General features: G+C 46.7%; 3 protein-coding genes across 3 annotated transcripts; 2 read left to right on the top strand and 1 right to left on the bottom strand.

Moving 5' to 3' along the window:
* The first annotated feature begins 36,807 nt into the window (after positions 1-36,807).
* LOC115321400 lies at positions 36,808-40,947 on the top strand. Its single transcript, XM_042293233.1, has 8 exons — positions 36,808-37,064; positions 38,562-38,818; positions 38,880-39,255; positions 39,820-39,993; positions 40,119-40,194; positions 40,307-40,417; positions 40,504-40,752; positions 40,810-40,947. Exons 2-7 carry the CDS (start codon positions 38,607-38,609, stop codon positions 40,740-40,742), a joined length of 1,188 nt encoding a protein of 395 aa, XP_042149167.1. The 5' UTR covers positions 36,808-37,064; positions 38,562-38,606; the 3' UTR covers positions 40,743-40,752; positions 40,810-40,947.
* On the top strand, positions 40,755-41,577 carry LOC121837722. Its single transcript, XM_042293515.1, has 3 exons — positions 40,755-40,981; positions 41,167-41,315; positions 41,396-41,577. The coding sequence occupies exons 1-3, from the start codon at positions 40,755-40,757 to the stop codon at positions 41,575-41,577; spliced, it is 558 nt and encodes a 185-aa protein (XP_042149449.1).
* A 5,014-nt stretch (positions 41,578-46,591) lies between these two features.
* On the bottom strand, positions 46,592-53,586 carry LOC121837586 (P2X purinoceptor 7-like; the record flags this gene model as incomplete). Its single annotated transcript, XM_042293234.1, has 3 exons — positions 46,592-46,758; positions 53,253-53,468; positions 53,531-53,586. Coding segments are annotated over 3 exons (426 nt in total), but the record flags the coding sequence as incomplete, so codon positions are not given.
* Between the last annotated feature and the right edge of the window lie 18,161 nt (positions 53,587-71,747).

Below are 71,747 nucleotides of genomic sequence, written 5' to 3'. Positions count from 1 at the left end.
CACGTCTGATTGGTTGGAAACAAAAGTGACGTAATTTCCCTAGAAAAATGTGGGCGGAGTCGGCAAAACTGGGCGGAGTCGGCTACCGGACGTGACAACAAAATGACGTTTCGTTTTGTACCGAGTACGTTTCAAAAGGTACTTGCTCGGAACTAGGTGTCATTGGCAGCATGTGTTCGGCGGCGAGGCGTCGCCGTCTCGTCAATTCGTCTTTTTCTTTAATAGAGCTTTTTTTTTCGCCAGAAAGGCTGTATCGGGAACACCGCGATGCATTCGAGCTCGCGGAGGAGATCTTTTGGAAGCAATACCGCCTGCCCAAGATCGTGGTGCGGTGGTTGTGCGAAGAACTTCGCGAGGAACCGGAGGTGAGGAGAGTGCGTACCTCCTGGACGGTCATGACTGTGGAGCTTCAAGTGTTGTGTGCACTGCGCTTCTACGGCACGGGGAGCTTCCAAGGCATGGTGGCGAGCGACGAACACGTAGCGCGGGACCAAAAGACAGTCAGCGTTGCGGTCCGCGCCGTGTCCGTCGCTATCGTGCGTCGTCTCGGGGTCCAGCGTGGCTGGATCCACTTCCCCGAGACGCCGAGCGAGAGGTTCGACGCGGAGAAGGGCTTCAGGCTGCTCGGCAGGATACCCGGCGTCATCGGTTGCGTGGACGGGACCATGGTCTCCATCGTCGGCCCGTCCAAGAACGACCCCACAGTCACGAAGGCGGCGTACTGGTGCCGCAAGTACTTCTACGCCCTCAACGTGATGGTGGTAAGTACACTCAAGTTACGTTGTCAAAACGCGCCCCAAATCTGTAGAAAAAAAACAAAAAACGTATTGCCGATACCGTTTAAGTATGCCGTTTTATGACTGCGGGCTGTGGGGTCTCACGACTGCGCGAGCGTGTGCTCTACGTAGCATGTGAGCCGTGAGACTCTTCTCCCAAAAATAATATTTGTCTGTTAAAACGTGCAAGCTTCCGTAAAAAAAAAAAACACATTATTTTTGTTTCAAGGTAGTTAGTTGTACCTTGCATCCAGGAAGGTGTGTTGACATGCATGTGTCAGACAAAATAACTTAAAAGGTTCTGAAATTGCGACTGCTTTGTGAACCATAAGTACAATCTACTACTTGTGGATTCAGGTAATTACATGTCAATATCTCTCTCACTTTCAGGTGTGTGACGCCGACTGCCGGATAATGTGCATCGACCCACGGTATCCCGGGTCGGTGCACGACTCCTTCGTGTGGCAATTTTCCTGGCTCCGAAACCAACTCGAGCAAGGGCAGGTGCCACGCGACGGCCGGTTCCTGCTTGGTGAGCATATTAATTCATTCCTTACGCACACGGTGGCTCCCACTGCTTGAAAGCCACAGTACCACACGTACTGTGCTTGTTGTGAGGCACACAGACACAGTTGCTGGAACTCCTTGAAGTGAGACAACACCCAAAGTTTGGCCATTAATCTCTGTTTGTGTCCACATAACTCTCACACTCTGCAGGCTACGAAAGCCACACTACACCAATCTCACGACAGTGATGGACTATGCAAGGAATGCGACCGCAGTGCGAGTCGCTGTCCGGTTCGGCCCACTCACTGTTACTGTCTGCCTGTACCCTCTTGCTGGTTGGTTTTTGCATGAAGTTGGAGCTCTTTCGCTGATCCCTGGGGGCTCGCCTGATCGCTTTGACGGTCGTCAGTTTGTACGGAATGGGATCAATTCCTCCTTGGCCACTTGGGGCTCGCCAAATCTGTCGTCGGGTCGTCTCTGTCCCACACACTGGATTCTTTTCCTTGACCCTTCTTCTTCGGTCTGCCTATATAGCTCCTCCTATTAGACCCTCCATGTCCCAACAGGACCTGACTCCTTTCCAATCTAACCACCCCCTCTTTTTTCCCCATCTCCAACTCCACTGAGGATTAGGAAAGAGGTTCGTCGAACTGGCGCCTTATCCCCTTGCTTGCCAAAGACAAGGCCAGCGTGTTCTGCTCTGCCCGTGCCTAAGATCACGGCCACACTCCCAAAAGCAACAGAGCTTTTATCTGTCGGATGCAAGGGCCTAATAATGCACTTGCATACAACACAGCACCCCTAAGGAATCGTGCACACATCCCATACAACCCACCAGGAAAACACATAGTTACATGAAATAACAGGGAGTTTGCAGGCAAGCTGGTGCTAATTAATCATAATGTAAACTGATACTGTAGTGCAGAAATATTAACACACTTAAGTTACATTATAATTGACATAGTTGCACACAGCTGTTTTCTTGCCTTTTATTTTAAAAAGTAAAGAATGTAATATGTTCCATCCTCTACATGTGCAGGTGACAGCGGCTACCCCTTGGAGCCTTGGCTCATCACCCCTGTCCCCGGGAACCACGCGACCTCCACCGCTTGCGGCCGGTTTAATAAGGCGCATTCCTCGATCAGGTCTGTTGTGGAGCGCTGCATCGGGCTGTTGAAAAACAGATTCCGGTGTCTGCAAAGGCACCGGGCTCTGTATTACCACCCTTCAACAGCCACCGCCATTATTTCGGCATGTGCAGTGCTCCACAACATCTGCCTTGCATCGAGCGAACCAGAACCGGAGTCAAACTCCGACCCTGAAGAGTCAGAGTTGGAGTCTGAGCCGAGCTCGGACGGTTCTGAGCCGAGCTCGGAGAGGTCAGCGTCGGCTCCCGAGAGGCTGGCTCCTGCCGGCCCTCCGGTCGGCCTTCCGGTCGGCCTCTCGGACAGGGGGAAGGCTCTGAGGCAGCGCCTTGTCGCCCGGTTCGGAACCCGCCGCAGACGTGCCCGTGCGGTGCGCCACACGCAAGGGGTCCGCCGCCACGACGGTAGTCCCGACCACCAGGGACACCGTCGGGAAGCCCCTCAGCGCCCTCGCTGCGGTGGTGCCCAGCACGGACGCCGCCAGCGACAGGGAACCTCTCGCCACCACGACTGAGGTCCTGACCACCAAGGACCCCGTCACATCCTTGCCCTCAGTGAAGCCCTCCCCGTGGAAGCCGTAAAGTGCACACTTCGCTTCCTGCTCCACAGTCATGGCCGTCCACAAGCTACATACTCTCTTCAGCTCCTACACCTTGTGAAGTTCGTCGCACAGCCAGCGTGCTGCCTCCGGATACGTGTCGAGTGCATCGCGGTGAAATCGATACAGCCTTTTTTTTAATTTTTTATGAGCAGAAGGCACGAGACGCAGTCGACAGTGACAGAAAAGGTTCGGAGGTTTAATTGCCAGACCAACAGGTCATCTGGATTGCCCCTGCAAAGAACTCAGAAGTAATTTAGACTACCTCTAGAAAGAAATGCTTGCTTTTGCAGAGATTGCTTTCTTAGTTGCTGATTGAACCAGGGATATTGTTGTCATGGACATTGTTTCATTTTACAAATACTTCAAAGCGTCTGGCCTTCTGCTCCATTTTATTATCTCTTTTATGGTACTACATCAAAGTTAGGTGATTGTGTTATCTCAAGACAGTGCACATGTAGTTTGTTTTGAAAATTGCTTTATTTCTTAAAGAAAAACCTGTGACTTCATGAATAAAAGTGTGATAACATGGAATGTAATATTTCATTCTTGGAAGTAAAACTTAGCATCGACTGGAACCATGTAAGCAATTGGGCAATCTTAAGTATATATCACAGATATCTTGTTGAACACTCTGGTCTTATTTGAGCACAATAGTTAAATTTCGAAAGGAAAAAAAAATATATATATATTCTCTGACTAGCATACCACCATATAAACACTGGACCACTTTGAAAGAATTATCACAGATGTTGCGCCAAACACTCTTATTTGAGCACAGCAATAGCAAGTACTCGAAAGATAAAAAAATTGTTTCTGACTAAAGCAGCCGTCACTCGCGCGCTCCCCGTTGGTTCCGCCGACCCCTCCGCTGCCCCCGGCACACCCGGCTCCTCGTGGTTCGACATTTTGGTTTGAAGAAGGCGCGTAGCGCACACCCGCATAATATTGGAACAACTTTCTCTCCAATTAATTCTTAAATGTATTGCAAAAGGGTACAAAAAAGTGGTTTGTTTTAACAACGCCCAAAAGGTTTTGATTGCTTATCAATACTTTTACCTGTAATAGAACAGATGCGACGGCCAGCGACGCACAGGATTGGTTGCCGTTCCTTCGCTAAACGCAGGAACTGCTCCCCGCGTCGTAGTAAATCCTACCCCGTATCCCGCGCGTAGGGACGCCTCAGGGAATGCGTAGCTACTTCCGCTCGTCGGTGGTTGGCTCCGGACGTCGCTGAAACGGGTGACGGGTGTCAAGTTTGCGATGACGTAGCGGCGTCAAAGTGGGCAGAGCCGCCACGTGAGTGTTGCTAGGATACGCTCCTCCTTTGCATTACGTCACTTCCATGTACCTTTTCTCAACGGCCCGTTTCGATCTGAATGAGCATCGTACCGGCCTGCGGTTGTGTATCACTACTGCGTGCTGCACGTTAAAGACCTATAGACCCCAGGCTAGCGGTTATACTGCATTGGCTAAATTGCTTATCTACGTTGTGGGAGAAGCGCTAAGTAGATTCACTCACCCTCAAACTCACACTCACACTCACACCAGAAAAACGGTCATTCACGTCGCGCTGACTTTCAACTCAAATTGTATTTTCGTCTTCTTTCGTTTTTCTTTTACCCGTCTTAAAATTGTCATCTCACTTCATTCTCTTCTGTACAAAACAATTAGCAATGTCTATCGCACATTACCTTCGAGAATCGAGAAAAAACAATTCTTTTTCCGTTAGCGTTATGGATGGACTGCTAACACAGGTGTCACTTCTTTTTATGATGTGAGCTGCCTCTATTATCTCACGTGTTAACTGATGATGGTTCTTTGCGATTATGGTGTTATTTTCGAAGTCCGCGGCGCACCCACAGTCACGGCAGTGAATGGCCAAAAGTCCTGAGTTAGCTAATCGGGTGTTGTTGTTGTGTTCCCTTGATCTGTCGTTAATACATCTTCCAGTTTGTCCTTTGTATTGTTTGCCGCATGATAGGGGAAAGGAATAAATCACTCCTTCTGCGCAAGGTATGTATGGGGTTTTATGCTTTTTAGTGCAGACGGTATTAGTTTTTGGTATGGCGTTAACTTTTTTACAAAGGCCTGATAGTTTGATGGGGGCAGAAAAGACTACGTCGATGTTTGCGCGATTCCCAATCTTCTTCAGGTTATGAGAAATGTTATGAATGTAGGGGATGACTACCGGTCTCTGGTTACTGAATCTTTCGCGTGGCTTGCGGGATGTGATTTGACCTTTTTTAATCTGTTTAAGGAGACTTTCGGCGACTGAAGTTAATATATGTGAAGGATATCTCGCACTTACTATCCTAGGTACTTGTCCTGTGAAGCTTGTTAGGCCTGAATGTGGGCAGGACTTGAAAATAGAGTTAATCAGTGCTTCAAAAACTCTATTTTCAAGTCCTGCCCACATTCAGGCCTAACAAGCTTCACAGGACAAGTATCTAGGATAGTAAGTGCGGGATATCCTTCACATATCCCCAAACAGCTCCCCGAAGTCAAGGAGCTGTTTGGGGGCTTTACCCCCTCCGTAGGCCACGGGAGGAGAGTATGCAAGATCTTACAATCCGAGTGGCATAGGCAAACAAGACATTACCGTGATTGCCTTCACTTTAAACTCTGTGACAATGCAAGTCCTTCGACGGGAAAAAAGAGATGGCGAGAGATTTCTTACACTACTGAAAGAACGACGGAGTTTCTCTGGCGTCTCACCCTAAACCATCTTCGCGCGATCACACCAAAGAAAACCACGAGTCCCTGCAATCTTGTACACATCATCGGAGACGTACAGTTACCGCAACATGTGCAGCACGTTCTCAGTATGGGACCCAAGTTCGCCGTAGAACCCAGAAAATCGGCACCTGAGCTACTGTCTCTAGTAAGGCAAGTGTCAAGAAGGGCTTCCTTATCTGAGTGTGATAGATGCACTTCAGAGGGCGTAGACGTTTTATCACGATATAAACCTTCTGTAAGACATCTGCCAATCAAAAAGGTTGAAGATTACTTGAAGGAGAATTCCTTAACCTTAACACCAGCAGACAAAGAAGGCGGTTTTGTTGTCATGCCCAAAGAAGAGTTCGGGGTAAAAGCCCTTTTAGCAATCGAATCTGTGTTCCAACGTCACGACGGCATCTCATTAACAAAAGTAAAATGTGAAGCTAAAAGGCTCCTTCAGGACCTAAATATAAAAGAGCCTTGCCCTTCTTTTGAAAAAAGCAAACACCTTAGCTTAGAAATATTTTTCAGCGCCAAGACGCACAAGGTTGAGTGTCCCTTGCGAGTTATTGTGTCAGAAAGAGACACCTGGCAAAAATATTTGGCTATATTTTTACAGAAAAGACTTAATTTATTAACAGTTGATGACCCCTTCTTGGTAAAAAACTCATATGAGGTCATAAGCTTTTTACAAGAACACAGCGCCAACCAATACCAGGCCTTCTCAATTGACATCAAAGACTTATACTATGCTTTACCTCAGGTACGCCTTTTAGAGTGCATTGAAGACAGCATTGACTCGTATGGTGCCATAGCTTTCCAGAATACCTCAGGAATTTCCCAAGCAACTTTCTTGATTTGCTCAGGTTTTACCTCAGGTCTACCTTCGTGTCTTGGAACGGTAACACATACCTTCAAAAAAAAGGAGTCTGCATTGGATCCTGCATAGCGCCAATTCTCAGTGATTTATTCCTAGCACACCACGACAGACTGCTTCAAAAGAGCTTAGATTCCTCGACTGTTGTGAAAGTGTTCCGCTACGTTGATGACTATTTGATACTCCTGGACACCAACGAAAAAGACCTCCCGATTCATGTGCCCAATGTGCTCGTCAAGTTTAAAACATGCTTAAACCCTTTGGAGATTACGCACGAGCTTCCAGAGCTAGGATCCCTAAGATTTCTAGACCTAAGATTGTCCTTTCAGCCCCGTCATGTCTGTTGGTCGTATGAGCCAAGAGGGAAAAAACCACTCCTCAATTATAATTCGGCGCATTCCAAATTGGTAAAGAGAGGCATAGTTAATCAGTGCTTCAAAAACTCTATTTTCAAGTCCTGCCCACATTCAGGCCTAACAAGCTTCACAGGACAAGTATCTAGGATAGTAAGTGCGGGATATCCTTCACATATATTAACTTCAGTCGCCGAAAGTCTCCTTAAACAGATTAAAAAAGGTCAAATCACACCCCGCAAGCCACGCGAAAGATTCAGTAACCAGAGACCGGTAGTCATCCCCTACATTCATAACATTTCTCATAACCTGAAGAAGATTGGGAATCGCGCAAACATCGACGTAGTCTTTTCTGCCCCCATCAAACTATCAGGCCTTTGTAAAAAAGTTAACGCCATACCAAAAACTAATACCGTCTGCACTAAAAAGCATAAAACCCCATACATACCTTGCTCAGAAGGAGTGATTTATTCCTTTCCCCTATCATGCGGCAAACAATACATAGGACAAACTGGAAGATGTATTAACGACAGATTAAGGGAACACAACAACAACACCCGATTAGCTAACTCAGGACTTTTGGGCATTCACTGCCGTGACTGTGGGTGCGCCGCGGACTTCGAAAATAGCACCATAATCGCAAAGAACCATCATCAGTTAACACGTGAGATAATAGAGGCAGCTCACATCATAAAAAGAAGTGACACCTGTGTTAGCAGTCCATCCATAACGCTAACGGAAAAAGAATTGTTTTTTCTCGATTCTCGAAGGTAATGTGCGATAGACATTGCTAATTGTTTTGTACAGAAGAGAATGAAGTGAGATGACAATTTTAAGACGGGTAAAAGAAAAACGAAAGAAGACGAAAATACAATTTGAGTTGAAAGTCAGCGCGACGTGAATGACCGTTTTTCTGGTGTGAGTGTGAGTGTGAGTGTGAGTTTGAGGGTGAGTGAATCTACTTAGCGCTTCTCCCACAACATGAATACCCAACTCGCCCGAGCATCCATTCTAAGATGCTTATCTACAGCGAGTGACTCGTCACAACTTTGAAATAGCTGACCAACTACACGCTGTGTAAATATTCACACAACTCCCAAGCATACAAATCAACGATTTTACGATATGCGCAGCCCAAGTTTGTCTGCTTCTTTTAGTAGTGGTTGTGGTGACGTCAGAACGCCGAGCTCTGGTTGGTTCTGAATAAAGAATAGTGCGTAGGCCTCAAGGCAGCTTGCTTTTAGGTCTACCCACTATCCTTCAATCGGAGCCACTCAGAACTCGGCGTTCTGACGTCACCACAACCCCTGCAAAAAGAAGCAGACGAACTTGCGCTCCACATAGCTTTTAGGATACAATTTTCGCATTTTTCGAGCTTCCTTTGAAAGTCTTAATTTCTGAGAATCATAACGAAAGGTATACGGCGCGTGTAGAGCCTAGGGGAAATTATTTTAGCCCTGGGTCACCGAATAATCACAGCAATGTTTAGCGAGGAAGCTCCTGCGATCTTTAACCTTTTTTACTAATCGCCAATTTTACGAATTGGCAGTTCTGAAGATTTTGATATAACTTGCTTTCGTTGCAATAGCTTGCATTTGATCGCAGTGTTTTTTGGTTTGTTTTTAGAGTGAAAAACTGGCGTTTGCTCAAGTGACGTATAGGAAATGTCCTGCTATATAACAGTGCATCAACACATTCTATTAAACTTAGATGCTCAGAGGTGCGTTCGTCATTGTAATTAACATGTTACAGACGTATTTATTTCTTACGAGTGTAATATTTATTTTCTGTACCTGGGCCCGTTTTCTGTTCCTAAATGTCAGTGTGCTTGGTTCCAAATATCCTCTTTACAATGCCTACAAAGGCCAAAATGACGTCAGCCGACCCCAACTCACGCATTGGACACGAAAACTGCGTCGCTCGGATGTATGCGCTCGTCAGCAATCAATTCGTCCATGGATATTTGAATTCGCCTTCCTGGCCAATGAGTGTACTGAAAAAACTTATCATCACTTGCGAATGCCAAGTTCTACGGTGTGCCTAAAAAGCACGGTGAAAGCTTGGGGTCATCGCACCGGTGCCTTACCATGTCACGACTGCGTGATTTCACAGTTCTCTTTTGAGTTGAGGATTACAGGTAAGGAAGAAGAAGTTTAAAAATAATTTCGTGGCTCCTTTAACACGGATATGTGTGCTACACCAGATAAAAATATTGACTTTTTGAATGCCGGTAAACTTCCGAACGACCATTTAGCCTGTCGGCAAGAACATTTCATATCCGTCGTCCGTCTCTTTGATGGCGTCAACGATTCCCTAGAGACCACCATGCCGTCCTTCCTTGGTTGAACCCCGTCGACGTCGCTCCTCACCAGTCGGTGAGAAAATCTCATCTTGAAGGGATGATCGGGTCTTGAAGAAGTATGATGCTCAACATATATACTCGCTCACTACGGGGCAGTCGAGCAGCAGTCATGTCCCGAGCCAATCGTCCTGTCGTGGCCGGCGTAATCGGATTTTGTTCCATCGGAGCGAAGTCCGAAAGTACTAGGACGGTACGTTCGTCCCACGAAGCGGCCGCCATCCCGGCGGCGCCGAAAACCACTCGCCCTGTCCGTGCACGTACGATACCATAGCAGCTCTCGTCGCCCGACAGTCCCCGGGCTGCAAATCGTCTCGCTTTTCAGAAAAAAACAGGCACCATTCCTCCAGAGGTTCTTCCCGTATTGGTTGGTTGGAAAACGTTTATTGTAAGAAAAAAAGAAAAGTCTTGCGACTGAAGTCTTTAGACTTTAAAAAATGTGAGGGGGGGGGGGGGGGGGAGGGGAGGGGTCGCGCAGGTACAGGAGCTTGCTACGCGGTGCCTAGATGAATCTTTTTATTCCTGTAGAGGCGATGAAGTCTAGGAGACTCTTAAGCAGCTCCTTATTGCGTTCTGAATCTTCTAACGCTTGTAATGGTTGGGTCCATTCTTCATAACTTATTACCCTTGCTGAGGTCTTATGCTTCATCCTCTTTTCTTTCCAGCACTCGCATTCCCAAAACATATGCCTTTGGCTTCCTGTAGTCTGTTCGCAGAAGGGGCAGCCGCTATCTTGGCTTATGCCTTTTCTACTAAGCGTACATGGGTCGTTCGTGGCTTCAGAGTGCAACCTCCTAATGCAAACCCTTTGCCACCTACTGAGCCTCATTGTTGGTAGGGCAGGAGGGATAGGTTTAAGGGCATTAAGTCTGGCCCTTCTTTGTTCCTTATTGACGTCCCTGGCCTCGTGAGGAGCGAAGTCAAACGGGTCCCGTTGCTCGACGGGCACGATGGCTGGAAGCGTCGATTGGTGGCGATAGTATTGGAAGATTATCTCCGCCTTGGCTTCTCGCTCGGCCCTGTCTTGTCCAAGGATCCCTGAGTGACCGGGAACCCACTCCAGGTAGAAGTTGATGTCCTTGCTTCTTGCTTCTTTGATGTTTATCATGATCTTTTGTGCTGCCTTGCCCATGGTGCATGGGTTTCGAAGTTCCTCGATGGCCTCTCTAGAGTCCGAGAAGAGGTATATAGTCTTCTTTTCTTCATGGCAGTGGCTCTGTATGGCGTCGGCCACTGCTTCTAGTTCGGCCCTTTTCACGTGGGTTCCTTCTTCCAGGAGCCTTCGCCCATAGTTGTTCTTTGTCGTGTTAAACCATGCACAAGCCACTTTTCCCTCCTTAGTAACTGTTGCATCGGTGTAGATGACCTGGGTGTTTTCTTTTTTGTGGAGTTTTTTTACTCTCCTCAGGTGCTTCATTCCCGCAGTTTCCCTGTCCCTGACCTGGTCTCTTTTGTCTGGTACGTCTGTCTTGATTAGCGCCGATTCCCAGGGGGGAGGTTCCTCCTCTGGTTCCTCCATTTGTGGACATATGTTCCTCATTTTAATGAGTATCCCGCGCCCTGCCTTGGTGCCGTGAAGCCGAACTTTTTGGGTTGTGGCCGATTCTTCCGCCACCTCTTCAATTTCGTTTAGCTCTGCCCATTTTCTTACTTCCTCTTTCCGTGCATGCTTTGGTAAACCGATGACTACTCTTTGTGCTTTTCGCATAAGGATCTTGATTGATTCTTTTTGACTTGAACTGAGTGTGGTGTAATTGAAACCGTAAGTCGCCTTCGACACCAGGAAAGCCTTAATGAGCATTCTTAGCGTTTCTTCGTTGGCTCCCCATGACTTCGTTGCTGTTCTTCTGATAATACTTAGAGTATGGTTCCAGTTTTTTGTAAGCGCTTTAAGCCAATCGTTCGCTTTTCCGTTCTGGCATATGTGCATCCCTAAAATTTTTGTTGACTTTGTCGGTTGCAGCCTTGTCCCTGCCAAACAGAAGATATGCTTGCCTTCGTGTTTTTTTCTTCCTCCAGGTGTGGCGATCAGGATGAGAGCCGTCTTGTCTGGCGCTGCCTGAAGGCTCACTTCATGCGTAAATTCTTCGATCGCCTTCAATCCTTCTTTGATTGCGTTAGCTTGGCGGTCGTAAACTCCTCCCTTTGTCCAGAGGGTGACGTCATCTGCGTATATGGTGAAAGATAGATTCTTGATATTGTCCAGTTTCCAGGCCAATCTAGACATAACTATGTTGAAAAGGGTTGGTGATAAAATTGCCCCTTGCGGTACTCCTATGTGGTTTCTCTGTGTTGGTCCCCTTTCTTCTCCGACGCATACCGAATACGTTCTGTCCCTCAAGAATTCTTCGATGAATTTGAGCATCTTGCCTTGAATACCGCAGGATCTGGCACCCTTTAGGACAGAGGAATGTGGAACTAAGTCGAATGCTTTTCGAATGTCTACAGCGACCAGTATTTTTGGAGTTGCAGTAGGCTTTTTACTGGTGAGATCGTGATGCAGAAGAGCTAAACTATCCTGTGTGCAAAGTGCCTTTCTGAAGCCTGTTTGCATAGGATGTAGCCTGTTTTCATGCTCTAGAGTCCAATTGATTCTGCCAAGCACCATCCTCTCCATCGTCTTGTAGATGTTTGACGTCAGCGATATGGGCCTTAGGGTTTCTATCTTGTCCTTGGGTTTATTTGGCTTGGGGATGGGCACCACGACCGAGTGTTTCCAACTTCCTGGTAGTTTTCCGTCTTCCCATATTTCGTTAAAGTATCTGAGCAGAGCTCTCTTGGCCTCTTCCGGAAGGTTTTTTAGCATCGCCGTTGTGATGCCATCGGTTCCCGGGGCTGTGCCCTTTTTAGCCTTCTTGATAGCGTAGTCGAGTTCTTCTCGAGTAAATGGCAAATCTTGTCCTTCCCTGCTTTCTCCAACGTCAATTGTTTCTTTTCTTTGCTGCTGCGGTTGTGGAAAAAAGGTTTCTCCTAACTTTTGAGCCAGTTCCACTTCCGTAATGTTGACCTTCAGGGCTAGGTTGCTTGCCGTGTTTTTTCCTTTCTTTTTTCCTAGCATCGTTCGGTACGTACCCCATAGCTTCTTGACGCTTGTTTTATTGTTGAAAGTCCCACAATGTTGTTCCCAAATGTGTTTTCTGAGATTTCTTGTGTACTTTTCTACTTCCCTTGAGGCCTGATTTAGTACTTTCCGTCTTTCTTCATTCTTTTTCCTTCTGTACCTCAGCAAGGCTTCATGTCGCCCTTCCTGCAGGTTTAGGAGATGATTGTCCGGGTTTGGGGAGCCTTCTTTGACTATAATTCTTCGTGTGGCCTCATCAGCAGCTTCTTGTATGAGATCTGTAATTGTCTTTTGTTCGATGGTATTAAGCTTAGTTGTTAGTAGACTCCTAAATTTGTCCCAGTTAATGACGCTGACTTCTCTCTTTTTCATGGTCTTGTTGTGTAGCATAATGGCGATGGGTGCGTGATCGCTACCCCATGGATCATCTAGGATTTGCCAGTCCGCTTCTGAGAGTCCTTTAATCCATGAACTGTCCGGAGATGAATCGGATTGGTACTTGTTCCCCATTCTCGTAGCTTGTCCCGGCTGATTAGCGCAGAGAAATCTGTTTTTTCGCATTTGCTGTTTTAGTTGCTCTCCTCTTTTGTTGGTTAGGTTGCCCCAGAGTTCATGTTCTGCGTTGAAATCTCCCTCTATAAATGTTTGGTCTTCCGTGCAGTTGTTGATCCACCTGAAACTCTCGTCCCCCATGATTGGTCTTGTGTAGAAAGAGTAAATAAAGATTGTTTTCTTTCCCATTGTAAATTTAGCGCCCGTAACCTCCTGATCTTCTCCACAGCCCCATGCTTGCCGTACCGCGATGCCAAGCGTCTTATACCACTTTTCAATGAACGAATGGAGATATAAACTTAACTACAAAGGTTGCCGCCCGGCGTCGCTAGAAGCACGGTTACCATGGCAACCTCCCAGGCCCAAAATGGAGATCACTATCAGCGCTTCTGACGTCGTGCATCTAGATAATTTTGCGTCGTGTCGCTACTCTGGCAGCTACGCTGCCATATACAGTGGCTCTAGAGACGACACCGCCGCGGCCGCCGCGAACATCCACGCGCACATGCGCGTGGACTGACGCGGACCTCCCCTCCGTCAAGGCTGGATTCGGCGCTGTAGGCGTTCTGTCTAATGCAAATGAGCGGAGTGGAATGTATTCCCCCTAGTAAAGTATTTGGTTATACCCAAATCACATGGACGACCTGGGTTCGTCCACACTGTTTGTACCGCTCCCCCCGACGACGAGCTGGGCTTGTCAACGCTGAAGTCAGTCCACGCTACCATGGACGAACTGGGCTGATAGGGCACATAAAAAAATCGGTATTTTCAAATCTTCTTTTTTTTAATTTTTGCGGTAGGCGAAGGGTTAACTATTCTTTCCGCTAAAGGATATTCTGCTAAAGAAGCTGCTGACAGACGGCCGGCAAAATGCTATTTACCACCGATATTGATTTTTTTTTTCTTTTGACTGGCCACACGAAGATAAAACTGAAACAAAAAATATTGTTCTAATACTTTAGAGTCTTTTAAAACATTACAAGTTAATGCTTCTTTTACGGGCAATTTTTCAAACGCAAATAACCCAAATAATAATAAAAGGAAACATTCGCACAAGCTTTTGTGTCATAGCCAGACACATGGCAACCGCAACAGTATACTAAATTTACAGTGCATTAAATTATTCTCTGCTTAGTGAAACCTAGGAATCATTGAAAACGATAGTAGCATTCCGTAGGTAAAATATTAAAATTATATGTATCCGAGTTTAATGCTTTATACCAGCAATACCCGAATGAGCAGTGAGCCCGAGACGCGTGAGGAAAAAGAAGATACAGATTGTCTTTCACAGTTAAGGTTCTATTTATCAACCAAAGCTTTTCAAGGGTACAGTACCACCAGTCAACGCCTGAAAATAATAATATTGAGGTCAGTCTTTTAAGGTTGTAACCACTGATCTCTATGTCTATTTGCTGGATCGCGTTTGACCAGCTCCGCATATGGACCGGAATGCGGTCACTGGCGGCCATCTTTAGGTAGAGTTATCATCTCTAGCCATCATAGTAATATGGCGTACAGCGCAATGGCGACAGGGTGCCATAAAATAGCCGTGAATCTAGTACACTGTACCGTGGGAGATATTTCGTGCTTGATTCAAGTTGTTCGACGACGCAGACTCTTGAAACCCGGCGTGAACGGTCGCCTCATCTTTGAGGACCCGGAGAAAGTTCTACGAAAGCGCAGCACAGGGGGAAAGCAGCGCAGCTCGCATCGAAAGCAGACTCCGTACCGGCGTCTGCTTTCGATGCTAATTTTGATGCGACTTTCGATGCGAGCTGTACTGCTTCTCCCCCGGTGCTGCGATTTAGTGAAACTTTCACCGGGTCCTCAGAGATCGGGCTACCGTTCACGCTGGGTTTCAAAAACATGTTTCGTCAAACAATTTCAATCAAGCACGAAATATCATCCACCCTATTTTGACAGCAGCCTGCCACCACACCTGCCAAAACTCTGTCTGCCATGGATGGATGACAGTGGCTGCAGGAGCTGTACCTTGGCTAGATGTAATATAACTCTACCTAAAGATGGCCGCCAGTGACCGCATTCGCAGAGCGGGCAAACGCGATCCAGCAATTGTCATTGAGATCAGTGGTTGTAACCCGAGGGAAACGAAGTGATGCGTCTGCTCGGCTCCAGTGCCATTAGCGCCTTCAGTCGAGAGTATTACGTTTGTTCTATAGGACGCTAGCGAATACTTCACAACGCACAAAAATCAAGACACTATAAAAATGCATGCACACAAAGAAACAACTATCACGCAGCGCTGTGAAGTATTAGCATGACTGACCACCTCGTCCAAGCTGAAGTATTGACGCTAGCGAGCTGCTTTACCGAAAAGGATACTTTAGTCGAAGAAGCATTTACGGTATCGTGTTTCTCTTTTTAGAAGATTTCCTTTCCTACTAAAGGTCCGTCTGACAGAGGTATTATACCTCTGCCAGACGACCCACTAAAGCTCCTTTTCATTAAGTATGCCTTCCACTAAAGGATATTCTCTAAATGAGCTGCTGTCACATGGCCGGCAAAATGCTATTTACCTCCAATACTGATTTCGTAGGGCCTGACCACACAGAGTTAAAACCAAAACTAATATAAAACACTAAAATTTTATAATCGTTCAAAACATTACAAGTTAATGCTTCTTTTATAAATTTTTTTTAAAAGCAACTGATTGAAATAATAATAAAATAAAAGATTGGCAAGACGCTTTCGTGTCACAGCCATACACTGGCAGCCACCACAGTATTCTAAATTTACAGTGCACTAAATTATTGCCTGCTTACTGGGACCTAGAAATCATTGAAAACTAGTATCTTCCGATAGTTAAAATCTCAAATTTATTTATATTCGAGTGTAATGCTTGATACCAGAAATACCCGAAAGAGGAGTGAGCGTGCAGGCAAGCTGTTAAATAGCGCGAGACGTTAGGAGGAAGAAGATCTTCTCTAACATAGTTAAGATTCTAATAATCAACCAAAGCTTTATTGGGAAGGGGGGGGGGGGGGGGGGGGGCTTCAGTACTGCCAGGCAACGCTTGAAAAACCAATACTGAGCTCAGTCGATCTCTCAAAGTTCTGACTCCAGGGACACGAAAGGATGCGCCAGCTCGCCTCCAATGTCGTTAGACTGCCGAGAGTACTCTCTTGTACTAAAGGACGCTAGCCAGCTCCCTTCCCGAAAAGGACGCTCTGGCAAAAGGAGCATTTGCAATGCCGTGTGGCACGAAATCCTTCTCCGTTTAGGAGATTGCGTTTTCGGCACATTGATACTTTAGACCCATGTTGTTGTAAAAATAAACTATCTCCAAACTCCGCTCTAAAAACATGCTTTTCGTGCAATGCTCGTCAAATTGTGAGGCCCTGGAGAATGGACCATTTCCGAGAAGCGTTCTGCGCACGCGCGAGCGCCCGATGCCAAGCGGCGGAAGTCGGAACGAAAAATCGAGGAAATTCGGAAGGAAGTTGTACATCAGCGAGTAGAACACGTAACTGCAGCATATATATAGTTGTGTTACACAAAAAAAGAATGTCGACGGAAAGGAAAACACGACGTTTGGGTGGACGCCACGGATTCTCCTTTTTAAAGTCGCGCTGGGCACGCGCAGCTGCTCAGAAGGCGAAGAAACTGGTAGTGTAGCCTCCATAATCGATTGGTAGCACAGGTAGGTCACTTCCTCGGTTTTTAGTTCGTGCAGCCACCGCCTGGTGCCGTCGGTATGTGGAAAAGGTCCATTGCCACATTCTGCGTTAAGTCCTTATTTCGAACTCTTTTTGTTCGCCATCCACCCATTAAAAAGCACACGGAAAAGCCTTAGAACGCACCTGGTATCGCTGCGCCGCAGCGTTCTTCCGCAACATAAAGTTCGTCTGCTTTCCTCGCCGTCACCATGGCAACGAACGCCGGATGAATGGAAGCACGCACGGTACCGCCGCGTGAAGCCAGCAAGAGCTGACGCCATTTTAGGAACGCCGTCTGCTAGCCATAGAGCTATTATAATATACGCTAGAGGTTCAACTGGCTCTAGTGTCTATGCGACTTCCGTGACGCAAATTGAAGCAGACAGCAACCAGTCTACTTTTGCGGTGCTCCTGTGCATTCCTGAGGGAAAACGCGCGTGCATTTTGTCTCTTCGCCGGAAAATAACAGGGAACACTTTGGCTATTTGAATCGTGCCAAATAATATGTACCTTGATTAACATTGTAAAAGTATAATTACTTCAGTTAGCACTTTTTTTTTCATTAGTGAACGATGTTTAACTTCGCTACATTTCAACCCCAAACGTCTGTTCCGCAGCACGCATGTAAAAACAAGCGACGATTCAAAGCAAAATTGCAGTCGAAAGGAATATAGAGTGTGTTCAAGGCTCGCCAGCATTCCGGTGACGCATATATATTGCTAATATGCCAGTCGTGTCACTTTATGAAAATGACCCCGTCGTGCATGAGCGTATAAAAACATTCAAAACGTAAATAATAAAGCACCTGGGCTATGAAAGGTGTCTCTTCGTATTGTTTTCTCTGCCGGACAGCTTTTATCGGGCACTTGTTCTTAAAGATTTCGATCGTTCTGGTGATATTTAAACGTAGAAGTTCGCACAGAGCAGAAAGAATAGAGCGGTACTTACTTATTTAAAATCAGAATATATTACGTGGCCTTCAGTTTATTTTGATCGTACATGCGCGGGTACTTACTGATCCAGTGTTGCTGCGTAGTTCTTGCCGTCTTCCTTAATTTCCAGATGTTCTTTGTTCGTTTGGCACGTATATCTTTCATGCTGAAATGCGCCGACGTCGTGTTTGCGCTAAGAGTGTCCGACAGTGCACATAAATACACGTAGGAAACCGTTTTAGCGCCTTTTTTAATGCGATGAATTTGAAAGAAAAACGCCGTAACTGACCTATTATTTAGTCGGCCTGACTGAGAAATGTTCCAAGCGACTACGTACAAATTATTCGGGATATTCGCTCTTATGATCGAGCGCAGAGAGAAAATGCACTCGCTTTTTCCCATTGAAATGTATTACCGAAAGTCAATTTTGGACTGGTTGCTGTCTGTTTCAATTTGCGTCAGCACACTAGCACCACTTGAAACTCTAGCATACATTATAATAACTCCATGCTGCTAAAGTCACTGGATCCTGGGATCCAGTGACTTTACATGCTGCTAGCCAAAGCCGAACGCGGTGTGTCAGATCATAAGGAGGCTATGGTCAGATCAACCGCCTCCGCCGGTGCGCCGTCGGCAAAGACGACGAAGCTGAGACACGCCGACGCCGATTGAACAAGCAACAGCACCGCGGGACGACTGTAACGGCGGCATTTATTGGGATCAAAGGCGCGAAATAAGCAAGAACAATTTTGGCACTCACTATGGTGAGGGGGCCCGTCACTGTAGTGCAGCCGGCAAAAGTGAGGGGGCCCCGTCACTGCATGCTCCTGGCTCCTGGGTTTTCGTGCGTGTCCAGCTGCAAGTCCGCGCTAGATCTGCGGATGGCTACTCGTGGAGATACGGTGTGGGGATGACTCGTGAGGTGTCCAAGAGGAAGCCGGTCAAAGTTCAGTGCCGGGGCGAGGTCTCGGTACGGAGCGGTTCCTTTCTCGAAGGAGCGCACCTGACGCTTCTCCAACTCATGAAAATCATCGTCCGCTGCGAGAGCCTACCGTGCGCCGTCATTCAGCGGGTGACTGATATCGCAAGTAAGGCAATAACTGATTGAACGAGCCTTTGTCGGGAGGTTGTGGTAAATGTCGTCTTTAAGCATTCAGACATGATTGGTGGCGAAGGCGTGAGCGTCACTGTAACTAGACGAGAGTATGTTCAGTCGGCGAAAGTACCATCGCGGGTATTTAAGGCCTGGCCAGTGGGTTTTCGGCGGTGTGGAGCGTGGCAGCGGGTGCTGCTTTCTTGTTCCTGTGGAGACCCGTGACGCTAAAACCCTGCAAGGGCTAATGGCCGAGTGGGTCCGCCCTGGAACAAGAATAATCACTGACTGTTTGGCTGGCTTTCGCAAGCTTGGAGATGACGCTCGCTTCACGCACCTCACCGTCAACCACAAGCTGCATTTTGTCGACGTGAACACTGGTCCGCACACAAATACGGGAGGGCACCTGGGCCAACGTCAAAAACACTCTTCCATCTGGACGGCGCGAGAGCCACTATTTCACTGGTCAGCTTGCAAAGTTCCTATTTTGGAGGAGAAAGAAGGAGCGCGGAAACACTGATAAATTCCAGTCGTTCGTCGCCGCGGCCGCCAAAATCTACAGCCCCGACGCAGACAGGGACCTTCCCCATAGTGCGGAGGACGAGGATTTTGACGGCCCCGGTGACTTCGAGTGATCCGCTGCGCTGAGCCCGTCGCCCGCCTGCGTGCATAAAGACGACTTATGCGCCAACCGCTCGTCAAGTGCTCGTTACGTCAGTTATAGGTTCTGGTAGCAGTCTAAACGGCCCTTTCCAGGGCCCCCATATTGTGCAAACGAAGCTGTGTTTTGAATGCGGCACCCCGTGCCTCTGTAAAAAATTCACAGGAAAGACCCAGCAAAGGCATGTGGTCCCCAACTTGAATATCGCGTGTTGTGATTCAAATAAAAATTGTTGGAACTGACTACGGTGACGGGGCAACAGCAACCGATATAAATGTCCCATGGATACCCCATTCCGAAAGCGCTTCGTGGCGCTGAGGTACAGCGTCCTCCTTCAGAGTGCTCGGAGGTAATTTGTTAGGACAGTGGCTAGAAGGTGAAGCTGGGCCTTCCCGCTCACAGATCTTGAAATTCTACAAAGAAATTGAAGCAGCGATATTTTTTTTAAGGACCGCTTCTCTGATGAGCACCTTGACAAGGTGAAACGAAAGACTCTGTAGTGGGACACGCTCGACATGCTAATTCCTGTCCCACTGTATCGGGTGTGGGAAGAAACAGCAGTGGAGTCGGATGTTTTCAAACGGCCCCGACGCTATCCCGTAAGAACAGCTACAAATTTTTCTTTTTCTTGAGACTGCGTCTGAGAGTTCTCCCGGTAAAAACATGTTTTGCGCTAAAGGGTTTTTTCGTACCGTGGTCCACGAATTGCGCGTTTTGTCCTTTCCCAGAGACTCCGGAACATGTTATCCTATTTCGCACAAATGCTGAACTTTCTTGGGCACAGCTGCGGGCGGCGCTAGAAGTTAATCTGTATGTGTCGTGGCGAAGTGCAATGTTTCTTGAGTGTGAGACAGGAAGAGATAGTCGAGCCTTTGAGGTTCTGACCATCCTTGGTTTGCACGCGTTGTGGAGGTCAAGAAGGGATCACCTTCATGTTGTCGAAGGAGGGAAACCTGCGTGGAGGCATTTTTTGGATGGTTTTGTGTATGCCAGCTCGCTGATAGCGACTACAGAGCAGGAGGGGCTTGAGTGTTGGGAAATGTAGCAAAATGATTTGTTGGCCTAGTTGGTTAAACATTACGAAAATTAAAAAGCGCAAAAGACAAGGACAAGAGGGAGACAACACAGGACAAGCGCTTACTCGCAACTGACGTTTTAATTCGGAAGATGAGGAAGATGAAGAACCCTAATGTTAAATGTTAGAAATATTTATGAGAAAGGAGTGAAAGGATCTGAAAAGACTGAGAATTGAAAAAGAAAAAAGAAAAAAGGAAAAAAAAGAAAAAAAGGAAATTAGTAAAAACAATAGGAAATAGTGGGCATGATTAAAGTAATAGTGAAAGAAATGACAGTGAATATATTAAGAAAAAGAAAGAGGAAGGTAAAGCAAATTAGGAATATCTAAGGGAAATATTTCATGTACTCTAATTCTTTTGATGACAAAGCCACCGAAGGAGCACTGATGCAGGCGTCTCCTTTGGTCGCAATCACTTCAGCCTCAAGGATTTCTCGAGTTCGCTTATCTGGACACCTCTTCAAGATCCTTGTGCTGGACAGTAGCGGGGCGCATCTACAGTCCCTCACATGTAGAGCGAGATGCCCCGACGGAGAGGATTTTAAAGATAGCGCATGTTCTCTGAGCCTTACGTTGATGCATCTTCCCGACTGTCCTACATATACCTTCCCACAGGTGAACGGGATCAAATACACTACCCCGCTGCAACAGTTGACGTATTTGTTGCCGTGCTTAACACTGCATTTGTCAGGCTTTGCATTTGTCAGGCGTCAACTGTTGCAGCGGGGTAGTGTATTTGATCCCGTTCACCTGTGGGAAGGTATATGTAGGACAGTCGGAAAGATGCATCAACGTAAGGCTCAGAGAACATGCGCTATCTTTAAAATCCTCTCCGTCGGGGCATCTCGCTCTACATGTAAGGGACTGTAGATGCGCCCCGCTACTGTCCAGCACAAGGATCTTGAAGAGGTGTCCAGATAAGCGAACTCGAGAAATCCTTGAGGCTGAAGTGATTGCGACCAAAGGAGACGCCTGCATCAGTGCTCCTTCGGTGGCTTTGTCATCAAAAGAATTAGAGTACATGAAATATTTCCCTTAGATATTCTTAATTTGCTTTACCTTCCTCTTTCTTTTTCTTAATATATTCACTGTCATTTCTTTCACTATTACTTTAATCATGCCCACTATTTCCTATTGTTTTTACTAATTTCCTTTTTTTCTTTTTTTCTTTTTTCTTTTTCAATTCTCAGTCTTTTCAGATCCTTTCACTCCTTTCTCATAAATATTTCTAACATTTAACATTAGGGTTCTTCATCTTCCTCATCTTCCGAATTAAAACGTCAGTTGCGAGTAAGCGCTTGTCCTGTGTTGTCTCCCTCTTGTCCTTGTCTTTTGCGCTTTTTAATTTTCGTAATGTTTAACCAACTAGGCCAACAAATCATTTTGCTACAGTTCCTCTCTTCTACAATAGGCCCCTTTATGTGTAACCTTCCATGTTCTTCTATGTTGGACCCTGTTTCTTTCTACATTAATTTAATCGCCATTTCAACATGCAAGGCGAGGTATTACTCCTTCGCCATCCGACGCCATGTGGTTCCCCAAGACATCAACGGTCTGTTCGGCTGCGGAAGACCTTCAACGCATCACGCCAAGAGGATATGTAAGATCGTTCGTTCCGAGTTGTGGAGGCAGGTACGATTTTATCGGATGTGCCTCAAGGTTCTTGCTGGCTGTGGATGTTCGAACAGTGCCCAGTGGTCAAGGTACAACCACTTTCTGCGTTCAGCAAGCCAGATGACTGATTTCCTCTGGTGGTCCTACATCCCACACCTGAAACATCTCCGCACCAAAAACAAGGAACACCAAGGCGAGTGTGTCACCGTGCTGGGGAATGCGTCGCTTCCTGCACAACTAGGTAAGGTCCTTGAGAAGAGTCCAAAATTCTGTACGACGCCCACAAGGCAAGGCGCCCACTTGTTATCTACTGTTCACGACATCGCGGCGAAAGCTCCAGAAAATGACAGGCCGCGATGCATCGATGACTGCGTTGATGTGCTACTGAGGGTGGGTCCTAATCGTGCAAGCGAGATTAAATTTTCAAGCATTGTGGGCCACTTTCATTGTAACAATATGAAACTGTTACTGTCCGACAAAGAGGGAGGATTCGTTGTGGCACCCCAGAACATCTACCTAGAAAAGGCGGAGGTGGCCTTGGGGAAAAAACTTCAACCGCCTGCCTGACTTCAAATCGAAACTTGTCAAGGCCAAGGCTCTACAACTGTGCCACAGGCTGGATTTAAACCAACTACGAAAACAAATCATCGCATCCAAAGGCAACCAATTGGAAGTTTTTTTCACGGCCAAGACCCACAAGGAAGAATGTCCTTTTCGCGTAATTGTGACCGAGAAGGGATCTTGGCAGGGTGAAATGTCGCGGTACCTTCTGCGTCATTTGTCTGTTCTCCAACTTGACGACCCATTCTTGATTTCCAACTCAGAAGCCGTGATTCAATACCTGAAAGACGACTCAACCCAAACACGATATGGGTTCTCCCTAGATGTTGAAGACCTATTTTATTCAATACCACACAGAGAATTGTTTGACACCGTCAGCGAATGCATCGACTCCAATGGAGCCATAGGTTTTCAAAACACCTGTGGCATACCAGTTGCGTCTTTCCTAGAGCTTTTGAAGTTTTATTTGTGCTCGACGTTTGTCACTTTTTCGGGAGAAACTTACATACAGAAAAAAAGAATATGCATCGGGTCATGCGTAGCTCCCATTTTGTGTGACATTTTTCTTTCAAAGTGTGACAGGGGCATATTCCAGGGTTTGACGTCCTATCCAGTCGCACGCATATTCAGATACGTTGACGACTATCTTGTGCTCATGACAGAAATCCCTGACGCAAACGACATCACCATCATCAAGAACATAATCTTAGCTCAGGCCCAAGGATTGAATTTCAACCACGAGACTCCGACTAACAACAACCTTCAGTTTCTGGATACGCGACTCACCTTTCAAAATGACCACGTCTGTTGGATGTATTCACCTAGATCCAAGAAACGAATACTCCAATATGAATCTGCACACTCAAAACTAGTCAAAAGGAGCATTGTGTCTAGTTGTTTGAGCGCTGCCCTGAAAAAGTCTTGCATTCATTCAGCAAGGGAAAGCTTTGACGCGCAAGTATCAAGGCTCAAAGCGTCAGGCTACCCTACCTCCATCCTGTCTGGCGTTGTTGAATGCATGGTAAAACAAAACAGAACACGCAAGAGAAGTGGAGAAAGAAGAAGTCGACCGGCGGTCGTCCCTTATATACACCGCATCTCTCACAACTTCAAGAGAATTGCGTCTAAATACGAAGTGCCGGTTGTGTTTTCAGCCCCCGACAAGCTTAAAAAGCTCTGCCCCAAAAGTCAACACCCCGCGCACAAAGCCTGACAAATGCAGTGTTAAGCACGGCAACAAATACGTCAACTGTTGCAGCGGGGTAGTGTATTTGATCCCGTTCACCTGTGGGAAGGTATATGTAGGACAGTCGGGAAGATGCATCAACGTAAGGCTCAGAGAACATGCGCTATCTTTAAAATCCTCTCCGTCGGGGCATCTCGCTCTACATGTGAGGGACTGTAGATGCGCCCCGCTACTGTCCAGCACAAGGATCTTGAAGAGATCCAGATAAGCGAACTCGAGAAATCCTTGAGGCTGAAGTGATTGCGACCAAAGGAGACGCCTGCATCAGTGCTCCTTCGGTGGCTTTGTCATCAAAAGAATTAGAGTACATAAAATATTTCCCTTAGATATTCTTAATTTGCTTTACCTTCCTCTTTCTTTTTCTTAATATATTCACTGTCATTTCTTTCACTATTACTTTAATCATGCCCACTATTTCCTATTGTTTTTACTAATTTCCTTTTTTCTTTTTTTCTTTTTTCTTTTTCAATTCTCAGTCTTTTCAGATCCTTTCACTCCTTTCTCATAAATATTTCTAACATTTAACATTAGGGTTCTTCATCTTCCTCATCTTCCGAATTAAAACGTCAGTTGCGAGTAAGCGCTTGTCCTGTGTTGTCTCCCTCTTGTCCTTGTCTTTTGCGCTTTTTAATTTTCGTAGTGTTGGGAAACACTGAAGGCTCGGCTCGGAGTGCGCGGGTTCTCTGCCGTCATCAGGTGAGGCACGCCATTTGCCTTGCGGCGGTCTCTAGGGTTAATACGGCCTCTGCATTTGCGTCCTTTGAACTGAGGATTAGACACGTGAACTGTTGTGTCAGTTTGTGTTACTTTGCACTCTGCACGCTGTGTTATGCTCTTTTGTGGTTTTTATGCACTTTGATTGCATGAAGAAGTGTGAACGAAATTTTCAAACATGTAAATAAAGAACAATTTTAAATAAAAAAAAGCGCTGAGGTACAGCGTCGGCCTCACGAGCTGGGTGTCTACGGTTCGAATCGCGTTCTTGACGATATTTCTTGTTTAACTTTTTTTTATTTAGGTCACAGACGCTATATTTACGTGTAGGGGTAGGAACGCGAAGCGTGTGTTAATGTGCTTCTAAATTACAAATTATTAATTCTCACTCTGCCCACTACATACAACACTGGACGGGCCCTCCCCCCCCCCCCCCCTTACACACACACTCTTGCCGGCCGCACTATGGTGAGGGGCCCCCTCACTTTTGCCTACCGCACTGCAGTGACGGGCCCTTCGTAACTTTCAATAAGGCCGCATGGTCGAATTGTCAGCCGTGTGTGTTAACGCGGGGGGAAAGGGGGGCTTAGGTTAAAGAGCGTATAATTTATAAGCGCTCTGTCCGCTTCGTTAGACATAGACCGCACCGGGGGACGGGGCCCCTCACTTTCGCCTACCGCACTGCAGGCTCATACGCTGAAGCAAATTAATTGCTTCAAGAGGGTCTTTCATGGCGTCATGAAGACGGCACAGGTTGAACACCATGGTACTGCGATGCTCTCATCTGGAAGAATAAGGCGCCGAGGGCCATGTGCTAGGAGCTATTAGCGATGTGCGCGACCAAAAACGTCGCTGCGGGCAGCTTTCCACGGTTGGCCAGACCATGGGCATATGAGCATTGTCAGATTGTCAACTTTGACGGTGTTAGTTCCGGTTGCGATGGTTCCTAGCTTCCACTGTGCTTTTTAAACACACCATCGAACTCGTTGTCGCACCTGGTGGCAAGTAGCCAGGGTAACAACAGGTGGGGACGTCACGGCGAGGCAAATCCCAGTCGTGACGTCACGGATGGAAACCATTAGAGGGCGCCACCGAAATATCTCGGTGCTAATAGTCGTCGCGAGGCGTGAGCCGGAAAAGACGACGATGAAAAAGGGGAAGGGGCGCTCGAGACATGATTAAATGGCTGATTCTCAACGGACGCTGGTTTTAGTCCTGAGTTCCTGAGGCCCCGACAAGACATGGTGTCAGAAGTGCGCCAAGGCGATATCGCCGGAGTAGGAGCTACGCAAGCAATGGCCACGTCCAGCTTCTTGTGTAAACCCCCGAGCCGTACACCTTTGCAAACCCAGAAGAAATGACCTCGTGGAAACGCCGCTTCGAACGATTTCGAGTCGTCAGTGGTCTCGCTGCGAAGCCAGGAACAGAACAAGTGAATGCTCTCATCTACTTTATGGGGGATAAAGCGGATGATATCCTGCTGTTTCTCAGTTTACCTGAACAGCAAATGACAGACTACAACGCCGTGCTCCAAGCCTTTGAGAACCACTTTGTCGTGAGACGGAACGTTGTTTATGAGCGAGCCACTTTCCATCGGAGATGTCAAAGAGAAGGAGAGAGTGTCGAGGAGTTCATAACAGATCTGCACAAGCTTGCCAAGTTCTGCGAATTCGGCACGTTTCACGACGAAATGATTTGAGACAGGATAGTGGCGGGATCACAAGCTTTCTGAAAGACTGCAGCTTGATCCAGACTTGACGCTTGAAAAAGCAACAAACATGACGCGACAGTCTGAGGTGGTGAAAAACCAACAGACCAGACTTCACACGTCCAGTGGAACCAACGTGGATCGCCTTTACGTATCAAAGAAGGCTCCTTCAAGAAAAGCCAATCCTGGAGGAAGAGTGGGCGAGAAGACGGTACCCAACTCTACTCAGATTCAAGCACCGACTGGACATTGCTAACGCTGCGGCAATAGTCAGCATTCGAAAGAACAGTGTCCGGCACGAAAGGCGATTTGCAAAAAAATGTCGCATAATTGGACATTACGCCCGCCCATGCCGAAACTCCGCTGCGCTGAACCAAGTTTCCAGTACAGAGACTGCATTCCTAGGAGTCATCGAATGCGAAAACAGTCAACGGTGGACGGCGACAGTGCAAGTTGGCGAGGTGCCAATCGTCTTCAAGGTCGACACTGGCGCCGACGTGACAGTCATTCCGACAGAGACGTACAAAGCGTCTTTTTCATCGACGTCCCTGCAGAGGCCCACGAAGACCCTAAGGGTCCCGGTCGCCATGAACTAGGCGTGATGGGAATGATCACGAAGGATATGACCTACAGAACCAAGTCGACAAAAGCGGACCTGTACGTTGTTAACGACTTCGATGAAGCTCTTCTTTCGAGAGATGCCAGTGAGAAGCTGGGAATCGTCCGAAAGGTCTGCGATGTTGCGACTTTACGTACTGGAGACGTCAAGCCGGAAAGAGTTTCCCAAACTTTTTTCTGGGCTGGGGCACGTGAAAGAAGCTTACAAACTTGAGCTGCGAGATAACGCAGTTCCTTTTCCACTGAAGACGCCTCGGAGAGTAGCCATTCCTTTGCTAGGCAAGACAAAGGAAAAGCTTGAGGAAATGGTCAAGATGCAAGTAATAGAACCACGGCTCTGGGATAGTTATAGTCGCAAAACCCAAGGGAGACGTGCGCATCTGCGTAGATTTGACCGAGCTAAACATGTACGTGAAAAGAGAAGTGCATCCTTTGCCAATTGGAGAACATGTGCTGGGACAACTCGCTGGAGCGAAATACTTCTCAAAGATTGATGCCAACTCCGGATTTTGGTAGTTTGAACTAGCCGAACATTCTCAACATATGACGACCTTCATAACACCTTTTGGAAGGTTCAGGTTCCGGAGATTGCCCTTCGGCCTCACATCAGCACCGGAGTTTTCCCAGAAAAAGATGACACAGTTTCTCGAAGGTCTGCAAGGGGTCCTGTGCAACATGGACGGCGTCCTTATCTACGGAAGCACTCCAGAAGAGCATCATGAGAGGCTTCGTAATGTTTTCCAACGACTCCAGGACAGGGGAATGACCCTAAACGCAGAGAAATGTGAATTTTTCGTTAAGCAAGTTAGGTTCCTTGGAAACATCATCGACCAGGAGGGTATCCGACCAGACCCAAACAAGATCAGAGCAATAGTCGATATGAAAGTGCCGTCAGATGTGTCTGAACTAAGAGGTTTCCTCGGGATGGTAAACTACCTAGTCAAGTTCGTTTCAGGCATGTCAGAGATTGCCTACCCACTAAACTGCCTACTAAGCACAAAAAACGAGTGGATCTGGACAAGCGAACAACAAAGAAGTTTCGACCAGTTGAAGAACGCATTGACAAGAAGTCCAGTGTTGGCACATTACGACCCAGGGAAGCACAGAATCATTTCGACTGATGCTTCATCGTATGGGCTAGGAGCGGTACTGCGCCAACAACAAGAAGATGGAACGTACCGACCCGTCTCCTATGCCTCAAGGACTTTGATTGAAACCGAAAGGAGGTATGCGCAAGTGGAGAAAGAAGGCCTGGGGGTCGTGTGGGCATGTGAAAGGTTCCAAGATTTTATAACCGGACTTCAAGTTTTGATTGAAACAGACCACAAGCCCCTTTTGCCAATTTTCTCGTCAAAAAACTTAGCGGACATCACTCCACGACTTCAAAAGATGAAACTTCGGATGATGCGGTCCTCATACGACATGAGACACATTCCTGGAAAAGCCTTGATTACTGCCGATCTTCTCTCTCGGAAGCCTCTACAAGAAACAGGTCAAGGGGACATTCAGGAGCAAATTGCACTGTATATCAGTGGACTTACAGCATGCTTGCCGGCAGCCGACCATAGGTTGAGAGAAATCCGAGAGAAGCAAGTTGCAGATGTCACGTGCAGGACACTGGTCAAGTACAGTGAAGAAGGCTGGCCGACACGTAATGGGGTTCAAACTGACTGCAGGGATTACTGGCCTCATAGGTCAGAAATAGCTTTACAAGACGGTCTCCTCATGAGAAGATCTCGAATTATTATTCCTCAGTTAGTGCGCAGTGACATCCTACAAAGACTTCACGAAGGACACGATGGCATTAGCAAGTGTAGGGCGCGTGCCCGGCAGTCTGTATGGTGGCCTGGAGTTTCTCGTCAAGGGGAAGATGTGGTACGTACATGCACACAGTGCATCCAAGAAACACACAACCGACACGAACCACTACTTCCATCAAAGTTTCCAGATCGACCATGGCAAAAAGTCGCAATGGACCTGTTTTACTTGGAAGGCAAAGACTACCTCCTCGTCACCGACTACTTTTCAAGGCTTCCAGAGATTGCACTTCTCAACAGTCTGACGGCGACTACAATAATAACTCACTTGAAGTCTTTCTTCGCAAGACATGGAACACCTGAAGTAGTCTTTAGTGATAACGGACCACAATTCCGGAAAATACGAGGGTCGGAGTTCCAGAAGTTAGCCGAAAGTTGGGGTTTTGAACACAGAACATCCAGTCCACGTTACCCCCAAAGTAATGGCTTCATGGAAGTTGCCGTTGGCATTATCAAACGTAGTTTAAAGAAAACTGGATCAGTTACGTCGCGTTACAGGCCTACCGCTCGACACCGTTGGATAACCGCTACAGTCCAGCAGAGTTGTTGATGGGACGGAGATTGCGTACTTCTATAACAATAGCTGACTCCCTTCTTCAGCCGAATCAGGTAGATAAAGAATCCCTCAATCTTTGGGAAGAACGCAGGATCATGAATCAGAAGCGTAACTAAGACCGACGACACGGTGCCCGCCGGCTTTAACCTTTGAAGCCTGGGGGCAGAGTATGGATAACCGATCGACGCGAAACTGGAATAGTGCAGTCGTTGGCAGACACTCCAAGGTCCTGCTCTGTCAACACACAAAATGGGAACCTCAGTCGGAACCGATTTCATCTCGTCCCGATACCGACAGTGCCCAAATCACCTGACATTCCACCGCAAAATACGATTGTGGAAAGAACATTAGAGCCGACCTATAGGACGCCACATACCGATCACGTTGTGACCCGAAGTGGCCGACTAGTCCAACCCGTAGTACGCTTTAGCCCTTAGCTAAAAGGGGGAGATGTGCTAGGAGCTATAGTCGTTGCGAGGCGTGAGCCGGAAAAGACGACGATGAAGAAGAGGGAGGGGCGTTTGAGACAGATGATTAAACGGCTGACTCTCAACGGACGCTGATTTTCGTCCTGAGTTCCTGAGGCCCAGACAACACAGACCAAACGAGTATAGCTGCGCTCCTTTGCATTTATTATTTTTATTTGATCCGCCATTTTATACCTCGTGACACTATTCTAGCAAACTGATCGATCGGTCGGACCACACCATCGCGTGACAAAACAAAACGCCAAACGTATGTCCACAGGCGGCATCGTCACAGAGAAGGGAGCAGTCGAACCCAACAACAAAATGAAGTAAAGGGAATAAAAAGAAAAAAAATAAGAGGGGAGCAGTTGGATTTTCGGGTGGCGTCTTTTTTGATGAGAGGAGGAGCGGCCGTGCTGCTCTGGCTGCTCGGAATGTTCCTTTTTTTTAGCCTAGAGGGTGCCACGACCATTATTTGAAGCTTATTTGTTTATTTAATTACAAACCACCCTTTGGAACGGAGGAGGTAGAGAGTCTTGGCGTCAGAATTCGACCTGGAAGAAAAGAAAAGAAAATAACGAATGCACAATACATACCGTATTGCAAGACCGTTATACTCCGCAATCGGGCAGGCCTCATGATGACGCCGACGACCGTTGGGCTATTTATTTTGTTTCTTTAGATTTTTTATCGAGACGACTACTCCACCGTGCCTCGGAATCTCTAGCGGAGATCCGGCAGTTTTCAATAATTATTAATATCGCCGTTTGAAGGGCACCCTTACTATGCTGCTTTGTTCCTGATGCCATAAAAATATGGGGCGGGAATAGTTAGCACCACATATAAAAATATAAAAGGTTTAGTTCACGGTCGGATTGGTTTGTGGATACATTTAGTCCAATAAAATTAGTCCAATAATTAATTAGTAAAATTATTTAGCTTCATTATAAGTATCTTTTGTGCGCATTTGTGAAATACAGCACCCAACGAGAAGACACGAGAAGAACGTTGCAACTGCTGGACCATAGATCACTTTTGAGAAAATGCGCCGTAAGACAGAGACGCAACACATAGGCCATATAACAGCCACTCCGCGCGCGTCGAAAGAGCGGGAGTTTCAAACGTGGAGAGGTTGCGACTCCGGGGATACGGTCCATTCGTCACATGTGCACTCGTCATAGGACAATTGGTCACAGGACGATTCGTCACACAGGTACATTCGTCATAGGACGACTCGTCACGCGGCCAACTGGTCCTACGATAGTTCGTCTCCCAAAAATGTATTGTTCAGTTTGGTTCGGGCGGGAAAAGTGGCTCACCTCATATCTTAGTATGTCTTTGGCTTCTGAAAGGCGAAGATTTTGTAACAAACGTTTTAGCTTCTGGTTCGGACGCGAACATTGAACGTTGGTTCGGCCTGACAAAATGGGTCGCCTCTTATCTTATCATGTCTTTCGCTCCTCAAGGTCGAAGAATTTGTAACAGACGTTTTAGTTTCTGGGTTTGTCCCGAACGGTGAATGGGGAGGCCATATAAAAGCGACTATTTTTAAACTCAGACTACATTCAAAAGGATGGAGGTGATCGCAACAGAGAGAGGTGAAGCCATGCAGCTGCACGATGGGTACTCGTACATATGCAGCAGAAAGAATTCCGATACTTATTGGTTTTCTCGAAGAGGTGTATGCAAGGCAAAGTAAAAACTGATTTGGCAGCCAGTCGGAATATTGCTTGTTCAAGCCAGCAACTTAGATAAAATTGCTGAAGAGTCGTAATATCATGAAAACAAAATCGGATGAGTATTGTAAGATTAGTTTTCCTAATCATTGGTTTATGCCACAGTGGGAAGTCGCGAAACTCCTCATCAGGAAATGTGGGCAGTGTTGAAATTTACAATTTACTATCACCCCCTGCCCGATCGATGTGACCAGTTGCCCGCATGACGAGTCATCCTGTGACGAATGTTCCTACGTGACGAATCGTCCTGTGACCAATCGTCCTGTAACGAGTGCGCATGTGACGAATCGTCCTCATCCCGCGACTCCGACTAAATTACCTCCTGTGGCATAAATATTGCTAAAATTTTGTTTTTTCGCGGAAGATTTGTTTTGTGACATATGCTTGTCCCAATTAGGCTGTTAAAAAAAAAAAAACTTTTTTTTTTGCAGTTACCATTCTTGTTTGGCGCAATATGGTCTAAGTTGAGAGAGAATAAACATCTTTATTACGAGAAAGCGATGGGGAAGATTCCTTAGTCCAAGACGCCTTGAGCTTTCCCTCTTCCACAGCCCTCTTGCGCCATAAAACCTCAATCATCAATCGTCGTCATCATTATCATCATCATCATCATCATTATTATTATTATTATTATTATTATTATCATTATTATTATTATTAATGTTGTGTAACTTTTGACCTTTTTATCGCTATCAGTCAATTTTACAGTTGTGTTTTTGTGTGCGTCGACTGCACTTGCAAGTATTTTATTTTGTCTTATCTTGCTCGCCATTTATGCTATCATATTTATAGACTAGTTCTAGTGTGCTTTCTAACGAATTTTTTGCAGATATTTGTATGTCCTCTTCTTTTTTAATAATATTAAATTAATTAATATATTTTTATTTCAGTGACAGTCTCAAGTTGAGCTAGTTGGTACATGTCAGGTATAAGCGGTTTGTATGACCCTTTCTATCCTTTGTGTTTGTGTTTACTTTCCAGCTGACACTTATACCTATATATTCTTTTATTTTTACGTGCCCGCAAACTGTAGCAAGTTTGCGGGCACTATATAAAATAGTAAAATACACGTTAAAATAAAAATATAAACAATATATAACAGAAACTGCAAAACTACACAAAACCGGCCTTACAATAAGTTCGAAGACATCCACCTTCGCACATGAAACATAAACTGGTAAGAACAAAGAAATATGTCAAGGTGGACCTTATTACATGCTAATTGAATCCTCGATAAAGCTGACGCCGGAAACATACAAGATGGGTAAAAAGTTAACACATTCCTCCTAACCCTTGACGGACCATGAAATTGTAAAAAACGCGACGATTCAATTGAATTCACTTCCCCGCGTACAGCTTTGTGAAGAAATATAAAATATATCTCTATTGCCTCGGCACGGCAAGCTTGTGCAATGCAAATAGAACACGACAGGTTTCATTATGGTGAACATATTTGCTTGCACATAAACGGCCACACACAATTCTAATCATTCGTTTTTGTATGTATTCAATCGAAACGGCTTGTGATAAAGGTTAGTGAGTTCCAAAATATGAGGATAAAACTAATACCCCAAAAAATTAACGGGAAGACCTCATTTACGAGGATTACGAAGTAAAATTAAAAAATAGTGTATAAACGAATAAAAAACAAATGCTATTCAAATCACAAAATAAAGTTGCGGTCTCAAACTTATTTCGGCGTTTTAAATTTTTATTCGTTTTATACTTTTTTAAATTTAACATCGTACTCCCTGTAATAGGGGTCTTCACATGCATCTTTTTGCTGATTCGTTTTATCCAGATTTTTTTCTTTACTGTGACCCATTATATTTCACGCTGCTGTCTTTAACCTGCGGAGCTGAAAAATGTATGTTGGCGTGCCCGTGTGTGTAAAATATGTTTATCTTTCTCTCTCTCTCTCTTTATATATATAGACATATATATATATATATACACAACACGGGCACTTCACACCATCGTACGTGGTCTCCGAGGAGGATATAAACGAAATTGTGCAGATGAATGAACCGTACTTAATCCAATGAATTAAATAATCCAAGTTTCCAGGAACCCGCCGAAAGCCAAAAAACGGCGGAGCCAGGATTTGAACTCTGGGCCTCCCAATGTCCGGTCGGGTGTGCTAACCACTACACCACTCCTTTTTTTTTCTTTATTTACGGTTAAGACAAAATGAAAAAGCACACAGTCATTCACATACGTACAGTTTTTTCAAGAGCGAATCAGCACTTAGCGGCGGTTGCCAGCACATTAAAACCTTTTTAAACATACCAACTCATCCAGTATTGGCAACCATTCAGGGGGTTCAGGGAGTGCACGGTATACCTCGCGAATATATGCCACACTTTCAATGAAATTTTCTCTTACAGTTTTGGTATTAACATCAGCATTATTAACACTCATTCTTGTCCTCCAGAAACTGTGGAGGCCGAGGAGCATGAACATATCGTAAGGGACTCCCCCCTCGTTTTCCAGGGGCAAAAAGCGCATGCCGTGCGCAGTTATAGGTAGATCTTTTTTCAGTGTGCGCTGAAGAATGTCCCAATGAAACACGGCGTCCCAACACTCAATAAATGCGTGCTCTATCGTCTCGGGTTTTTTGCAGAGGATACAATTCACTGACCACGGTACAAGTATACCTTTCTGTTCCAGCCACGCCTTTAGAGGGAGTACGCCGCAGTGCAATTTAAAGAAAAAAGATTTTACCGAAGATTTGATTGGCATTTTCTTTACTCTTTTAAGCACATCTAGCCCTGCACGTTCACAGTATAATGACTTATAGAGAGGTATTGGCAACAGTACATCTATTAAAGCTTTATACAATCGTTTTCGGGTAACTGAACTAAGATACTCTAAGGAAAAGCGCACCTTGAGTATTCTGAAAGAAAGCACAACTTCACGCAAATAACCTTGTACACTGGATCGCATTTGACTACTAGATGACACCACAAACTCAGGGAGTGCATACTGCAGTCGCACTTACATAACAGTACGCAAAAATGAATCTTTCTGATCGCGTAAAAACATGAACCTAGACACAATTTGTCTTAGAAACAAATGGGACAATCCTAGACCACCATTACCAACAGATCGTAACAAATTTGTACGAGCAGAACGCTCCCAGCTCGAATTCCAGATGAAAACAGCGAAAACTCTGTGCAGTCTTTGCACGTTGAGGCGCGGCATACACAGCACTTGCAAGATGTACCAAATTTTCGCAGTTAAAATAAATTACAAACGGTAGCGCGTGCAAACATGGAGAAGTCCCTACCCCTCCAGCTCTCCGCTTTAGTCTTAACCTTCTCCGTCTCTTCACTCCATAGTTGCTTGCTATCGCGGTAGTGCTGCAGTGGCACCCCGAGGTACTTCGCAGGTAAATTTGTCCACTGAACATTCACAAAGTTACCGGGTGCGGTAGCCCAATTACCATGCCAGAGACCTACGCTTTTGCCCCAGTTGATAGCACTACCTGTTTTCTTACAGAAGGAGGAAGCAGTGCTGATTACCTCACGAACGCTGTCTTGGTCTACACAAAAAACAGCAACGTCGTCTGCATAAGAAAGCACTTTTACTTCGCAAGAGTGTAACCTAAAACCATGTATACTATCACTGTTAATCAGTTTTAAACAAAATGGTTCCAAGTAAATTGCAAACAGCAAGGGAGACAGTGGACATCCCTGTCTTACAGAAGATCGAACCTGCACACTTTCACTGACGTTCTTATTTACAATGATGGACATCGAACAGTTTGCGTACACCATTTTTAAACCGTCTAATATCACAGACCCTACATTAGCATGCTCCAAATTAAGAAAAAGAACCTCATGCGACACACGATCGAATGCTTTCTCCAGGTCTAGCTGCAACATAGCAACTCGTCTGTCAGAGGCATCACAATATTTTAGAATGCTCCTTACAATATGTATGTTAGTTAAAATGGTGCGGCCTTTAATACCGCAGGTCTGATGCGGTCCCACAAGGTGTTTTATAACATTTTGCAAACGTCTAGCCAGGACTTTTGTGTAAATTTTGTAGTCGACATTAGTCAGACTTATTGGCCTATAAGAGGAAACAGACAATAGTTTTACAGGGTCATCGACCTTAGGAATGAGGACAACATGGCTTTTCAAAAAGGATGGCGGTAACTTATTTATGGAATACGCTTCTGTGACTACCTCGTGCAAAGCGTCCGCTGCCTCCCTCTTAAATGTTTTATAAAATTCGGCACTGAGACCATCCGGCCCGGGCGTTTTTCCGGCAGTTAATTCGTCTATGGCATCTTCAAGCTTGCGGACGCTGATCGGCGATTCTAAACTTTCTCGAACATTCTCTTCAAGCGTGGGCATAAGCGACAAAAACTCGGTGTCAAAACCGTTATCTCTTGCTAGGCTGTGACCCATCAAATCGTTAAAATATTCAACGAACGCTCGCTCGATCGTTTTCTTATCGCGAGTTATCGTATTTCCGTAGCAAATTTCTTTTATTTCGTTTCGCTGCGCATACCTTTTCTCGTCGCTCAGTGCTCGCTTCGAAGGTCTTTCGCCCAACCATAGCCTCTGGGACCGCGCACGTACAATAGCCCCTCTGTATCTTTCACAGTCGATCACTTCAAGTTGGTTCGTGATATCCCTTATCTTTTGTACAAACTCACCCGGTTTCGCGCTTTCCTCGATCAAAAAGAAATTCAATTGGCGTCGTAGCTCTTTTTCCTTCTTCTGTTTTTGATAGTTAAAGGTGCCCTCCGGAGCTTTCTGCGATCGTCTGTTTATGTTGTTATATTGCGTAGTAGGTGCAAGTTAATATGTATACAAAGTTTTAGAGTACAAAACCGTTTATTAAGTAAATGGCAGTAGAAATATATCGTTACTATTTTCTCTTGAAAGACAATCGCCCATTCCCTGGCCATCGCTAAAACTTGACCAATGGAAATGCTGCATCTCGCGGTGAATGCGAACGTTATTATTGCAATACTTTTTAAGCTTGTTGTAAATTAGAGTTTGAGAAAAACGTAAACTGATTGTGGTGCGGGAAACATAGTTTGCAATTATCGTTCCAAAGCCAGCGAACTATGTTTTCTCCCCACAAGCTTGTTGCTAGGGGGTGATGCGTCGGCGCGTCGGGTCGTCTGCTTCCCGGGGCGTGTGCAAGCGTGCGTTTGCGACACACGTGTTCCTTCTTCCCGTGGATCCCGACTCCGAAGCCAGCTTTGCGATCCTTCCACGTGAATGAGTCAAACTTTTCCTTGTCATCTGTGGAATGCGACTGCGTATTGCAGTAGTTTCTTTTATCCTTTGAGTGAGCGATTTCCCTGAAATGCCGAACGTTTGTTTCGTCAAGACGTGCCGCCATCAAACTGGAAAGAACGTTCGCAAGGGCTTGCGATTCTTCTCTTTGCCGGAGAAAGAACCACGAAGGACTGCGTGGTTACGCTGCGCCGGGCGAGGGCACGACATCGAGAACCTGCCCCTCATTCCCCGTTTTTGTGCCCAACATTTCGAGCCGACTGCTTTCCGAAAGGACGACCTGCGTCGTTCCCGTCTTCGATCAGATGCTGTGCCGACGCTTCTGCTTCCCGTCGCCGATGAGACCGACGATCCTCCCCCAAAGCGCCAAAAAGTCGTGGTGAGTTTTTCGATGGCTCAAATATTTTTGGGAGTGTCACGAACATGGCATTCTGCGTTGCGCAGTGCGGCTGCTTCTGGTATCTATATTCTGAACTAAGAACTGAGGAGGCATTTGTGTAACATGGGAATCCACATGGCATCAGTGGTGCCTAATGTTCCGGACTAGCGGTTCGAGAGCTTATCGCGCGAATGGTGCGGTGCATGGGGTTCTTCATTTTCGGGTTTTATATTTTTCAAAAATCGGGGCGTAAAAATCAGGCGCTATTTTTCCGGGCGATAATCGGGAAGAAATCGGGTTTTTCCAGAAACCATTCCTAAATTCGGATTTTTTTTCGGGATTTCTTTATCAATTACAAATATGTGCAATGTGTTATTTACATGAACAAAAGTGAACAAAAGTAAACAAAATATATTATATAGGCATAGGATATGTTTCTACCTTCTGATCGGCTCTGAAGTGAATCTTTGCGGAACTCACGCAAATCGAAAGAAATTGTAACCATCAACTGATGACCAAGGAAACACCGTTTAAACAGATCCAGAATGGTTCATATTTTCTATCAAGTCAGGTGATTTCAACGCTGCTTTTCGGGGAGAAATCGGGTTTAACCTGATTTTCATCAGAACTATTCGGGGGAGAAAAATTAGGTATTATCGGGTTTTACCCGAAAACGAAGAACCCTATCAGCATGCACCACCAGGATCGAACTCATTTGTAAAAAGAAAACATGAACAAATAAGATAAGAGGACAGAGTCGTAAATCGCCTCTAATGGTACCACCATCACCACCCCCCTCCGCTATTGACCCACCCGAAGTCAATAAATGTTTTCCCAGCTTGTTTACAGACAGGAACCCTTTCGTATCAAGTTAGAAAAGTTCCAAGTGTCCGTGACTACTAACAAGCAGGTTTTCTTTTATATCTACTCTTGTGAGCAAACTCAGTTTTTTTTTTCTTCTCACAATCCTGCACCCACGATTGCGTGCAAACCCGCGTTTGCAAATTTGTATGCACATAGCAAATGCACACCATGATTTTGTTGCTTGGTGGCACTTCTGGACACTGAGAACTCATGGCAGTTGCTGTATGTTTCCCACTTGCGGCTATAAGTGCTCGTTGGTTGCATTTCCTTCAGTGGTTGGTAAATACATGTCAAGCTGCAGCTTTACATATGTATGTAATGTGACATCATATCGCGACATGAACATTTATTGTTGCTGAGCTAGAGACTGAAAATATAGATGGTGATGTAAGTTATAAAAACAAATATAAAGAGTGAGGCATCCTTTAGATTTGTATTACAGTGAGAGCTTTGGCTGAGTGCATGAAATTCTAAGCTATGGAAAGGCTACAAAACAATTTATGGGTGTTTGCCATCAGCTAAAAAACAAGGCATCATGGATGTTTGCCGCGGTGGCGGCATTGTGTGGAGTGCTCGAGTTGCACCCTTCAACCTTAAAAATATGAAATGTGTAATAAACAGTGCCCTTTGCAGACTCAGGCCTCGGCAACTGGACTGCCTGCACCCTGCGAGGCAGAAATGACCCTCAGGGACTGTACTGCTGAGACAAACATCCCTGCAGTGGTGCCACCTGTCCCTGTCGCAGACGTGCCTGCACAGTCGCATCCACCCGAGTCTGCCTTCTCCACTTGTAGCAGTGGGGTGCCATATGAATGCACATCTCCTGTTCCCAGCAACATGCCAGACTCTGACGCAACCTACTCTCCGTCTCACAGCGAGGAATACGAGAGGTAAGTTGTGCATATAAACACATAGAATCTGTAAAGAATGCTTCACATGATCCCATTTCAGAATCGAGCATGGTGCATCAGCTCCACCACCACCACCAGAAGAAGAGCGCCAGTTTCTGGTGTTCGAGAGCTGCCTAAGGGAGCTTTTCAAGACGTGCCAAGAGTGCTCAAGACTGTGCCAAACAACGATCGAAACTACCGGCACACGGATCACAGTCTACAGCATCTGCCCTGTGGAGCACGTGCGCACATGGAAAAGCCAGCCCATCGTCAACGGCAGACCAGCAGGGAACATACTGCTGACCAGCCACCTGGTCTTCTCTGGAGTGAAGATTGCCCCTACGCTGCGGATGCTACGCCATATGAACGTGCAGGTCATCTCCGACTCGAGCTTCTACGAGCATCGGAAGGCCTTCGCTCTACCTGCAATCCACAAGGTGAGCAATATTCCGGGACACTGCAGCTGCATTTTTTTCCCATATACCCAATTTTCCAATGAGGTACAAAACTGGAGCCCCAGTCACACTTCGGTTAAATGAATAAATATCTTCTTGTAGTATGCCACTTCAATGGTATAGTGCTAAGAGATAAAATTTTATACATCATGTTACATATGTGCCATGGGCTACTAAATCCAGGATACTTCAATTTATTTCTGCTATGTGTAGTATCCTGGGGCAGTTCCCTGTCTGGCATTGGGTTGAGTGAGTCAGGTTCCCCGTGAGAGTCAAGAGACAGAGGGTGGTTGTTAGAATGGAAAAGGGTAGGGCAGCTTCGAGGTAACGGGTGGCCTGCTGCCTCTTTTATGAAATACACAAACATAAAAACACAAATCACAAAAGAGCACAATCTAAGTCACATTCAAACTCGCTGCATTGTGCTTTCCTTTTTCTTTCACTCAGTCATTCATTCTACAACACTACACTATGCATATATAAACAGATGGGACTATTGTAGTATGCTCCATGCCTTTCTAAAGCAATATTTATCTGCATGAGCAGGTCTGGCTGCAAGAGCAACAAGAACTTCTCAACGAGTTGCAGAACAAAGAGGTGGACATCTCTGCTGACGGGAGATTTGACTCCCCTGGGTTCTGTGCCAAGTACCTGACGTACACAGTCCATGTCGAGCAAATCAACAAGATTCTACACTCTGTCCAGGTCCAGCTAAAAGAGGCAAGTAGTCAGATTTACGTGAACCAGTTGCAACAATCTCATAATCTTTCTCTTGTGTTATGTCATCAGTTACTTCACTGCTATGCACTATTTTGGTAAAATATTCATTTCACACCTTTTTTTAGTCTGAACAGGCCATGGCCAGTGTCAACATGGAGAAGGAGGGCCTCCTCAAGCAGCTGCAATTCTTCAAGAAGAAAGGTATGTTCATGCTTAGTTCGTGTATATCACTACTCGGCGGCCTTTCAGGCACTCTGTTCAAATTGGCATAATCACTTATTCTTTTGCTATCTTCGGAAACCTAATGGTGCAGGTATCAAGATCCGATCGTTGGTGACTGACCGTCACCCTGCCACACGAAAGCACATGAAGACGCGCGAACCCGGGATTGACCACTTCTTTGACATATGGCACATCTCCAAAAGTAAGCAATCCTAACAGGCCATTCGTGTAGCTTTTATTTTCCAGCGATCACGCTGCAGGTTTCCCTGACACGACTCTGAATTTTAGGTGTGAAAAAGAAGCTGACAGCAGCAAGCAAACGGGCTGGATGCCAAGACCTGCAAATCTGGATCCAGACAGCTACAAACCATATGTACTGGTCAGCAAGGGCTGCAGGAGGCGACGAGAAACTGCTCATCGACATCTGGCTCAGCATGCACAACCATGTCATCAACAAACACTCGGGGCACGAAGGAACCTATGGAAGGTGCCTCCATGGTGACATGCCAGAGCCAACACGACCATGAATGGATCCCAGTATGTTTTTGTTCTTCCAAATGAAGGTGGTTTTTCTAAAACATGTATCATCCTCAGACTCGCAGGCCTACAACCAATTCAAGAGCATCACTGGCAACAAACTGCTCCTGAAGGACCTTGCACAGATGTCTCCACATGGCCAGACATATGCTTTGGAGGCGTTCCACAGCGTCCTGATAGACTTTGCCCCGAAGTCCCAGGCTTTCAGCCCAGAAGGCATGCTTGCAAAGTAAGTCAACCAATTTACAATCACATTTCCTTTGTTTGGACACTTTCATCCAGTCCATTGGTTACAATGCGACAAACCTGACAGTCTCTTCCTAATGATCAGATAATGGAATTGGATTGATGCCAGAATAACCACTCTTTGTAAGTGGCACACTTTACCATCACTGAAATGTAACCATCTTGCAGGACTCGACTTGCGATCCTCCATTTCAACGAAAACTCAAACCGCTGCCAAGCCGTCACACGAGAGGACAAGCCACGTTGGTCGGTCGTAACATCAAAAGCACGAAAGGGCCACCACACAGCACGACCAGAGATTACGGATCCCACTTACAGTGAGTATAACACTAACTGCAGTGTGAGTGCCTTGTCCAGAGAGCCTAGGAATGTTATCATGCAAAGGTTTGAATTCTAGAGTATGTTGGAAAGCTCATCAAGGAGGCAATGGAGAGCAGCAAACAGTGGTGGTCCCTGGCTGCTGCATCGAAGGCCAACACCGTCGTCTTCCCGGCACCGATGACTGCAGCCTACACAAGGCCTCCAAAAGAGGAACTTGTGGCAGCACGAATGTCCAGGTTCGGCCAGAGTCCCCAGTAACGGCATCAAATTTCTGGTCGGGACTTCCATGCTGCCGCAGGTAAGCACACAGGACCTTGGTCCTAATCAGGGTGCAGGATAAGCAGGTGGGGAAACGGCCCATAGAAGCCTACCGCAGCGCCGTGACCGGATTGTGTACTCGTCTGCTTGTGGGTACCCCCGATTTGCAACAGATGGCGCTGCGGCGAGAGGAAAAAATCGGAATCGGATTTGCATGGAACTTTATGGGAGAGTGCGCAAAACAAACAGAGAGCACGACAGTCTTTATTGAAAATCCACGAGAAACCATCTCCGTCAGTTTAGCCAGTCGCCACCGGTCGCCCACCTGGAGTGAGAGTTTGCGGTGCTCCACATCGATGGCACACAGAAAAAGAGAAAACCGAGGGGTACACAATCCGGTCGCTCATTTGGCTCTCGTTTCCCCACCTGTCTATCTTACACCCTGGTCCTAATACAGCCTTGCATGGTACGCAACCGCTTTGTTTTGCAGGACGTACGGCGAATGCAAGCAGACAGACCCAAGAGAAAACAGCCGAGCTGCAAAATGGTTCACCATTTTCCATTAGGACACCCTGACCGACAGTAAGGAGGAAGTTAGATCTGTCTGCAATCATTTTTCACAGAAATGCAGATCTCTCCTCATGAGAATGTTCCATTTTAGGGCCTAATCAAGCTGGTCATGGCATGCCTATCTCAAAAGAGGGCAAGGAACTTAGCCGGTGGCAATGTCGGAGTCACAGAAAAGTCACCAAACAGCGAGACTCAAGGCTACAGCTCAACTTGCGGTGAGGACGACACTAAGTTCAGTGTGAACGCCCATCCAGCCCAACTTGGAATGTCTAGGAATGTAATTATGCAACCATCTGAATTGTCACTGTAGGTTGGCAAGTCTGTCAACGAGGCGGACAGCAACAGGCAGCAAAGACCTGGTTGGATCTTTCATGCTGCCAGTGGTAAGCACACAAAAGCCTCGTCCTAATGAAAACTACCATGGTAGGCAATAACCGCTTTGTTTTGCAGGACGTACGGCGAATGCAAGCAGACAGACCCAAAAGAAAACAGCCGAGCTGCAAAATGGATCATCGTTTTCCGTTCGGACACCCTGACCGACAGTAAGGAGGACATTAGATCTGTCCGCAATCATTTTTCACAGAAATACAGATCTCTCCTCATGAGAATGTTCCATTTTAGGGCCTAATCAAGCTGGTCATGGCATGCCTATCTCAAAAGAGGGCAAGTAACTTTAGCCGGTGGCAATGTCGGAGTCACAGAAAAGTCACAAAACAGCGAGATTCAAGGCTACAGCTCAACTTGCGGTGAGGACGACACTAACTTCAGTGTGAACGCCCATCTAGCCCAGCTTGGAATGTCTAGGAATGTAATTATGCAACAGTCTGAATTTTCACTGTAGGTTGGAAAGTCTGTCAACGAGGTGGACAGCAGCAGGCAGCAAAGACCTGGTTGGATCTTTCATGCTGCCAGTGGTAAGCACACAGGAGCCTCGTCCTAATGAAAACTACCATGGTAGGCAACCGCTTTGTTTTGCAGGACGTATGGCGAATGCAAGCAGACAGACCCGAGAGAAAACAGCCGAGCTGCAAAATGGATCATCGTTTTCCGTTAGGACACCCTGACCGACAGTAAGGAGGACATTAGATCTGTCCGCAATCATTTTTCACAGAAATACAGATCTCTCCTCATGAGAATGATCCATTTTAGGGCCTAATCAAGCTGGTCATGGCATGCCTATCTCAAAAGAGGGCAAGGAACTTTAGCCGGTGGCAATGTCGGAGTCACAGAAAAGTCACCAAACAGCGAGACTCAAGGCTACAGCTCAACTTGCGGTGAGGACGACACTAACTTCAGTGTGAACGCCCATCTAGCCCAACTTGGAATGTCTAGGAGTGTAATTATGCAACAGTCTGAATTTTCACTGTAGGCTGGAAAGTCTGTCAACGAGGTGGACAGCAGCAGGCAGCAAAGACCTGGTTGGATCTTTCATGCTGCCAGTGGTAAGCACACAGGAGCCTCGTCCTAATGAAAACTACCATGGTAGGCAACCGCTTTGTTTTGCAGGACGTACGGCGAATGCAAGCAGACAGACCCAAGAGAAAACAGCCGAGCTGCAAAATGGATCATCGTTTTCCGTTAGGACACCCTGACCGACAGTAAGGAGGACATTAGATCTGTCTGCAATTATTTTTCACAGAAATGCAGATCTCCTCTATTGATAATGCTTGATTTTAGGGCCACGATCAAGCGTAATGGAGAGATGCAAGCATTGGCACCTGCCCTCTCAAGCCGGATTTTTCAAGCCCAGCATGGTGCACCTCTATTGTTGGCACATCAGTGCCAACAGTAGAGGAATTAGGAGATGAGGACAGGCCAGTGCTATAATTCTTCCCAGTCCATTAGCTGTAATTAGGGTTCTGCGTTCTCAGATAAACCTGATAAACTCCAAAAAACACTAGCCGTTAAAATTTTGCTGATTCAGATTCATTTGAAAAACTCAATTTTTCGGTCTGCCAGCTGTTATAAGCCCCACCAGTCTTTATATTTCCCGGAATCTTCGAACAATTTTTGCAATTCTCCTCTTATTGCAGTGTCAACTTCCGTTGCCGTGTAGCCCCTTATAATAAAAATGAGGTAGGCCCTCTACGACAGTAGATGAATACGGCTCTCATATGAAAATGCTGCTTTACTAAATTCACAAACTGCTGTTTTCTACCTTTCATTTGCCTCATCGAAAATGCCGAAAGACTCCGAACTTTGCGTACATAAATGGAAGCTCCAAATTGATGGTTCAAAAAAAAAAAAAAAACACCCTCTAATTTTGCTAAAAAAATTAAATTCAAGAACGCAGGATCCTAGCTATAATTTGTGCAAGCTTTCAAGATCGAGGAAATCGGTGACCGTATTGTCATATTCATTGTGGGCACACCACAATGAAGGCGGATCAAGTGCTATTTTGAATAGCATGTAGTTCTGCACCAGAGATCCCATCCCCAGTTCACAAGCTTAGCCCATCGCAGCAGTTTTAGAAAATTGAAGCATTTTCGGAACCCAACCGACACTTTTCTGAAGACTGTAACACAATGCCTTATCCATCTTTCTTTTCATGGGCTGATGAGCGCACGTGCTGTGGAGACTGCACCGAGGCGGGGCAGCCCGCCCGTGTTTCCAATAAATAGGGTTTTCATCCAGGAGGTAGGCTGGTAATGCAGCAATAACATAAGTGGGGTGGTTGCATATAACACTGAAAATATTAACAGAAGTTTTTTATGGCAATTTAAAAACTGCTGCATTTTCCAGTCTACACCACGGTTTTCCCCCCCGTCTGCAACATTTGTTTTCTGTCATTATTGACCTGCTTGCAAATAAGTAAGGCACATTTGCTAACCTTACGATTGAAATAAACTGCATTAATTTTCCAACAACTTGACTTCTCGGTACCAGAACCTGGAAGGTGTAGAAATTTGCATGACCAAAAGGACATAATTTCATAATTGAAAACAAGTGATGCCGATGGTAGTACTAATTTTGTGATCCCCTGGATGATTTCTGCATTGTGAGGTCAATACATGGGTCGATGTAACTAGAATACTGCACTATGCCTAACTAAAAACCCGACCGAAATTGTGCCATTGCCTCAAAGTATTTGCATGATGTGAGGGTATACTTGCCAATTATAACGACAATATAAACTAACAATCGTAGTATTCACTGAAATATATAAGCAGATCCTATTTATCACCGGGAGGAAAAATCCAGGGTAACTGGGCTGTGGAGGCATAGAATATTCCATGCAGGGGATCTATTGTGCATGCTCAAAAAGCATTCCACAGCCAAGTAAAAAAAGGATTTCGCAGAAGGCTTGGACTGGAAAAGTCTATACTAGAGCACATGTTGAGAGTACAGTAATGAAATGTAGGTTGGCAATGAATTCTAAATAAAAAAAGTAAAACAATTTACAGCATGCCTATAGTCGGTGACAGGTCAAGAACGAAGTGGAAGCTCCTCCCACCTCTTTCCACTTTAGTAGAGCGAATGCTGGAGAGGAGGCGACCTCCTCTCCGTCGTTCGCCGCACTGAAGTGGAAAGGTGTGGGAGGAGCTTCCACTTCGTTCTTGACCTGTCACCGAGTATAGTCACCCAAGCAGAACGTCATTTGTTTGTCATGTTAGCCACGTCGTCATCCAGACCCTCGGAACAATCGACCACGTCCCTCTGAAAACTGCAGCAATCGCAATTCGCCTTTCTTCGCCTCATCGCACCGGCACGCTCAGACGGCTGATGTAGGGAAGCATCTTGTAGCTTCATGCAGTCAGATTTTTCCAGGTTATATGCAGTTTCCCCATTTGAAAGAACAGATCCAGAAGAAAGTAGAAGTACACTGCACAACACTGTTAGTGCGAACATGACATCGGTGCTTTTTCTATCTTTACTTTAAAATGGTATTAGTGGGTGCCAAATTTTACTGCTTAGGTTAGTGTTCCAAATGAGCACTTCTCACGCCCTAGTAGTTTTGATGACAGCCTTTGGATTCTAGGAGGAAAATGAAGCAATCCGGTCGTGCGACTCAAATCAAATTTGGGGGTTTTACGTGCCAAACCAACGACGGGCATCTGGCACGCCCCAGCGGAGGACCGAGGATTAATTTCGACCACCTGGGGATCTTTTGACGTGCAATCGAAAGCTCGATTACCAAGCTGCCTTCTCCGCAATAAACCTCCATCAGATTGCAGGCACCTCGGCCGGGATTCGAACCCGCCACATGGGGATCCGTAGGCCGGCACTCTCGCCTCGGAGCCACCGAGGCAGCTTCGTCGTGTGACTGAATGCGACGTAGGTGCACTGGCTTTGGTTTGACTACGATCATGTGATCATAGTTATGGTCACGTGATATCGTAGATAATAGGTCACGTGATTTAGAGGATTCCGTTCATGGCTACGAGCGACTTCACACACATGCAGGGAGGGTGAAGAGACAAGGGAAGGGGGTCGCGTGGTCTCTAGGTCAACGCAATTTATTCTGCATCCCTGTAGCCCGCATACACGTCAGCAGGGTACCTGCCCCTAATTGTCTTGACCACACAGGATGGCAGGGGCCGCCTATTCTTCTTTCCCAAGCGGCTCCACAGCCACAGGGCACACTGCCTGTAGGCTGCAAATCTGTAGTGCCTGGAACAATGACAGAGATTGGATGTAAGAAGCAAAGCCTATCACTCTGTTGGCAAATTCTACACTTGTTTTCATTTCTCTAAACATGTAATCATACTCTGCTTTTCTGTTACGTCCACTCCAGCTATCACATAGCAGAATCCCTATTTGGCAGTCCATGTCGGATGGGCTAGACATGGAAGCCAAATTCAAGTGAACTGCTGTAGATTCATTCTAAATGCTCCAGAGTTTAAAAAAAAACAAAAACAACTATAGGCCTTGGTTCTCCTAACGCACCTCCAACTCCAATCGACACAACAACCAGTTATATACCGGAATTAACAAGGAAGGAATATCTGTTGCGTGGTCATGATACATAAAATAAGTTCACAGGGTCCCAGTTCATAGTTGTAGATAATATCTGTCGTTGGTGTTGGTGACGAATATTGCATCGCTGTGTTTGGGAAGGACACATCAAAATTATGTGCACTGGCCAGAGGGAATGGGAGCCATTCATCCAGAACAGGGGAAAGCTCCCCATATGATGTTGTTTAATTTGGGACAAAACAGTGCAGTTCGTAAGCCTGTGAAGTAGTGGTGTGCAAATATTGGTTCGAATCAAATAGTGCACTGTCGTTTCTAGCATCAACAGCGCAAAAAGAGCCGGTCGCATCGGCTTCCCTTTGCAGCGCAAAGGTTATGGCAAACGTACTATTCAATTTGAACCAATATTCGCACACACCTACTGCAAAGGTTTCCTGCACACAAGTGCCAGGGAATGTGAACTCATCAGAGAACGTCCCAATTTAACATTGTCTAAAGTGCTGCTGGCACTGCCGAAGCTTGGCATTGGTACTGGTGATTAGGGATTTGAGAATAGCAGCCTGGCCATGAGTGTTCTATGAAGCTCGCAAAGAACAGTTTTGGTGTAAACATACGAGCTGAAGTGCTCATGCAATACTGGAGTGGCTCCAGCAGTTGTGATTTCATGTCTCTCCGACACAATCCGTGTCAATATCCGAACATGTCATTCTGACAGCTCCCATTTGCCATGACAGCTGCTACCACCCCCATGTGTTTATTGGTCCTGAATACCTTAGGGCTCAGGGCACCGCAATCATTTGCTATTTGGTCATATACGCATCTGCAAGACACATATATCAACATTTTTCCCCGTTTTAGACTGCGATATGTCTTCCATTATGCTGTGTTGATTTAGAGGTGACACTACTATCATCAGAGTAGTGGGGATACATACGAGCCCCACCAGGCCTCCCCATTCTTGCACGAGAAACTTTGAATTTCAGTGTTTATTTCAATGAATAGTGTTGTTAGAAAAATATTTTAACGAAAAATGATGCGATACTGTTTGGTGACCTATTCCAATCTCGAATCTTTTCTGTCATACTCACCTATGTGGGCACTGCAACATCATCTGTTAAAAAAAAAGCATGGATCTCGACGACGACAGCCTGCTTCTGAATAAGCTGTCCAGACATGGCACTCCGAAAAAACTATCCCAGCATAGCGTGCAAAGAATGCCACACCAGCGGTGCAAGTGTTGCTGGCGCCACAAGGAACATGTCGAGGTGATCATCCATCGGCTTCAGGGTGTCTGGCATCTGCATCCAAAAATAGTGTAAATCAAGACCCAGACACCCAATAATTATCACCCCACCTTGAGATTTTGGCTTTTCAACTAGATCTGGGGATTAAGGGATCGAAGCTAGGAAGGATTGGAGGGCAGGACGCCTTGACATGTCTCTGACTGGGGTGTTTACTGCCCTATATACCTCCCATGGACCAAAAGCCGTCCCAAAGTGGCAACAAAATATGTTACGGGAGCCAAAGTGTCATGCTGTCAGATGCCGGCAAAGTTACGACAGAGAAAACGAGCAGATGCAAGTGTGGCTGTTGTCGTGGCGTCCCCCCTTGTGACAATCAAGTGAGCACAAACTATTGTGCAGCTCTTGGCACAACAAATTAGGCAGCTGCCATACGCACATGGACTCTTCTGGCACCGCCAAAATTCTTGACGTGGCAGATTTTTATAAAAAAAAAGTAAGCAAACGTAAAAGAACGCATTGCAAGCGTCCCGGCTGGTGCCTTTGTTGCAATGATGTTCACATGCACGTAAGGGCCACTTCGGCAGGCTTGCAGTTACACGTGCTTCGTCGCGCGGGCGGAGACAACGGCTGTTTGACCGAAACCATGCCGCTCCGCACTCCGTCGCCAACTGCATGGTTCCCAAAATAGTATGCAAAATGTAACTGTCCAGCATACGACAATAAACAGTCCAGCGACTTGTGCTTGCCAGGCCGGCAGGCGAGGTACAGGCTAAACACACAGAAAAAAAGAACCTGAGCGTATTGATGCAAGACACTGCGAATCAAGGTCAAAAAAGTTCTTGGAGCGCTTCGTGCAACGACTGAACTCGAGACAAACAAGCACGCTGTGCGGGTTCAGCGTGCAGACATTGCCTTCTTTGCTTTAGCTCACTTCTCTTCACCAACTTTCTTTTGCGGCAGATTTTTCACGTACCGGGGTCCCTCTCGAAAGAAAGCCCACCAGGAAAAACCTAAGTAATCAAAACTTCGCCAAGCAGTCATTGAGTTAGAGAGGGATTTTTATAGCAGCGTATGATTTAAACAAGAGCAGGAATGTCGATGCGTTTCAGTTTAGTAAGCGCCATATCTGCAGCGACGTGGGACGGCAACACACAACGTCGCGCGAGCGCTTCAGCTCAAAAAGTAACTCCTGCCGCGCAAAAACGTGGTTTTGTCTCACAGCATGACGGCATGTTTGGCACCCGATACACTAACGTCTGAGAGTCCGCACACGCCCGTGTCTACCGCTAAAAAAAAAAAAAAAAAAAGACGCGAGACGAGATTCCTTAGACGACGAGTGCACGAAACGCGAGACGTCGGGAAAAATCATGCAAGACCAAATAGACGATTAATACAGGGTACTTTGTGTCGGGTGGCGTCTTGTGCGACCTAGCTTACGCATGCTCAATTACGGTTTTCAGTTTCGTTTCGTTTTTGAAAGGCGACCAAAATTGCTTCTTTGGCGCAGGCTTGGCACGGATTAGCCATATTTCGGTGAAATGTAGCAGGATGTAGCAAAGTTAGCCCCTTGGTGCAGTTTGGCGCAATTGGCGCAGCAATCACATCACTGCACTGTTTATAAGTGTGTCTCACCCACGCCTGGACAGATGCCTCCGAGTCATCAATGTCCGCAAAGACATCCTCGCGTGGCTTTCTGAATATGGAGGGCATTATGCTCATTGACTGCATGTAACCGGCCACCACCATCAACATCGCCCCGTATGTGGCTACCCTCAGGTGATTGCGCCATTCACGAGAAGCTGCCAGGGAAAGGGGCGGCAGGTACGCTCTTGCAGCATGACAATGCCCATCCCTACATTCACCGTACTCCCTCAACCTAGCCCGCAGTGACCATCAGCCATTCAGCACCATGAAAAAACCACCTATGAGGACCCTATTTCATGGACACTGGTGAACTCGAAGCGGCTGTCCAGGCGTGGGTGCGAAGCACTCCCAAAGAGTGGTCCCGGAACGGAACGGAAAGGCTGCCACACTACCAGAACCAGTGCGTTCGTCTCCAGGGGGACTACGTTGAGGAGGTCGACACACCTACCTAATAAATCGTAAATCAGTATGGTACGCCCCCCATATGGCTGCACTGCCTTGACAATTATAGTATGGGAAGGAGGAATTTTTTTTATTTTTTGGAGTGCATGGCCTGCAGTGGCATAGCCAGAAATTTGTTTCAGGGGGGTGTTTTACATTGCTGGTGTGTGTGTGTGTGTGGGGGGGGGGGGGAGGGGGGATACTTTGCATCGCTGGGCGAATGGAAGGTTTCTAGTTCGCATTGCCATTGCATTGTAAACGGTGCACGAACCAGAGCAATGAGCCTTCAATGACTGCCTTTTTGTGTAGTTTCTTGACCAAAAAGCATGCAAACACCGTCTAAAGCCCCTTCTGACAATTTGGATACTGGAGTAAAGAATATGACTTTTGCCGATAGGGTTGGAATATGTCTCCACTTGCCTTCTAGAGGAAAGACGTAGTGGCATCCATGGACTCAACAGCAATCTGTGCCTATGTCATCGTTCTCAAGTTTTTGATTGTTTTGACCAGAGAACATTGCACTCGCTTGGGACACCCAAAAATTGAAAGGATGCATTATCGAAATGCCAAAAATAAAAAATGCTGAAAGAACAAACCGCCGAAATCTCTATTAGCCGAATCACCCGGTACCAGAGACCAAACAATTCCAAAATATTATGTTCAACACGAACCTACAGGGTTCTAGATTGAGAAAGTGGAAGACACATTTGTTCTGCCAGAGGAATTCTTTGTTTGTTGAATATGATCTAATAGTTTGTGCGTATTTCCCAAAGAAAGCTAAGGATGTTGAGCTTGTCCCAGTTGCCCAAAGCGGCTGTCAGGCTCTCTTCTCGCATGCTTTGCTTCTTGTGTGGTAGATGGCGAGGTTCTAATCTGATTTCTGCCTCGATGTCGTCTTCGAGCGCAGCTTGCACATTTTTCATGCTCCTAATTTGGCGGAAGACACTTCCATGATTCCAACACACTGGTGCAGCTAGCATCTGCCAATACCGTACCAAATATGGCGATCAGATATGTACGCATTCTCACCTTTCGGCGTTTTGCTGTTCGGCATTTTATTTTTCGACGTTTCAATGTTTGGCCTTTACATTTTGATTTTCGTCATTTTGATATCGGCCCCTGTTTTGATGGGCTTGAAGGTCACACGCAGAGACTAGACCAGGTAAAAGGACGAGGATGTCTGAGCTGAAGGTGCCAACTGTACTGTCGACGTTGACAGTGCACTTGAAGCAGTTGGTGTTTGTTTCTTCTCAAAAAGATTGCCCAGCATCAGCTTAGCTGGCATAGCTAAGCTCATTTTTAAGATAGCAACAAGGCATTGATGCATGCAAGATAAAGTAGGTGTATGCAGTTTTCTGAACTCTTAGCTCTGAGAAACAAAGTGACTGGAGCATCCTTCCCCAACACGGTTGCGAATTACTGCGTCAATATCATAACTTCGTGCTTATTTATTTGTTGCTTCGAAAGTGTTGTTCTGTAGTATAGTGCTGGTCCAGTCCATGAAGCTAGCAGGAAAGAATCTGGAAACAGTAATTCTTCGTTTTTCCGAACTTGGGAAAATGCAAAAGCTACGGCATCAGCAAGCCAATCGGGGCGTGTAAGAACAATGCATGTGACAACGTAATGTCTTAGTGTACTCCTCCTGTGGAATCTTGGCACGTGCTTAGCTCCGTCGCTCAGACTGGCCCACAAGGGCAGTAGCTTTCACCCTTTGCTGAGTTATGCTAAGACAGAAAAGCAAGGAAACTGCATGAGACGAATACAATCTCGGGAGCGAGTTAATCTTCGCCTCTCGTTGACAAAGTAGGACTTTCAAGCCTTTGCGGCCACCTGCTCTCTGCGAGCTTGTAGAGGGGCTTCAGGCGCTAATTCGGCTCTGTTCAGAGACACCATTTGAGCAAGCTGCGAGCCAGACTTGGGTTTCTGACACGGACTGCGTTATCTTTGTCGTTTGCGCCAAAGCCAAACGTGTGGGATATCCACTACTCTCTTGAGAGACAGAGAAAGAGAGAGAGAGGGAACCTTTATTAGTTACACCATAGTCCGGTGCTTGATTGGGGCCACCAGTGCTCACCCGGTACAGCACGGACATGCTGTACCAGTAGGAGCAGTAGTGTATCAACGAGTTGAAGCTGGGGGGGGGGGGGGGGGGGGGGGGGCGAGCGAGCCAGCCTGCCTAGTCAGAGGGTCGAGAAGGGTGAAAAAGAGGGAGGTAAGGGAGCATTGGGCATGGGGACAACGCCAAAGCATATGTACATCCAAGGTGTCGCCTTCTATTGCTCTCGACGAGGCGAGGCCGTCTCGACAAGAGACGACGCCATGTGACTGTCGTATATTTCATAGTGCTATTGTTGCATAACATTGCATCTAAACAGAGCAAGAAAATGACATATCTAAACTGATAACCGCAAATGCAAGGAAAAATAGCTCTCCATGATCTGGCCTAACGGGAAGAAGTGTAACACTCGAAGAGGGCGGTCTCGTCAGAACAGTTCGTTTAGAACATATAAGAATTGTGTAGTTTATAGTCGGACAGCAGTAGGAAGTGTTCGTGTTTCTGTATTGAACAAATGACTGGGTGGTAACTAGGCAGGCTGCTTCTCATTTAGTCTCTTGAAAGCCTCCCTGGAGCGCTATATTGCGCCTGGACAGTGGGGGTTATGATTAATTTCACTATCGGCAACACAAACAATTCATCGACCGCTTCCCAGGATGGTGCTAAACGTTCATCTAGCCTAACAACAAGTTATTACAAGTACGTATGTACGCTGTGAATCGGACAGTGAACGTAGTTGCCGAGGGCACGGTCCTCACCGAGACATGGTGAGTTTGCTCACGCGCAAAGCATGACATCGTACTCACTCGCTGGCACTTGCGCCCATCCCTTGCTGCCCGTAGTGCCGCATGTTGAGGTAGGCCAACCTCAACACCTCAGGGTTGAGGCACAGGGCCTCGAAGTCCGGGTGGCCCGTTACGCAGCCCTGCCGGCCCTGCTGCTTCCGTGCGACGGCCGGGTATTCGCGGCAGCAGACGCACTCGACGACGGTCTCCATCGGCGCGCAGGAACCACATAGACACCTTCGCAGAAAACACGCATCAATTACCCAATAAAGCGGGGTATAATGGAGCGCACCACGTACCAGTCCGTGTTCCCAAGCCGCCCGGTTCCATCGTCGGGTGCGTCTTCCAGCTCTTGCGTACTCGTTTCACCGCGGCGCGGCCGTTCGTCGTTGCCACAGTCGGTGCCCGCGGCGCTGCGTTCGTCGACGTCGCGCATCGGGGTCGAATCATAGGATATGGCACCCATGTCAGCTGTCCGTTCCAGGATTTCGAGCTCTAGAGACGTAAGGTCCGAAAGGTCCATAGCGCGACCGTGCGATGCGACGAACGACGAATGCTGAGCACAAAGTCCGGGCAACTTTGGTCCGGGCCCCTTGACGACGGTCCGCGCGTGTCCGCGTGTTGGAGAGATTCCTCCGCGGGTCGGCGGTCGGTGACGCGCAGTGACACTGGAATCCTTCGATTGCCATTGGCTGATGCGTAAAGAGATGCCCCTCCCGTTTTCCGGGGTCATCTCAGAAAGGGGGGCGTGCCGGGGACTTTGATAGCAATTTTAATAGGGAAATCCGCCGCGCATGACCGTAATTTTACGATTTTTAGGATCCTTAGGACCCATAGATTGAGTTACCGCCATAAATAGACCATTGCAGAACGCTCCGGAGGGCCCCTTTAAGGCTGGTGCTCCTTTCAATTGCGTTAATTTTTACCTCTTCTTTGAAAAGCTCCCACCTAGCACCCCACATTGTCCTCTCGTCTTCGAAAAATTTCCTAAATAAATCATCTACGTTAGATTAAAAAACGTCATCCTTCATGAGGCTAATGTTCATTTTCCAAAGCGACCATTCCCATCTTGCCTTTTTTAATTTTTTACCGAGGGTGAACATAACTAACGCATGATCGCTGAAAGAAACAGGTTGAACGGAGTAGTTGTCGCACAGCGGGACAAGACTAAGCGAAACGTAAGCCCTGTCCAGTCGAGCTTGACTAAGGCCCTGAAAGTGCGTGAAATGAACGCTACTTTTGGCGGTGACGTTTGCGACGTCCTCTAACGCATTTTCAGCGACAATGTCATTCAAATAAAGAGCACTTAAGTCGCGAACCCGGGTTGCATTAGCACGATCCTCTGGTGCGCAGACGCAATTGAAATCTCCGAGAAAAATAAGAACTCTTTCACTCCTAAGGAACTCACTCAGTCCCTCAAAAGTTTGTCTACGTTCACGCTCGTTAGTCGGAGCATAAACACAAATAACGCGCCAGTCTATACCTGAAAAAGAAAAATCGCAGAACACAAAACGGCCAGACGCACACGAAGCCATGGCCGTCTCAACGACGCCTAGAGACCGGCGGAAAAACAAACAGCAACCGCCGGAAGTTCCAACAGCGTGTGAGACACAAACATTGAAAAGAGTTCGAAACGGTTGCACCATGCGGTCCGTCTGCTCTAGGCTTTCGATCTTCGTTTCCTGCACGGCCACGATGTCTATCTCGTTCTCGGCTAATAGTCGGTTAAGTTGATATTGCCGGCGTCTCGTCGCCGCAAGCCCACGGACGTTGATCGTGGCAACACGTAAAGGAGCTTCTAACGTCACCGCCATTCAGAGGGAGAGGGACCCCATGGTGCTTACCTCGGGTCGTGCGTCCATCTGTTCCGCCAAGCGCGATGTTGGCTACTGCACTTTGCTTGCACAGACTCCGAGGACCCCGTCAAACTCCGGCGCATGCTATCACGGGGGTGGCTTGACTGTCTCCTTGTCGTCCACAGTTGCATTCGCATTGACTGTGGACCGCCGCATCCAGAGCCTTTGACGGAGGCTCTTCCTGCTCCGAATCCTTGGGGCCTGCGACGTTTTCCTCCCGCGTCCTTTTCGCCTTTTTCTCTGCGTCGTTCATGGGGACGTCGACTGCCGGCTGCCCGTTGACTTCATTGGAGTTGATGCCCTCCACACCGGACGGTGTAGGCGCTTCCGTCGCCACCATATCCTGCTGCCCAGCGTGCTCCGTCTCGCCAGCACTTGGCGACGCATCACTCGTGTTCGTCTCCGCCACGTTCCCGGCCGCGGGGAGAGCGTTCGCTACAGGGCTTCTTTTGTCTGTAGAACCCGCGGCAGCCTCCTCGGCGTCGTCTTCGTCCATAAGGAGCTCGGATTTCTCCAGGCCCCCCACAGGCGCAGCAGCCGCCGCATACGTTCGGACGCAGTGAGAGCCCTCGTGGCCGAAACGACGGCAGACGTTGCATCGTGGGACGCGACACTCCTTGCGGATGTGCCCCGTCTGCTGGCACCGAAGACAAAGCGGAGCTCTTCCAGGCACGACGACGAGAGCTAGCTCTCCGCCCACCCGCAACTGGTGCGGGATGTCGTCGCAGGTGATGCCCGCCTTCAGCCGAAGTACCGCCGTGCGCGTCATGGTGCCGACGCTCTGGCAGCCGTCGACACGCCACTTTTCTCTGGCCACTTCGATGACCTTGCCGTACGGCGCCAGGGCCTCTCTAACATCACCGTCGGCGAAGCTAAAGAGCAGCCAATGAAGTTTGACGCGAACGTCCTGGTGGCTGGGGTCGATAACGATGCATCGGCGTCCTTTAACTGTCAGCTCCGGCGTTGTCAGCATTTTCTTTTTGCCTTCGTCGTTCTTAAACGTTACTGCCCACACGTGATTCATCTGGTAAGCCCCGAGGGCCAAGACCTCGGGAAGCAAAGCCAGACGAATCAACGCGTCGCGAAAGTCCTCGACGCGGTACGGCCGCCCCTTCACGTCCGCATGAAGAAACCCTGTTGGCAAAGGAGGCAGGATGACGTTGTAGTCCTGGGTGTTGTCTTCAGCCCTGTTACCGCGGCCGGCGAGGGCCGCTGAAACCGCTCCACGGGAGCTCATGATGCCACGTTCGCTCGCCTCGGCGTTCGAAAATGGAATCACACCACTCCACCTTGGCTTCCTGGCGTTTCCTACCTGTCTTATTAATGCACAAGAAACGAAATGTATCCAATCGGAGGTGTTCTGGAAACACACGCCGCCGCGTGGAACGCGGTACGACGCTTAGTGTCACGTGGTACGTGCTCGTTTGTGCTCCAGAAATCCTCCCACTGCTTGTCTCGCCCCGTGTACATGTAGTAGTATTCTTTGTTTTATGAGCTTTTAGAGACACGGTATCATCATCATCTGCGAGAATCAAGAGCCACGTTATTGAATATACAGCACGGGCACTTCACACCATCGTACGTGGTCTCCGAGGAGGATATAAACGAAATTGCGCAGATGAATGAACCGTACTTAATCCAATGAATTAAAGAATCCAAGTTTCCAGGAACCCGCCGAAAGCCAAAAAACGGTGTCACGTCACCTAGGAACAAATTTAGTAGTCATCGTGTGTGTTCATCGCTGTCTTCATAGTGAAAGGGACACTGACACCCCGCAAGAAAATATTGTTTTTATTTTTTGCCAGGCTACTTATTTTAGTGTCAGAAGGCTACACAATCATGTGTTTTTACAGCGTCACGTATACTTTTGATAAAGTAAAAAAACGCAACTGCTCGAAACCGAAACGGAAACTGGACTGGGGAGGAAGAAGAAATATGGAGGAAGGGAGAGTTGGCGCAAGCACGTGGCTGTGATATTTTTTATTCCCAATCACCGTATTTCCAGCTTTTTAGAAGCCATAAACAAATGGGAATGATACATCTTTTCTATTTTTAATATTCTGTGTGTCCCTTCGATGACCCACGACGTTGATTATCTTTGGTGGTTGTGTCTAAACCATAGAAAACGGCACGTGACCACGGAGAAGAGAGTGAGCGCGACTCAAACCGGCCAGTTCTCGGTCGGCAGGATTTTCGGGTGAAATGAAAACGAATTTCGAGCCGCGAATTGATTTGTGGGCAGTTGGGCTCTCATATGTCATGTACAAATAAAAACTTTGGCAAGCATAAATACCCTGTCAGTGTCCCATTAAATTAAAAGAAGGAAATTATCTTGAAAGGAACTAAGTTGCTATGACAAAGTAACTGTAACTGTAACGCGTTACATTTGTTGTTAAAGGCCGCCGTACAGTTCGCGCTTTCCACTTTTTCTGCGTTTCCTCCTCTCCTGCCCTCCTTTCCTTCCTTCACCGCCCTCCCCCACCTGTTTACCGCCCTCCCCCGAGGGGACAACACGGAGAATGGATTAGGAGACGCCTCCGTTAATCCGGCCTAACCCGCCGAAGAGGGGGCCTGCTGCTTGACCAAAAACTATTTCGCTGCTAAAAAAAAAAAAAAAAAAAAAAAAAAAAAACGCCGCGGGCAGCGATCGAATGCGCTTTGCCGGATGCGCAACGCTCCGTCCGCCTTGAACAAGCTTGTATGCATTGGACTAACATTTTTCGAAGCGCGGCAGGTTTAGTGTAGGTCCTATCATATGGTCCTGCATGACTTCCCTGTCCGCCACAAGCTAGCCAATAATTCAAGAACGTAACAACGGCAGCGTATTCAAACAGTGTAAAATAAAATGTATATTATATTTATAAGAACACCGTTGTCTTCACTGCTTGGCTTTCAAATTTCTAGCGTTGCCAATAATCGTAATCAAACTATTTTTATGATTGAAGACCCCTCGTCGTGCATCGAACCCAAGATTACGCTTACGTAAAACATGATTTGGCGCGGAAACGGCTCGAGTCACCGTAAACTTTTTTTTTTTTTTTTTTCATCGTGGATTTTGTTTTTTTAATTTAGCTGAGGTACCACTGGCAGAACACGAATCGCATACTTGGAAGGTACCGTCTGAAAACTCATATAGCTGGTTGAGTGAATGCAATACTATCGCATTCGTTGAAGCTTGATTTGTTGATTCGAACTTCAACAAATCACACGCACCCATTCTCCCTATTCCTGTTTACCCAGTCATAGTCGTTCCCTCACGATGCAATACGAGTACAAGTAACTGCAGTTTATGCATTGTTGACGTTGCACAGCCGTGATCTCACGGTTTTTAGAAGCGCTATAGAACGAGCACAAGCGTCGAATTCCGGTACACTGATTGATTTCTGTCTCACCGCCGTGACGCCACACGAGAAAAGCGATTTCGTTCTGTCTCTGAAATTAGGAACACAGAAATCAAGCTATAATCCCGGTGATAAAACAAAGCGAAATGGATCTCTGCAGCCAATACCCAACCGTTTGCGAGGTGACTAGGCGAAAGCATGTATTACCTCCGTGTCTTTACCCTCTGCACACCGCCAGAGAGAGTCATACAAACCCCTTGGGGCTATTGTCAACACGATTGCGTTTGCAAGCCGGTAGTTTGACTCGGCTGGGATTCGTCCGTTTTCTACATTGGGTGGGTTTGCCCGGGGCCTCCAGTTATTTACGGCCAAAATCCCACTGGAGGCACTTCAGCAATGTTCACTCTAGTCGACACACGTGCACTCTAAAAATGCCAGTCGTCTGCCTTCCCAAAAGGTACTTGAAGAGCCAATCATAGAGACCGACGGATAAAAGGCCGAAATTATGCTTATACCTCAAAAAAATTATAACACAAATTTGGCCTCGTCATTCCCAAACTGGTTGCCGGACGAAATTCTCTATGCGTATTGCAAGCCAGGATTGGTAATAGTAACATAAGATACGTACGGCAGAATTCCCTGCCATAAATAAAATGATTTGGCTGACGCCAAAGTAACGCGAAATAGGTGCAAAGAGTTTTGCAAAAGGGAGCATAAACCGAAAAAAAGGGGAAAAAAGACAGAAGAAAAGGAGAAATAAGAAAAAAAAATCTCTAGTGACGTGGCCAAAACAAATTCTGTTCATGTGATTTTTATTATCACGTGACCGAACAAAAAAAAAATACTGTAAACGAAATAGAGAAAGAACACGAGAAAAAAACCATCCCCTGCCCGGTTTCGAAGCTAGGCCCTCTGGATCGTGAAACTAGCGCGCTATTCGTTGCGCTTAGTTGCGCCAGCATAACTTCTTTTTTCTTTCTTTATTGCAAGTTGCGCCAACATAACTCTGCCTGTAATGCTCACGCATTCTCACATCATAGGAGAAAGCTTATGTGCCTTCGTAGTTTTTCATGTATGTGTTATTTTTATTTGTGGCAAGAGTTCACGTTCCAGAATGCTTTTAGAGTTTTGGAGCAAAACGAGTTTTCTTCATCCGAGTCACCTTCTAAAGCCAGTAGACCGCACTGGGTCCTCCGGCTAATCAAGCAGCTATTTTCAAATTCTCTGACGTGCCCGTCCTCGCATCCGAGGTCGCCGTTTGACAAGCTTATCTTCCACCTGGTAGCCAGAACCCCCACGGCAGCTTTGTTCCGTCCCCACTCCCTCTCGAGAGAATGGCCTCGCCCCGAGGCTAATCCCATCCTCTAGACGCCCTTTCCACCCAACGCTGGCCCTTTCCCTTGCCGTCTCCAGCTTCGGGAGAGAAGGTTCTTCCCTGCAGAACGTCCCGTTTGTACAGCGGCCTTTAAGTAACTGTAACTTAAACACATTTTTGTCAAACTATCTGTACTGTAACTAATAACTTTTTCAAAGTAACTTACCCAAGACTGTGACACCAAGTCATGTGACGCCATTTTCCTCCCTAAATTTAGCGGGGAAATTGAATTGGTGTTGTGGTCACGTGACGTTATTTTTCCCGCTCAATTTAGCGGGGAATAGAATTGCTGTCAAGTTCATGAGACGTCAATTTTCCCGCTAAATTTTGCAGAGAAACTGAATTTGTTCCTAGGTGACGTGACACCAAGTCATGTGACGTCACTTTCCCGCAAAATTTAGAGGGGAAAATGAATTGGACTTGAGGTCACGTGACGTCAATTTTCCCGCTAAATTTAGCAGAGAAACTGAATTTGTTCCTAGGTGACGTGACACCAAGTCATGTGACGTCACTTTCCCCGCAAAATTTAGAGGGGAAAATGAATTGGACTTGAGGTCACGTGACGTCAATTTTCCCGCTAAATTTAGCAGAGAAACTGAATTTGTTCCTAGGTGACGTGACACCAAGTCATGTGACGTCACTTTCCCCGCAAAATTTAGAGGGGAAAATGAATTGGACTTGAGGTCACGTGACGTCAATTTTCCCGCTCAATTTAGCAGAGGAACCGAATTTGTTCCTAGGTGACGTGACACCAAGTCATGTGACGTCACTTTCCCCGCAAAATTTAGAGGGGAAAATGAATTGGACTTGAGGTCACGTGACGTCAATTTTCCCGCTAAATTTAGCAGAGAAACTGAATTTGTTCCTAGGTGAAGCGACACCAAGTCATGTGACGTCACTTTCCCCGCAAAATTTAGAGGGGAAAATGAATTGGACTTGAGGTCACGTGACGTCAATTTTTCCGCTAAATTTAGCAGAGAAACTGAATTTGTTCCTAGGTGACGCGACACCAAGTCATGTGACGTCACTTTCCCCGCAAAATTTAGAGGGGAAAATGAATTGGACTTGAGGTCATATGACGTCAATTTTCCCGCTAAATTTAGCAGAGAAACTGAATTTGTTCCTAGGTGACGTGACACCAAGTCATGTGACGTCACTTTCCCCGCAAAATTTAGAGGGGAAAATGAATTGGACTTGAGGTCACGTGACGTCAATTTTAAAGCTAAATTTTGTGGGAAATTGAATTCCCGTTGAGTTCACGTGACGTAAATTTTTCCGCTAAATTTAGCGGGGGATTGAATTGTTGTTCTCACGTGACGGACCATTGTTACCGTGCCATTTGTTTTGGGACTATTACTTCCGGAATCATTTTTCTCCTCCACCGCTGACCCCGTTTCGACTTCAATCGAGAAGCAGGCCTTTAGGACAGCATTTAGTAAACTCCTGTCCATCATTATACCCCACATACTCTACGCCATGAAACCGTAGCGATCGTAATCATTCTTACGAAACTCATACCATACCTTTCATCAACCCGTCGTTTTGTGAGGTGCATGGGCTCCGAAATCTCAGCGTCAGTCCGTAGTTTGGAATAGTGTTCTTTATGTTATTTTATCGGCTAAAGTTCCTTCACGTGTTTTCTTTGGCACGCGCAAGCGACTTTCTATAAAACAAAGGTTAGTTTTACCGTGAGATAGTCAGGAATTAAGGCCCCCCATGTATTTCCAATGTTTAGAAACCCAGAGACCAGGGTAGGAAAGGACGTTGAGGCACCCTAGGGTGGGAACTCCACAGCCCAGAATGCCAGCGCGGGCGTTCTTGTGGCTTGGGAAAGCGGGCAAAGCACGCACCATAGGGACGCCTTTTGTACATATGGCGCTCGCCAGAACCTTTTTATTAAAATGGTCTTTGCAGAGAGCTCGAACATGTGGTACGTCCGCTGAAAGTTGACTTTTTTTTTAATTACTGCAAGTGGCACGATGAAAATTCGTTTTTTTTTTTTCTCTCATTTATCATGTTGTGATCGTATGATAGTAAACAAGGCCGCCCAAATACCCTTGATGCGTTTTTTTTTACTTTTTTTTACTTTTCTTTTTGTATCGCATAAAAATAAAACACGAGTCCCGTCAGGCCCAGGGTCCTCTGCGGAACGTTTTGAACGCGTAGACCGAGCAACCAGCCCCGGCAGCGAACCTTGAGAATCTGATCCTGCAGCGCCGTAGTTAAACCAAACTGCGATAACATATGCTGAATCCAAAAATAAAACAGTGCAGGGGGTAGACACAACCTGGGCAAACTTTAGAGCTATATGACATGAGCGAAAATCACTCCAGCAGAAACGGACCCCGCGTTTTACAGGAGATGTGATAACCTAGCTCTATAGAGCCTTTTCTTTGGAAACGCCACCAGGCGGTGCTCTAGTCTTTGACGTCCCAGAGCCATATATTGGGAGAGTTTGGCCAGTGGGTGTGGCGACGAAGGCGCCGGAGAGGAGGAAAGTGAAGGAAGGGGAGGAGAGCGCCGAAGAGGCAAGAGAGGAAGAAGGGAGCAAAGAGCAGACGACCGCCATTTTCAAGCAACACTACGACGACGACGATGCCAGGAAGCTACACCGGGTAACCGGGGCGCTACGTTCTAGCCCTGGACGTCAATGCATCGGGGGGCATCGGGGGGCGTCCCAGCGAACTTTCCGTTCATAAAAACAATGAACAAAGCCCACCATACCATCGCTGCTTGAAACGTCCATGAAACAATTAATCCCCAATTCTTCGGGCGAACGCCAAAAGAACCAAGAAGCGCGAGATCTGTTCAAATTTTTCGAATATCCTTATAAACCAAGTTGTCACCTCCAAGACGTTAGTTCGTACAGCCGAAGGCCCTCGCTGAACCTCCAAATTTAATCTCCGTGTACCATTTATACTTTAAAGCACCGGTGACATAAGCAAACTTGGCGGGCTTCCAAAGACGGAACGTAATGAAGCTGAAGTTCGCTGGGACGCCGAAGATTGAAGCACTGCCTGGTGTCCCTTGCAAAAAAAAAAGTCTATAAACTGTGCTTCCATTTTGAACGTATTCCCGTCGTCCTCTTGTTTCAACCCCAAGCCCGCGGGTTATTAAAGTCGCGACGACGTGAGCGCGCGCGCTCAGAGCGCTACACGATTTTTGTCGTTCAGGGCGGTGGTTCAGGGGCATTAATCTGGACACTGGCGGCCGTGATTAGCCGGCGCCGCGCTTGTCCTTCGCACTGACTAATCACATCGGCCGAATTTCTCGCCGATTATTTCACAAAGTGTCCAGATTAGGACCTTAGACGGCTCTAAAAAACGCCCTCAATTTATAAAAGAACAATATAAGAGTGTGCATCACTCATTTGCCCGAAGCTCGAATGTGCACGACCATTATGGGACCCGGCTCAACGTATTCTCATAGACTCCATATAAATTGTTCAGAATAGATCAGCGCGCTTTATTCTAACTGTTGAAACTTATGAAACCTTATTAAGAGCTGTCTCAACTACAATTTCTAAGAAACCTTTGCGGTCTTCTTCTTTTCATAAACTGTTCTATAACTCCTCATTGCAACGGGAACTTCTTCCACTGCCTTCATACGCTTCATACGCTACAACCCGTATTGATTACCAGTACTGGGTTTTTAACCTGTCATCGACTATGAAAGGAATACGGAAGCAAAGTTTTAGCCATTATTTGTTTGTTTACCCAGAAACTAAGTTGCGTCGGCACCTTAGAAAAAACAGTCTTCTGCTCGTAAACGCACAAAAACTAATTTTAGAACAAATAAAACGACTTCTCAATACCACGTGGTAGTTAGCAGACCTATGCAGTTATGACGCTAAATAACCTCCCGCCCCAGCGCCACTCACGCAAGTACAGCGCAAATCTATCGACAAATCGGGATTGAACGGAATCGCGAAGCTTCGCGAAGAAATACACAGTGTTTCCGGAACGTGCATTCCACGCCATAAAAACTTGCCGTTCTTAGCATACGACAGGTACGAGCTTGATCTGAGGATTCGGGGACTTCTGCCAGGCTAAAGTGACCTAGACGAGGGGTAGTGAGCTTAGCGAGCGCTCACGGCTGACGCGCATCGTGTCGACGGCACGAGAGGGCGCCACTACAGCAGGGGCTGTAGTAGGGCATGCATCGCATAGCATTTGCTGCACTACTGGCGTTGTCGTCGTCGTTCCCGCCGTTCTCGTTGTGGTTGTCGTTTCGGCATTGCATTTCAGTCGACATAAGCGATAGAAAACACGGGGTGAAAATCTCAACTGGAGCCAGGTCCCGCTGCCAAACCACCAAGCCAAACCTGCACGCCGAAGGCCCTTGAACATTCAAGGTGGTCCCCAAAACGTTCAACCGTAGAACGGACTATATACACTGAGCGACACTGTTGCCGCAAACACGATGTTGGCGCTTTTTCGGATTTTTGCTTTGAAATAGTATTTGTAGGCACCAAATTTTACCGCTCAGGTTACTGGCCAATATGGGCACTTCCAATGACACTGAGAGTTCTGATGGCAGCCTTTTGAATCCATGAGATAAAGAGCAAAAACCGACGATCGCTTGTTCGCGCTAACAGTGCCGCGCTCTGTAAAATAAGAGTCTTATAATAACGTACGCATGAACCTTCGGTAAGCTAAAATTACCGTTGCCATAAGTTTCATATCACGACCCTATTTTTAAGGTAGCCAAAGCGCTTGTATACGTTATTCTAAAACTTTCTATAGACGGATGCAACCTGAGAACAATTTTTTAGCTCCACCCACAAGCGCATTGCGCCCATCTGAAGTGCCTCCGCCGTCGAGAAAGTAGTTCGCTAGCAACGTTGCTTTTTCTTCCTCCAGGAAACCTGTCTTAAACTACTACAATGTTTATTTAATTCATTCAGGACATTTAAATAAGTTAGAATACGTTTTTGTCAACGAAATAGCTGTTTAGTAAAGAAAGAAAGTCATGTCCAATGTACCGTCTGCCCAATTCATTTTCTCTCCAAGATACTGTCTAACATACCGTCTAACATACCCCTCAGCAGTGCTAAGCCTCGCGCCCGCTTCGAAATTTTCGTTGGCGATAGCGTCGCTGGATTCTCACGTTGTCGCGCAAAAACTACTGCAAACTCAAGCCGATACCATTAAGATTTCGTGGCGTAACCTCGGGCACGTAAAGCACGGTGCAAAAAAGCAGAATAATTGTCACGAGAAACTAGCGTCGCGTTGCTAAGGCCAGCAGCCATGTTGAGCTTTTTTTTTTTTTTTTTTCAAAAGGATCGCGATTGGTCTACGGAATCGTGACGTCATAAAAACGATTGGCTGGCGTTTCTCGGCGTAGGATTACATTTTGCTCTGAGAGGCATTTCCGGTTTTTTCTTAGCTTGCAACCAACTATAGTAGTGAACTAGATATTGCAGAGAGCGATAAATCGGACGAGTTGACAGGTGCATTATTTCGACTTTATTTTTCTGTTTTACAATTTTAAACACTAAACCCTCGCGCGCACAGAAAAAAAAAACAAAAAACATAGACCAGAAATTGCCTTCGCCTTGTTGGGGAAGTTGAACAGGTAAATCGTGCCGTCAGAAAGGCGACACTCCAGTTCTGATAGTTCGCGGTCCTTGCTGACCCACTTGTGCCACCTGGCCCGCACGACACCACCATTTCCGAGCTTCTGCAAAGGCATCCTATAGTCCAGGTCTCATCCTGTTTGATCAGATCGATGGAGCTGTAGATGTTCAAGTGAGCCCTCCCTGACACCGCGTTTATCTTACGGTGCCAGGACTCGCTGTGGTTGTTGGTCCGTGGTCCCCGGTTTCAGTGGTGGTTCCACTGCTAAATGGAAACATGGCCATTCATCTAGGCGCCATCAAAATAATCAAGCACCAACGAAGACATCCTGCCCCGGTGGCAGCGATAATTGCCATGCACTTTTGCAGCAGCACCACAAACATCAAAAAAGGTGCAAAAAGTGACTGTATCTCATCAAATCTCCAGGATTACTTCGCGAGGGGGCGGAATGACGAAGGAGGACAGACACTCTACGCTTGTAGAGACAAAATAGATAACGAACAATGGTCGAAGCGAGAAGGTTGTTTCGCGGTAGGGCGAAATGGGAATAGATCAAACGAGAAGGTCGTTTTGAGGCGGGTCGAAACGAGAAGGTACAGTGGTCACGCACGCACAAACATACAGCGGCTCCCGAGAGAACATTTCGACTCGATCGGCTCCTGAGAGCATCGGATTACGATACCCAATTCAGTTGCCACGTCGTCGGCGGAACTTGCCGCAGTCTCGCATCAGTTTCGCGGCACAATGTCTACGCCGACGCTTGTTTTTCACGTAATGTGACAAGTGGGGTCATCCTAGAGGTCTAGGACTACTTCTAGGACGCCCGCAAGAACGGCGCCAAGGACAGCGTCGTCCTTGAGCGTACGATTCAGTGGCGCGTGCCGCGCAATCACATTTTTATAGCCATCTACTCTGATTTTTCACTCATTGGGGCCAGTAGGGCTTTCGCCTTAAAATGAAAAACCGTTTCGTTCCAATTCAAGATGCGCGCCATAAGACCAGAGCCGTGTGTGTAGGGATTTTGGTCAATAAATGGAAAGAATAGGGCGAAAATAAGGGCACGTCATTGGCCGAAATTGTTTCAAGGACTTTGGGCGCATTATTTGACAGCTCTTGTGACCAACCACTAGCCACAATGTTCCTCTAGTGGGGGCAACGCGCTTAACAAATACCCTCAAATTACAATATTTAGATAAGAATGTAATCAAGTACTTTATTCCAGCACGGTATAGAGTTAAAATTTCCGACACTTCATTGCTCAAATGGAAATGCACGTGACGTTGACGTCACAGCGACATTCAGAATGCACTCTATAGGCTGACGAAAATAATCCCTGGAGAAGGGGAACAAGAGGGACAAAGGACAAGCACAGACTTCCAAACACAGCTATACCTTGTTTCATCCTACGATGGACTAAAGGACAAAGCCACGGGCCGCCAGTTCCAATCACGTTACACGCTGAACTACGACATGCTTAACATTGATTAGGGGTGGACGAAAAATGCTCCCAATAAAAAATCGCTGCATCATCTCTATAGCTCCGAGACTGCAATGAGCCTGTATGTCGTGACTTCCTTTCCAATGTAAATATGATGTGTCACTCAGTGCTCTTCGATTCAAGCCACTGTACGCCCATCCCCTAAAGTGATCCGAGACGCAGGCACCGATACTTGCATCAATGCGAAATACCACGCAACTTCTAACGGTAGCTCATGATTGGATATGGCGGTCCGAAGCTTTTGCCTCTAGCCCACCGTAGACTGAGAGGAAGTGTAGGTGACTGGAGCGCGACCGAAAAAATCCGCCTGGTCCGGGTATCGAACCCAGGACCTCTCCATTTGCAGTGGAGCGCTCTACAAACTCGGCTAACAAGGGGTTAGACGTCAGTAGAGCAAACAGGTTTTATCAGTCGCCACCAGTTCAACACCAACAATGGTGAAAGGTTTGCATTTTAAGGTTATGTTTATAATAGCATTAAATGCCAAAGGCGCAAGCGAGCTGGACAAGAATGACGAAAATAATCCCTGGAGAAGGGGAACAGCAGGGACAAAGGACAAACATAAATCTCCAAACACAGCTAGGTGACTGGAGCGCTACCGAAAAAATCCGCCTGGTCCGGGTATCAAACCCAGGACCTCTCCATTTGCAGTGGAGTGCTCAACCAACTGACGCTGCACTGGAAATTAAGAGGTCCCGGGTTCGATACCCGGACCAGGCGAATTTTTTCGATCGCTCACCAGTCACCTAGCTGTGTTTGGAGATTTGTGTTTGTCCTTTGTCCCTGCTGTTCCCCTTCTCCAGGGATTATTTTCCTCATTCTTGTCCAGCTCACTTGCGCCCTTGCATTTAATTGCTTTATAATCTATAGGCTGTTTCACATGCTGCGATTCTCGTCCAAAATCGGTGCAAAGCATTTGCACCGATTATACAACCGGAAGTTAGCCTGCCTCAGTGGGCGTCTGGTGTCTCAGGTGTAGATGAGCAATTTAGCCAGTGCAGTACCACCGCTAGCCTGGAGTCTTTAACGTGCCCCACGCAGTAGTGGTACACGACCGCAGGCCGGTACGATGCTCATCCAGATCGAAACGGGCAGGGGTGGGGACTGAACCCAGGATCCCTAGATTCTGCACCGCTAACTCTCGCTACACGTGCTCCGAGCTGGTGTGCGCTAGACCACTCGGCCCCCGATTCCCCTCCAAAATCGGTGCGATTAACAGTAAATGTGCGATTAAAATTGCAGCCGCACTGTCGAAGTGGCCCTGCGACTAATCTCCACCAAGTTTATATTTTGTCGCAGAGTCGGTGCGATCGCGCGTCACGTGACATGTCAAGACACTACACTAGAGTGCCTTCATGAAGGCACCCTACACTACACACTACGCATTCCGGAAAACTTCCATCCGTTCATAGCCAGCTTTCATACGCGATAGCTGAGCATTCGAAAAAAAATTTAGACACTTAAAAGCTTTTGGTTTAATGGTTAATTATTAGAAATTTCTAGTTATATATTGTATTCGTAAAACATTTGTGTTTATTAAGACGTTTTTGTTGTATTTTAGGCAAAGTCAAACGCGTCGAATCCGTGTCCGCATAGCTAAACTTGGGTACAAGAGCCAGCCGCGCCGACAGAAATCGTGCGGTTGTTGGAGCATGTGAAACCAAACATTGCGATCGCACTCGCTCCGTCGGCTGTCACACCGATTTTTTTCGCACAGTCGCTGCCCGTGAAACAGGCTTAAAACCGTGGACACGACTCCATAGGAATTTTAGCCCTAACCCAAAACACGCACCTATTGCTCGCAATTTCGCCCAATGTTTCAGAAAACATGTTTTGTCACTGTCACCTTTACTGGCTCAGTAAACGCACTGAGCACATTGAAACTCCATATTTCCACCAATCTTTTACAATTACCCATTCATGTAATTTCAGCCTCTCCCAGAAACAGAAAAATACCTGTGCCACGGTGCGCGGCTCTCCAAGGTCATCTCGGCTTCATTTTACTTCACAGGATCGTCACGGTGGGAATGCGCCACTGGCGGCGGCGACGTGTTCGCCGCGCGCAGCACCCCGGTGCGTTTTAAAACTATTTTTTAAGCTATAATAATACTTAAATACATACATTTAGAATAAAAATGTCGCCGTCACAACGTGTAGCCTGAAATATTGTATTCTTGGCTCGCTTAACGTTTTGATCTTCTGCGTTGGCCATAGTAGGTCTGGTCAGGCACGTAGCCAGGATTTTGTTTCGGGGGGGGGGGGGGGGGGGGGGGGGGGCCCGTTCCTGACAAAATGTTGTTTGAGGGGGAGGGGGGAGAGGAGGCCCCAGCAAAATGGAAGTTTTTTTTTTTTTTTTCTCTTGGGGGGGGGGGGGGGGGGGCCGGGCCCCATGGGCCGAACCCCTGGCTACGTGCCTGGGTCTGGTTCATTTGTGCTGCGGAGTTATATCGTATATCGGATGCAAAAGTCGAAATGTTCATTTTATAGCTCATCGTCTAAGCGTCCCGGTTAAATCGGGGGATGGAACCGGTGGCGGGTTGGTCGAACGTCACTCAACCAACCTTTGGCCCACGTGGAACAAGCGACAAAACTTTCCTCGGCTGCGTTTCAAAGTATTGCAGGTGGAACGAACAAAATCCAGGGTTTCCTGTCTTTCCTTTTTGCGATGCATACGTCCCCCAATATCTGTGTCAGCTTTTCTATTTCTGCGCACAAAAACATGCGACGCAACGGGCACGGCGTTCGCTCGGATGCTCTAGATAAACGTATACCAGTCAACCTTCGAAGCCCGAACGCGTTGCATCGCACTTTAAACTCGAGTGAGTACAGCCTGATGTTTGGACGGTAAGTATGGCGTTGTCCGATTTCATTGTTTACTATTAGCTGTCAAATATTTTGGTTGATAAAAATCAAAAGCGCTAACATTAAGGAAAAATGAGGGGACAGGACAGAGCTCTCCGTCCTGTCCCCTCTTTTTTTCCTTAATGTTAGCGCTTCTGATTTTTAACAATGTTTAACCAAATAGCCCAACAGTTAGTTTCGCTTAAGTATTTTTTGGTGTTCAGTGCCATGTGAATGTAAAGAAATACCCATGCCACACTGCACAGTTAAAGGGACACAGACAGGGTATTTATGCTCGCCAAAGTTTTGATTTGTACATGACATATGAGAGCCCAGCTACCCAGAACACAATGTGCTGTTGGAAATTCGTTTTCTTTCCGCCCGAAAACCGCCCATCGAGAACTGGCCATTTCGAGTCGAGCTCACTCTCTTCTCCGTGATCACGTGCCGCTCTTTATGGTTTAGACACAACCACCAAAGATAATCAAAGTCGTGGGTCATCGAAGGCACACACTCAATACTAAACATGCACAAAAAATATGATACCCATTTTGTGTGGCTTCTAAAAAGCTGCAAATACATTGACTGAAAAAAAAGCGTTACACAGCAACGTGTTTTCCGGTAACTTCCTCCTCCTCTATATTTCTCTTCGCCCACAATCCAGCTTTGGTTTCGGTGTCGAGCATTTCCGCCTTCTGACTTCATCAAAAATATACGTGACGCTGTAGCAAATTATTGATTAGGTAGCCTTCTGACACCATAATAAATCGCCTAGCGAAAAACAGAAAAAAATATAAATATTTATTTTTGGGCGGGGGCGGTGTCAGTGTGCCTTTAAAGAGTAACTGCGAAGAAAAAAAAATGTTTTTTAAGCAGCCTAATTGAGACAAGCATGTCAAAACCAATTTTTTCGGGGAAAAAATATTAGCGATATTTACGCCATAGGACGTAATTTAGTCGGAGTTACAACCTCTGCACATTCAAAACTCCCGCTTTTTCGCCCCACGCGGAGAAGAAGTACACCCCGCCCCTCGCTCTTGGATTTGCTCTTGGATTGACTTGGCTGCGGAATTGAACGACGTAAGCAGGGTCTAGACTTCCGGTCCGTCTTGTGTGCGTGCCACAGCCTTTTGCAGCTTCTGTGTTCTGTGCACGGTGGAAGAAACACATTTAAGTGATGACTCTGGCCGCTCTTCCTGCGGAGAGCGGGCGACCACATCGTGTTCGGAGCTAGCCTCGAATTAGGAGTAGTTATAGCGAGTTCGTTTCACGGCACTCGTGCCCACGCGTGCCCACTCGCAGCGTGGAACGGGTTCGTTTCGGTCGGCACTCCACGAGTGGTTGCACTCTCCGAGTTCGTTTCAGCGCTGACACCCCACGCGTGCATGCACTCGCTGCACCGAGAAAATCGGGAGTGCGCCAAAATGCAATCCCGTCATGCCTCGCTCCGGTGGGGCCGGCGAGGAGCGGGAGCAGACGATGAGAATTCGTCTGCTACGATATGTCGCAGAACCGAATGGAAAAAAAAAAAAAAAAAGTAGATTTTTTGATAGAAATCGCGTCAACGAAATCAAACGCGAGCTTAAATTATGAGCGTCTGCTATTTCACGAAGGAAGCAATTGACAACCCGTGATTTATTTGCAGGTTTTAAATCGCTCTGTTGCCGCACAAACGCTGAAATATACCAGTGTGTAAAGAAATGCTCAGAACAAACGCAACAGCAGCCCCTGAGATGTCATCACCATCCGTGGGCGGGTGAAAAATTTAACATTTGTCGACAAAACTTCCCCAGCAGAAACCTCTGACTGCCCAATAATTAAGCATCAGAGAAAGCTAAAGATGGAGACTTTACCCGAGGATTGGGCAACATCATCATGTTTAATATTTACCTACGTCAGCTAACTTGCCTTGTCGTATTTTGTTCGAGAAAGCTCTCGTTCTCGACGCCCTCACCAAGGCTAATATCTAATCCACCTATAATGACGATCCAAATCGAAAGTCCTAGTTTTGCTGGATATTCCAACA

This window comes from Ixodes scapularis, unplaced genomic scaffold (assembly GCF_016920785.2).
Source record: "Ixodes scapularis isolate PalLabHiFi unplaced genomic scaffold, ASM1692078v2 PGA_scaffold4__175_contigs__length_147842914, whole genome shotgun sequence".
In the NCBI taxonomy this organism is placed as follows: Eukaryota; Metazoa; Arthropoda; class Arachnida; order Ixodida; family Ixodidae; genus Ixodes; species Ixodes scapularis.
This window is presented reverse-complemented; position numbering and strand designations above follow the sequence as displayed.

Bases quoted from the DNA above. Each gene is read 5' to 3' on its own strand.
- LOC115321400 (XM_042293233.1), top strand. From the start codon at position 38,607: ATGACCCTCAGGGACTGTACTGCTGAGACAAACATCCCTGCAGTGGTG. The intron at 40,195-40,306 runs GTATGTTCATGC...CTAATGGTGCAG, and splicing joins GCAATTCTTCAAGAAGAAAG to GTATCAAGATCCGATCGTTG. The intron at 40,418-40,503 runs GTAAGCAATCCT...TCTGAATTTTAG, and splicing joins CATATGGCACATCTCCAAAA to GTGTGAAAAAGAAGCTGACA.
- LOC121837722 (XM_042293515.1), top strand. From the start codon at position 40,755: ATGTTTTTGTTCTTCCAAATGAAGGTGGTTTTTCTAAAACATGTATCA. The intron at 40,982-41,166 runs GTAAGTCAACCA...ACCATCTTGCAG, and splicing joins CCAGAAGGCATGCTTGCAAA to GACTCGACTTGCGATCCTCC. The intron at 41,316-41,395 runs GTGAGTATAACA...TTTGAATTCTAG, and splicing joins GATTACGGATCCCACTTACA to AGTATGTTGGAAAGCTCATC.